Source organism: Hibiscus syriacus, unplaced genomic scaffold, assembly GCF_006381635.1.
Source record: "Hibiscus syriacus cultivar Baekdansim isolate YM2019G1 unplaced genomic scaffold, ASM638163v2 tig00110610_pilon, whole genome shotgun sequence".
In the NCBI taxonomy this organism is placed as follows: domain Eukaryota; kingdom Viridiplantae; phylum Streptophyta; class Magnoliopsida; order Malvales; family Malvaceae; genus Hibiscus; species Hibiscus syriacus.
In genome coordinates this window covers 2,187,697-2,259,785 of record NW_024062800.1, presented here as the reverse complement: position 1 = coordinate 2,259,785, position 72,089 = coordinate 2,187,697, and the positions used below count along the sequence as shown (strand labels likewise).

The following is a 72,089-nucleotide window of genomic DNA, read 5'->3' as shown; positions in this document are numbered from 1 at the left end:
ACCCCATTCCCATGACGTATAAAGAATTATACCAACAACTCTTCGACACTCATGCAGTGTCGCCTTATCCTATGAACCCAATAAATCCCCCAATAAATCCCCCTTACCCGAAATGGTATGACGAGAACGCTCACTGCGAATACCACGGCGGTGTGCAGGGGCATTCAAATGAAAGTTGTCTCGTATTCAAGAGACTTGTGCAACGAATGCGGAACAAGAATTGGATCACTTTCAACTCCGGAGCACCAAACGTTGCCCAGAATCCCTTGCCCAATCATCAGGAGACAGGAATCAATGCTGTTACTACCGAAGGGGGCAGGAGAATCAAATCGAGGGTTTCAGAGATCAAATCTCCTTTGGCTTGGGTATGGAGCCAAATGGTAAAGGCGGGATTTCTTGCACCATATCCAGATACGACAGAAAATAAAAATGGTAACCATTGTTGTTACCACAACGAAGAAGGGCATAAAGTGCAAGATTGCCCAAAATTCAGATTGTTAGTCCAGCTCATGATGGACTGGAAAGAGTTGGAGTTTTGCGAAGAAATTCAAGATTCGTTGGAAGAAGATGTTTGTGCCACCGGAGAATCATCAGACATAAGATTTGGTAGGGGTAGTCCTTTGATAATTACCCCTAAGGCAAATATGACAGTGACAACACCAGCCAAAGTGGTAATCACAGCACCTCGGCCATTTCAATATAAGGACAATCGGCAAGTGCCATGGAAATACGAATGTCAGGTGAGTACTTCCAAAGGATGCGATAGCAAAATGGGGCAAAGACCACTTGAGCCATTCAAAGAAGATGTGCTAGTGGTCAATGAACCTATAAAGGAGGAAGAAGCTAGAGAGTTCCTCAAGATTTTGAAGTACAGCGAGTACAACATTGTAGAACAGCTCCACAACTTACCTACGCGTACTTCAATGCTAGTATTTTTTTTAAATTCGGAGGCACACCGAAAAGTACTGTTGAATGTCCTTAATCAAACGTTCGTGCCACAAGACATACCAGTCAACAAGATGGATCGACTGGTGAACAATATTCAAGCTGATAATCTCATCTCGTTTTCAGATGATGAGATTCCATCGGGAGGAAGAGGCCGAACAAAGGCGTTACACATTACTACCTACTGTAAGGGGCACGCTTTACCAAGCGTCTTAATCGATAACGGCTCAGCCCTAAATGTGATGCCCTTGGTTACATTGAAAAGGCTACCAATAGATACATCTCATATGAGAGCTTGTCATAATGTGGTCCGAGCATTTGACGGGACCAAAAGAGAGGTAATCGGAAAGATTGAGGTACCGTTGACCATCGAACCAGCCACCTATGATGTTGAGTTCCTTGTGATGGATATCATGTCGTCCTATAGTTGTCTTTTGGGAAGGCCATGGATTCATAAGGCAAGTGCAGTACCCTCCACGTTGAACCAAAAAGTTAAATTTGTTATTAACAGGGCCTTAGTAATTATCAATGCTGAGGAAGATATCGTGGCAAGCGTGACCATGGAGGCCCCATACATCGAAGTAGATGAGGAATAGGTAGAATGTTCGTTCCGCTTCTTGGAATTTGTTAATGCCGCATTCTTGGCAGAAGGAAAGAGGATTCCAAGACCCCGACTCTCCAAATGCACAAGGATGGAGATCAAGCAAACCTTGGGCCGAGGCGCCGGGACCGGGAGAGGTTTTGGGAAATATTTGCAAGGAAGGATTAATCATGTCCTTCCTGTTTCAAAATTAGATCAACTTGGGCTCGGTTTCCAGCCCGGTTATCATGAAAAGGGAAAGGAAATCCAAAAGAATCGGGAGAGAAGATTAGCCAGATTAACTGGAAACGAATTCCAGTAGAAGCCTATGACATTCCCACCTCTTTTCAGAACATTCAAGTCAGGTGGTTATGCATTTGAAACCACCATATCCGAGTTAAAAGTGGCTCTGGAAGATCTAAACATCAATGTCGTGACCACAGAAGATGTTGACAACGGAGATAGATTCGGGATATGCCCTCTGCCACCTGAGTTCGTGCCTAGCATTTGGTCGGTGGAAGAACTACCTGTGGTTTACAAGAGTTTTTCAGAGTAATATTCGAACTATCCCTATTTTCCTATACCCGAGGCAATAGGTGATCTTTTGTAAGGGTGAATAAATATTTTGTTTAAGTTTAATAAAAGATGCATTTTTTTCCCCATGGCAAACAAATTTTCCTTTTTCTATCTCCTTCATTCCAGTACTTAATTTCCACTTGCTTTCGAAGTTAATTCTTGATTGTTCCGTGTGGGATATTATCCTCTCACGCACGCACATTTTTCTTCTTTCAGGTCCCCCGATAACGATAATGTAGGCACTGATGATCCTGATCCGGAGGTGGATTTTGAATCAACCATTTGTCTTGGGGAATTTGATGAATGCGATAATGAAGAGGAGTGCAACTTGCCTACCGAATTGTTGAGAATGATAGAAAGAGAAGAAAAGAAAATACTGTCACATGAGGAGGCGGTCGAAACCTTAAATTTGGGCACTAAGGAAGATCGAAAGGAGGTTAAAATCGGCACAACTCTTTCGCCTGAAGCAAGAGAAAACCTGATAGTCTTACTTCAGGAGTACAGAGATGTGTTCGCTTGGTCGTATCAAGACATGTCGGGGCTAGAAACAGATATGGTAGTTCACAAACTACTAATCAAACCAGAATTCAAACCTGTGCAGCAAAAACTGAGAAGAATGCGACTAGAAATGGTCCTTAAGATCAAGGAAGAAGTCAAGAAGCAATTTGATGCCGGTTTTCTTCAAGTGGCCAAATACCCGGAGTGGGTAGCCAACATAGTGCTTGTACCGAAGAAGGACGGGAAAGTACGCATGTGTGTTGATTACCGGGACCTTAACAAGGCAAGTCCCAAAGACAACTTTCCTCTACCGCACATAGACACTCTGGTGGACAATAAAGCCGGGAACGCCTACTTTTCATTCATGGATGGATTTTCGGGGTACAATCAGATCAAGATGCATCCTGAAGACATGGAGAAGACCACTTTCATCACAATGTGGGGAACTTTCTGTTACAAAGTGATGCCTTTCGGATTATAGAATGCTGGGGAAACCTATCAGAGAGCTATGGTGACCCTGTTCCATGACATGATGCACAAAGAGATCGAACTTTATGTCGACGACATGATTGTCAAGGCACAGACCGAGAATGAACATGTCGAGAATTTGAGAAAGCTCTTCCAGAGATTGAGGAAATTCCAGTTACGACTGAACCCTAGCAAGTGTACCTTCGGGGTGACATCCGAGAAGCTATTAGGCTTTGTAGTCAGTAGAAAAAGCATCGAGGTTGATCCTGATAAGGTTAAGGCTATCCAAAATCTACCTCCACTACGAACCCAAAAGGAGGTCCGAGGTTTTTTAGGAAGATTGAATTACATAGCTCGGTTTATATCTCAGTTAACTGACAAGTGTGATCCAATCTTTCGCCTTCTCCGAAAAAATAGCCCTGGAGCATGGGATGAAAACTGTCAGATTGCATTCGAGAAGATAAAAGAGTACTTGTCTCGCACTCCTATCCTGATGTCCCCCATCCCAGGCAAACCTCTGTTCTTGTATCTCTCCATATTCGAGAACTCCATGGGGTGTGTCCTGGGTCAACATGACGAGTCTGGGAAGAAGGAAAGAGCCATCTACTATTTAAGCAAGAAGTTCACCGATTGCGAGGTCCGATATCCTCCTATTGAGAAGGTTTGTTGTGCTCTGATCTGGGCTACAAAAAGACTCCGACAATATATGCTGTATCACACTACTTGGATGATTTCCAAGTTAGATCCATTAAAATACATGATGGGTGTGCATGCTCTATCCGGAAGGTTAGCCCGATGACAGATGCTTTTGTCTGAATTCGACATCGAATATGTGAGCCAAAAAGGGGTAAAAAACAGTGCCATATCCGATTTTTTGGCAAGCAGAACTGATGAGAGCTATGAGCCGCTGGACTTTGATTTCCCAGACGAAGACTTAATGTCCATATCTTTAAAAGAAGCAAGCATTTCGGCGGACAGTTCCTGGAGTATGCACTTCGATGGGGCATCAAATGCATTATGACATGGCATCGGGGCAATCATGATTTCTACAGAAGGGAGTCACTACCCATTTACCAGCAGACTAAACTTCGATTGCACCAATAACATGGCAGAATATGAAGCCTGTGTCATGGGAATTCGAGCTGCACTGGGGCAGAATATAAAGACTTTGCAGGTGTATGGAGACTCAGCCTTAGTAGTCTATCAGCTCCGAGGAGAATGGGAAACCAAGGATATAAAGCTGTTAGAGTACCGGAAACTAGTGCTGGATCTGCTCAAAGAGTTCGACGAAGTCACCTTTCACTACGTGCCTAGAGAAGAAAATCAAATGGCTGACGGTTTAGCTACCTTGGCAGCCGCATTCAAGGCTGGTGGGGAGTCTGAAATGATGCCAATTAACATGCAGTCGTATGAATACCCAGCTCATTGTTACCAAATTGAAGAAGTGAAAGACACTAAGCCTTGGTACTACGACGTTTTGCAGTAAATCAAGCATCGGAGTTATCCAGAAAAAACCACCGAAACTGAGAAGAGAACCCTTAGAAGGTTGGCAGCTGGATACGTCCTTGACGAAGAGGTTTTATACAAGAAGAGCCATAGTCAAGTCTTGTTAAGGTGCGTCGATGCTGAAGAGGAAAAAATGATAGTGGAAGAAGTATATGATGGGGTTTGTGGAGCACATGCAAATGGACATATGATGTCAAGACAAATAATGAGATGCGGATATTTTTGGTCCACACTGGAAAGCGATTGCATCAACTATGCTAGAAGATGTCATAAATGTCAGATTTACGGAGATAAAATCAATGTTCCACCTCATCCACTTCATGTAATGACGTCACTATGGCCTTTCTCTGTGTGAGGCATGGACGTTATCAGGCAAATCCATCCGAAGGCTTCAAATGGTCACCGTTTCATCCTCGTAGTGATCGATTACTTCACAAAATGGGTAGAAGCTGCATCATATGCCAGTGTCACTCAGTCCACTATTTGTAAGTTTCTGAAGAAAGAGATCATATGTCGGTATGGTCTACTTGAAAGGATCATCACCGATAATGTTACAAACTTAAACAACAAGATGATGAATGCTGCTTGTGAATAGTTCAACATAAAGCATCACAATTCTACTGTGTATAGACCAAAGATGAATGGAGCAGTAGAAGCAGCAAACAAAAACATTAAGAAGATAGTAGAGAAAACGACTGAAACTTACAAAGACTGGCATGAGAAGTTACCTTTTGCTGTGTTCGCTTATCGAACCACGGTACGAACCTCGACTGGGGCAACTCCATTTTCACTAGCCTATGGAATGGAAGCAGTGCTACCCATTGAAGTCAAAATTCCGTCTCTCCGAGTCTTGACAGAAGTCAAACTGGACGATATAGAGTGGGTACAATCCATATATGATCAGCTTAATCTGATAGATGAAAAAAGACTGAAAGCCATTCATCATGGTCAAATCTATCAGAAACGAATGATCCGAGCACATGACAAAAAGGTGCACCCGAGAATATTCCGAGAAGAAGATCTAGTGCTAAAAAGAATTTGGCTAGTCTAGAAAGATTTCCGAGGAAACTGGACGCCAAATTGGGAAGGACCTTATGTTGTGAAAAAAGCCTTCTCCGGGGGAGCCCTTGTCTTGGCTGAAATGGACGGACCTGAACTGCCACATCACATCAACTCGGATGTAGTCAAAAAATACTCCGCTTAGGATGAAAACCCGAAAGGACATCCTAAGTTGAAAAAAAGAAGAAAAAAAAGAAAAAAACGTTTAGGGTGAAAACCCGAAAGGGCGCCCTAAATTGAAAAAAGAAAAAGAAAAAGAGGAAAAAGAACGAAAGAAAAAGAAAGAAAACAAGGTGGGTTCAAGATGAAAACCCGCAAAGGGCGTCTTGCAACCAATGATGGGTCCAATTTGAAAACCCAGAAAGGGAAATTTGGATACTAACAGTGGAAACATCCCGGTACAAACTCAACAAATCGGAGAAATGTTGCGCTTTTCGGAATGTTGTCGCATTTTCAAAGATCCTTTGGCAAAGGCTGCATGTAAGGTCACCAAATGGCTTTTCAGCTCAGAAGTGCTCACATTATCGAGATCTAAGACATTCATTTACACATCATCGTGTATTTGTTTTGTAGAATGTTTGTCATATTTGTTCTTCTTCTCCCTTATGAATAAAGACAATCTTCCCTCTAATTCCTTTTTGAGCATCTTGAATTGGACTTAAACCTAATGATTTATTTATTTTTGTGAAAGATAATCGCATATTATTGTACAAAGATTCATTAAAAAGTACAGGTTCCCGAAAGCCGATCAAGGCTTATGCACATACTTGAGATGGTCGAGAAGCATCTCCCAAATCAAAATAGAATGTGCACACCAGATTTAAACATTTGAAGAACTCAAGATCAGGGATCAGAACTTCAGGATTTCAAAATCAAGAGTCAACAACGACTGGCCACTGGAGATCGAGATTTCTCTCCATAGCCCACAATAACATATGGTGCATATGCATTTTAGGCATACCTAAGAGCATGACATCCATAACATCGCATATATGCATATCTTTGCAAGTTTTACCTAGAGCCAATTTCAACTTCACATCGAAGGATATTGGACTCCAGACAACGCAAGTTCAACTTCACGACGAATGGACCGTTGGTTGTCAACAACAACTTCCCAAATTCAGAGCCAATTTCAACTTCACAGCGAAGGATATTGGACTCCAGACAACGCAAGTTCAACTTCACCACGAAGGGACCGCTGGTTGTCAACAACAACTTCCCAATTTCAGAGCCAATTTCAACTTTACAGCGAAGGATATTGGACTCCAGACAACACAAGTTCAACTTCATGATGAAGGGACACCTGGCTGTCAACAACAACTTCCCAAATTCAGAGCCAATTTCAACTTCACAGCGAAGGATATTGGACTCCAGACAACGCAAGTTTAACTTCACGACGAAGGGACCGCTGGTTGTCAACAACAACTTCCCAATTTCAGAGCCAATTTCAAATTCACAACGAAGGATATTGGACTCAAGACAACGCAAGTTCAACTTCACAATGAAGGGACCACTGGTTGTCAACAACAACTTCCCAATTTCAGAGCCAATTTCAACTTCACAGCGAAGGATATTGGACTCAAGACAACGCAAGTTCAACTTCATGACGAAGGGACCGCTGGTTGTCAATAAATAATTTCCCAATTTCAGAGCCAATTTCAACTTCACAGCGAAGAATATTGGACTCGAGACAACGCAAGTTCAACTTCACAACGAAGGGATGACTGGTTATCAACAAACAACTTTTCAGTTACACCCGCGATTTCAATTCCACAACGGAGGATATCGTGCCACTCGAGACAACACAAGTTCAACTTCACGACGAAGGGTAGGGTGGTTGTCAACAAACAATTTCCCAGTTCCAGAACCAATTTCAACTTCACAGTAGAGGATATTGGCCTCGAAACAACACAACTTACATTGGATTTCAACTTCACGACGAAGGATATCCAATACTCAGGCTCAACTTCAAGGAAAATGAGTCACCTGCAACACAGCAACACCGAAGTCTTTAGGACAAGTTCCACCTTCACGGTGAAGTATCTAGAAATAGAAGACGATCCATGAATTACTTTTTAATACTCTGAGTTCGATTTCAACTTCACTACGAAGGATTTCGTGTTCAGAATTTTGCCATTTTTTGACTCAACCTCACGACGAGGGAGTCGTTACATGTTTCAAATTGACAAACCAGTTTTAACATCAGATTGTAACTCTACGACAAAGGATATTTAATGTGAACGAAAAGTGTATTTTTTAATCTTTGCTCTATCCCCGTTACACGACTATGGGCAAAGAGGGACAGCTGTCGACACACTTTTTTATGACCAAAATAAACATATATTTATATATTATATATATATTGCATAAATATTATCATTATTTTACTAAACTAATACATTTTACATTTGTCTCATTTCTGTATCAGGCCCAAAATTTCATTTGGCCTAGCAGGAGCACCCAAACCGGTCCAACCTCAACCCAAATCAGTTAGGGTTTTTACAACCCTAACCCTATCACTCGTTCCAGCTAGCGCCGCAGTAGCCAAGGAGACTTTCCCTCGCCTTTCTCTCCGAGTTTCCCGACCGTACAGCTCATCTCCAACAGCCCCGAGATCTCCGGCTCAACAAATAATAGAGTTAGAGTTCTAATAGGAATTAAACTATAAAATCTTAGGCTATAAATCCCATGTAACTAGAACACTCACACACACGGTTTTTGGCACAGAGAATTTTCATACGAAAATACGCACAAAGATTACGAAGCAAAAACAAAGTTCCTGAAGCATATTTTGTAATATTTTCTCGAAGTGAAATAAAGGTAAGGTTCATACCTTTTTAAATTTTCAGCTTGCATGTTTCGTTGTGGCCTTCGTTTTTAAAAAAAAAAACCGAACGTCAATGACCAAAGGGGGAAGGCTTCGAAATTTCGAACCTAGATCTACTATCCTTGAGGTGTTTTTTCAAAAAAGTGTTTTGATATTTGAAGAGAGTGTACGAAGAGGTTTTTAAAAATGCAAAAAATATAGTTTTGCCGCCGATGACTGGTGGCCGTCACCGATCAACGGCGGCGGCGAGGCGGCGCTGAGGCGGCCGGATTCTGGAGACTCATCGTGTTCTTCATTTTGAAGAACAGACGAGAGAGTTTGAAAAAGAGGGAGGGGGCATTCGGTTGAGAGGAAGAGAAATGGAAGATTAAGGAAGTGAAGTGGCTTAAATGCTTGGCCCGTTAACCCATTGCATCGCCCATGACCCAACCCGGCCACCCCTAGATCCGCGCGTTTTGTAAAAGAAAGGGAGCAATCCCGTTTTTCGTCCCTCTATATTTTTACAAGCTGATTTTGGTCTCCAATCGAGTTTACATCTTGGTTTTAGTTCGAAATTTGGCCACTCAATTCGCTGTAATTTCAATTTAACCCTTTTGTGATTATTTTTTATTATTTTTATTCCTTTCGTATAACTATTATCATTTTTTATTATGTTTCTTATTTTATTTTATATATATATTCATTTTGGTTTCCATTTATTTATATTTTATTACTATTTTTATTATATTGTATATATGTATATATATATATATATATAGTTTTCTCTTTATTATTATTATCTTTGTATATATTATGTTGTTATTTCATTTCTTTTATTTATCTTGTTTTATTTATTTATTTTTCTTGTCTAGTTGTTATGTATTTATTTATTTACATACATTTTTTTACTTTATTTTTTTTATTTATTTTTTTTTCGTTTGTTTTATTTCATCTATTTCTTATCGTCTTTATTTTCGATTCACTTTCATTTTTTCCCTTAACATTCATTTTCCTTTAAGGGTACGTTTTCAATTAATCAGTGGTAAGTATTCAGGTCGACATTTTATCTTTCAATTTAAACTTATAATTTTCTTAATTAAAGACAACTGGAAATTATGTAGTACCGAAAGGGCAGTTCAATGGTGCTAACCCTTCCTTGACTGTAACCGACTCCCGAATCCGACACATATCTGGCACGATGCAGATCAAGTAAGAAATAAGGTATCCGGTCAACCTATTTATTTTTAAACAAATGATCGGTGGTAACTCCAATTCATTTAATCCAAGTCGAAGCCTAAATTCGGGGTCCAATCGAAAGGCGGTTCCGACAGCTACCATTCGAATATAAACTTGACGAAGTTGGAGGAGACGACATATTTGGAGAAGGGGGTTGTAACACTTCGATCTGTGGAGCTGTTTCTTTACTTGCAATTTCAAACTTGACATCACCTGCATTTTCTTCCCAAGACCAGCTTGCATCCTCATTGAAAATCACATTTCTACTGATTATTATTTTGCCATCAATAGGACTTTACAACCTGTAAGATTTGGACTCAGAACAATAACCAACAAAAATGCATTTTGTTGATTTTTCATCAAGTTTGCTGCGTTTATGTGAGTCAACTAAAGTATAAGAAACATAACCAAAAACCTTTAAGTGGCTTACCCAAGGTCTTTTTCCGTACCAAGCCTCATATGGAGTTTGATTGAGAACAACCCTTGTTGGTGACAAATTCAACAAGTAGACTGCAGTTGCAACATCTTCTGCCCATAATTGATTCGGAAGTCCTTTAGCTTTCAACATGCTTCTTGCCATTTCCACAACCGTTCGATTTTTCCGTTCAGCAACACCGTTCTCTGGAGTGTATGGAGCAGTTAGCTCTCTTCTCAGACCTTGTTCTTCACAGAAACTATTAAACTCATGTGATACAAATTCACCGCCTCTATCTGTACGCAGAGCCTTGATGCATCTTCCAGTTTGCTTCTCCACAAGTGCCTTGAATCTTTTGAATTTTTCAAATGTTTCTGACTTGAACTGTAAGAAGTAAACCCAACTCATCCGGCTACAATCATCTGTAAATAATAAAAAAATATCTACTCCCACCAAATGATTGAGTTTTCATGGGACCAACCACATCAGCATGTACAAGTTCAAGGCACCTCAATGCCCTTCTAGACTTCCCCACAGGAAATGATTTTTTACATTGTTTTCCATATATGCACCCTTCACACATATCTAAAGACTCAATTTTAGGCAATCCATCAACCATTTTCTTTTGACACAATAATTTCAAACCTTTGACATTTAAATGGCCATACCTCAAATGCCATAATCTCGACTCACTGGTTTCTTTGACAGCAAGTGCATGGTTTTGAACATCAGAAATAGCAAGTGGGAATAACTTGTTTGGTGTCATGCGAACGTCAACTATAGTTTGATCTGATTTTTTATCTTTGATCACACATGAGACATCATCGAACATGATAGAGTATCCAGTAGCCATGAGTTTCCCTACACTCAACAGATTTTGTGATAGACTTGGAATGTAATAAACATAATAGAGAAGTTTCACATTACTAGAACTGCTTTTGACTGCCACATTGCCCTTCCCTTCCACTTGAAATTGCTTGTTGTCTCCAAGTGTTATTTTTTTTAAGGTTTCGTCAATCTCGTTGAATAATGACTTCACACCAGTCATATGATTCGAGCACCCACTGTCTAGAAACCAAATGTTGCTATGACTTGATGCATTTTCTTGATACACCATGAATAATTTGATCTCATCATCTTCTTGCTCTGCATAACTTGCTTGTTCCTGCTTTGATCTTCGCCAGCAATCTGCCTTCACATGCCCAAATTTTTTACAGTAACAACATTGGATAAACCTTTTGTAATCTCGTTGTTGTGTTTGATTTTGGTATCCATCGCTTCAGCCTCGTCCTCTGCCACGACCTCCTCGTCCACGAGATCCAACCTGACCTCGCCATTTTTGTTCATTTTTCTGGGGAAATGCCTCCCCTTTCACATGAAAAGCCCTTTCCTCGGTCTTCTCTTCCGTTCTGTTCAACCTCGTCTCATGGGACTGCAATGATCCCATTAATTCATCAAATGTGAATGTTTCCAGGTCTTTGGATTCTTCTATGGCAGCCACTACATGATCAAACTTAGGAGTGAGACTCCTTAAAATTTTTGCAACAATTGTTTGATCATTAATATTCTCCCCATAAGACCGCATTTTGTTGACAATTTCAGCAACTCTGGATAAAAAATCCTGCACCGGCTCTCCACCTTTCATCTGCAAGGTTTCAAAATCCCGACGAAGTGATTGAAGTTTTATCTTCATTACCTTAGAGGAGCCTTGAAATGTTGTTTGCAAGATTCCCCAAGCTTCTTTCGCTATATTTGCTGCAGCAATTTTCAAGAAAACTATCTCATGAACGACTTGTTGGATAAAAAATAATGCCTTTGAGTCCTTCTTCTTATTGTCTCTCAATCTCGCCTCTTCATCTGGTTCGATATAGCCATTCTCAACTAAGTCCCAAATATCTTGAGACTTGAACAAGGTCTTCATCTTGATGCTCCAGAACTCATAGCTTTCTCCGTTGAAGATTGGAATCGATAGTTGAGATACATTCACGATATTGCCGTTAGTCGCCATTTGTTATAAATCCCCGCTACAAACGAACCTGGCTCTAGATGCCAAAAATGTAGAAAAAATAAAGAAACAATGGACTTTTAGATGACAGAACTTTCTGCTTTTATTCAATGCTTAGAATGAAACAAACATAGGCCTTATATAGGCTTGACAACACAACAAACTGACAGAAAAAAGGAACCACTATTGCACGTAAATAACAATAAAATCAGAAAAATAAGGAACCACAACAGTCGATACTAAAAATAGGATGACTTTGAATCATTCTCCAACAGTTCTTGCCAAAGCAGGGCTCCGCCTCGCGTTACCATTCTTGACAGGACGAAGCATTCAACGCTAATCCTAAAAGAGAACGCTGACCCAAATATTGATGAAGCGTTGCAGCAACAGCCAATTAAAGCCATTGTTCCTTCAAAAGACAACCTTCATCAACCCCTGGTATGCTCTCATCTATATTGGGTGACTTCACTCACTTGCTTTTAGTGACTGAACAGGATGGTGGTGGTAAGTGTGCATGTCGCATACAAACAAATTGCCCAGATGGCCAAGCGGTTCCCATGCTTGAATAACCAGGTCCTTTCTTCGCCTCCCTTTAATTATGGTTATTAAATAAATGAGCGGAACGTGCAGGGATGCAGCCACCCTTGTTTCCTTATGGCCTTCCGTAAGTATTTACGTAAATTTAAGCCTGACTTAGTTGCAATCTTTGAGTCGCGGATAAGAGCAGGGTTTCAAATCGTAGTCGCGGTCGTGTTTTCGATCATTTCGGGTTTACCGTGCTTGTTGCCATTGTGTGTGCTATTTTGGCCGTCGCGAGCGCTATTGCAGGTGTAACGAGTAACTCAAACGGCGGCGAAATCACTATATCACGGACGAAATCGCGTTTTCGGGACGTTTTTTGAAACCCTGGATAAGAGGCGACAAAGTTGATGCTTTTATTGCTTCTATGGGGTTCTCTTATTCTCATCGTATCAAAGCAATTGTGTTGCTTCAGAAGAATGGAAGGATTTCTCGCCTGATCGGCGTGGCTTCCCAATCTATCACCTCTTCTTTGCCGACGATTTAATGTTGTATGCAAAGGCCGATCTAACTCATACAAAGGTCATTGAGAGAGTCCTCTCCCAATTTGGACACTTCTCCAGACACCATGTTAGTAAGAGGAAAACTCACATCTTTTTCTCGCCTAATACTCCTACTGCAATAAGAAGTGTCGTCAAAGCGTATCTTGGATTTCAAGAGGTTGGTTCTCTAGGCAAGTATCTCGGAGTGTCTATTTTTTAGGGGCGAACTACAGCCGCTGATTTTTCTTTCATCTTTGATAAGTTCTGTGATACATTAAATGGATGTGCTACAAACCCTTTCAATGGCAGGACATCTTACTCTCGCTAAATCAGTCCATTCGGCAATTCCAACTAACTTCATGCAAGTCATGGTATTCCCTAAGCGCATTTGTGATGACGTTGTAGCTCTCATAAGACATTTTATCTGGGGATCTACTTCCATGGGTTCAAAAGTCTCTCTCGTTATTTGGTCTACTGTCTGCAACCCGATTGCGAGAGGAGGCTTGGGTATTATTCGGCCCTTGGTTTAAAACAAAGCTTTCATGTTGAAGCTTGGCTACTCTATCTTGACGAGCCAATATCATTGCTGGGTGTGCCTCCTGCGGCAAAAATACGAACTCATCGAGCCCTACCCCTCCTCTATAACAAGACAACGCTGCTTGCATATATGGCATGGAGTTTGGGACTACCTCCTCTCTTGCTTGGCTTTGTCGGTGGGAAATGGAAATTCTATAATCTTCTGGAATGATCTATGGGTGCCACGCCTAGGACCTTTGCTTGATTACTCTAGGAGTAATGTTCGTACCGATCCTAATTTAAAATTAAGTTTCGTTCTTGATGAAGATGGCCAGTGAAATATCCAAGCTTTATCCCATATGGTTACCCCGGATGATAGGGAAGCGGTGACGGATTGATGAACGTTGCTCTTGTTGAAGAATCAAACCTAGAAAGCTCTAGACTCGATGAAGAACAAAGATGATGAATATGGGAAGGTGGCGGCAGTCGCTAGGATTGTTTAGGGTTTCTTTTATGTGCTGTAATTAAGATAACATAATTAGAATAAAATAAACAAAAGATAAATAAATGAAAGATGAAATAAGATAATAAAGAAATCAAAAGATCTCCCTTATGAAGGTAAACGGTAAAGATGATTGATGGTGCGGATGGATTTGTGGAAAAATATATGGATAAGTGTCCTATTGAGCCCTCCTAGTCGCAATGAAAAGGCAAACACGATAAATGGCTCTAACCAACCCTCCTAGTCGCGATGAAAAGGCAAATTGGAGTGTGAAGATTAATCTCCCTCACAAGAACTTGAAAGAACTCCAGGAGAAGAAGCTTCGAAGGCACAAGGCAATCAGCACTTGCAAAAACAAACTCTTGTTGTATTATTGATCAAAGAAATCTTATTTACAAAGTAGAATGAAACCTCCTTTATATAGGGGCTGAGTTCTAAAGGTTCTAAATAACTAATGAATAAAATAATAATAAACTAAACATGTCTTAACTCTAATTCCTAATAAAATAATAATAACTAAAGATAATATTTTAACCCAACCTTAATTCCTAATAAAATAATAAATCTAATCCTAAAAGATAATGCATCATCATATATTAAGTTATATTACAAATAATCAATAAAAATATTGAAAATTCGTAATATTTACAAAATCCCGTATTAATCCCGTATAGGATTTTCTGCATGCACCGTCTTCAGTAAAATGGTCATATCTTGAGTTCCCGATATCGGATTGATACGATTCAAGAACTGTTGGAAAGATAAGAGACAGACGGTTGTATCTCCAGAAGATATGTTGACCAAATAAGATCAGGATCCAATTCAAAAAGTCGTCTCAAGTCTGCTACTGTTCTGATCTTCTTTTCCAAAGCTTGGACGAGTGGATCATTTGGAAGAGTTATTACTTCTTCCTTTGATGTGAGCCTTGTGATGGATGTATCATCAAATGATACATGCACCAGAGTCCATAATACCGCGAGCACAGACGACATCCCAGATGCACTTGTTTGGCGATGGAACCACGAACACTAGTTCAAAGTCAGCGATGCTTACTCTAAACTCATGGAAGATAACTAACTGGCAGGAAACAAACAATAATTGGAAGAAAATCTGGTTTCTCCTCATTCCTCATGACTAACTTTGAGCAAAGTAAGCGGCTGCTCACAACTGATCCCTTCTTCCCATCTTGTGGTGCTTCCTTTGAGACTACACTCCACGTTCTGCGAGATTGCCATCGAAGTAAGAATCTTTGGCTGCGAGTCGTTCTTCTGAGTGCTCATTCTAGCTTTTTCACTGCTGAACTCCACCAATGGAAAACTCTGATGGTCGAGACTCGATTGGTGGTGTAATCAGAAACTCAAATGGTGACTGGATAACAGGATTTTCAAAGAATATCGGAACTATTTCGGCTTTGTAAGCGTAACTATGGGGCATCTATGAAGGTTTGCTTATTGCATGGAGCCTGGGTATCTCGCGACTACGGATCCAAACTGATTGCAGCCAAGCCGTCAAACTTCTCAGCAATGATGGCGTATCTGTTAGCCATATTCCCTTAGTTCGTGCCATTATGCACCTGTGTAGCCGAGATTGGATAACCAAGTTTCAATGGATCCTGAGGAAAGCGAACATGATCGCTGACAAGATGGCCAAGCTAACATCGTGCCAACACTTCCGAGTAATCCACGTTGACATCCTTCCCGATGAACTTACAGACCTCATTGGTTTGGAAGCTACTGCTCAACAAGAAGACGATTTTGTGATCACCTAGCCTTCTCTTTTTAGGCTTCTTTTCAAATCAAAATAATAATAATAATAATAATAATAAATAACTAAATAAAATAAAAATAAATCAATTCATTAACTATTAAAAAATTTGAGTTATTTAAATTTACTATTTATGTTATTGGGTAAGTTACATGGGTGACCACTAAATTATGATTAAAAATCATTTTGACTACCGATGTTTTAATTTGATCAAATAGATCATCCAACTATTTAAATGTTTCAATCAAGCTAACTTTCATTAATAGTTAACGGAACAAGTGACATGACAGTTAAAAATATTTTGGCATAATTACACAATTGGTCCTTTTACTTATATATTCATTCAATTTGGTCATCATTTTAATAAATTAAAATAATGACATGTGTCATCATTCGATTGGAAGACTAATTTATTTTAATATATTTTGAACTTATTGATTAACTTTCCTCCAATATGAGGGTGACACCAAATCATTGGACCAAAGCATCCATTTCATTATCTTCATACAACAAGTAATATACATATTGTATCTTAGTAATTTTTTTAAACAACAAATAATATAATTAATAAATAAAAATTAAGAATATTTTTACATTAATAAAATATATAAATAAAATATATTAATTTTTTATTTAGTTATATAATTTAATATTATATATATTTATTAATATAATACATATATAATATTTTATATTAACAAAAAATATGAATATAATATTTTATACATCTTAATTCTTAAATTTTTAAAATATTTTTTTATTTTCTTCTTAACTTATTAAATATATTTTATTTTTTTCTTAACCTATTAAATATATTTTATTTTGAAATGTAAAAATATATATATTTTATCTTTATCTTCACTTAAAAATATAATTTTATTTTTATCTTATTTTTAAAAAAATATATTAAATTAATATATTGTATTATTATTTTAATATATTTTTTATATATTCGTATTTTTGTTAATGTAAAAAATATTTTTAATTTTTATTTATTAATTATATTATTTATTGTCTAAATAAGAATTTACTAAGATACAAGATATATAATATTTATTGTTTGAAAATAACCAAATTGGTGCCTTGGTACAATGGTTTGGTGGTTCCCCTTTACCCAAAGTGACTTGAATTTAAATTTTTTCAAATCAAATTGAATTTATAAAATTACAACTCGAAATTAATTTAACTATAATCAAAATTCAAATTTTTAAGTTGAATTTTATTAAGTCCTACTCGTACTGGCCTTAGCCATCACAACTGACAAATACAATGATAAACACATGGACGATTCTATTAAGTAGGTTGGGGGAGGGGGGGTTTGGGCGTGGCCCCAACCTGACAATTTTTTTACATTTAATTGATATTGTATATAATTTAAATATTTATGAGATATTTATCTCTCTCAAACTACAATCTTGGCTCTCCAGATATACAAACATGTAAAGAATTGATATTAGCGCGAATTACCCTAATTTGAAGACTCGGATAGCCTAATGTGTAAAAATATCTGCTACTGTCATTTTAACTTAATAATACAAAAGTTACCAAATTTACTACAGAAAATATGCTTGAAAACATGTCTAAAATGAAATGTAAATGAAATGTAAATGAAATGTAAACGAAAGTGATAGAGACAAGAAGCTCCCTCCGTACGGAGGATAAAGCTCGATCTATTGCTGTTTCTCCCGTCTTCCTTGAGCTTTCCTGCTGCAGCAATGGTTGGTCACTGAAATTGTCATCAGCTATATGTTTGTCCTATAGGAAACTGATGCATGAACTACTACAGCAAGCACAACAACAAATATGATTAATTGTTAAGCATAAAAACATGACAATTCACAAGCTTGTCAAGGTTAGATTAATTCTTTTTTCATTTTCAAGAATTAAAGTGTCTGAAATGTGCATTAAAGACAGTCAAGAACAGTGTCTTCCTACAACAGTAGCTGAATAATACTCACCTTCTCCCCAAACAGATCTTTACACCATTGTGCAACGATTTTTAACTTGCTTTACAGTTATGATAAAGTCCGACTTACCACGGAAGATTGCCCCCTGAAAAGTCAAGCATTGTAGGTGAAGGTGAGCTTTTTTGAATAGTTAAGGTGATTACGAAGTAATATATGTTCTAAATACAATCAACCATTTGACAATGAACACTTAATCACCCATGATGCAGTAGTTGGTGCTCAAACCTGAGAACTCTAGGAATAACAACAATTCTTTTAACTATTGATATAGTTTGATTCGTGTTGCACCGAAAGAGTCCTAAACACACACATACATTGTAACACCCCTAGTTTTATTCATTTGTTTTGAATATATTTAATTAATTATGGGACCAATTTGTAAGATTTTGATGTTAGGACAATATTCAAAATTCTTGAAAGTTTAGGAATTCAACCCTAAATTTGCCCATTTCATGTATGCAAAGGAAAAAATGAAAAAAAATATGACTATTATGGTTTGAACCCATGCATTAGCCACTAAGCTAAAGCATTATTTATGTCTTAAAATGTGAAAAATATCTTTTGAACCTTAGATCAGGTTTTATATCCTAAAGCCCTCCCAGTTTCAAACTGAGCTTCTACAATACCAAAACGATTCCCAAGCCTTTCCACCTTCGCCATCCATAACTGAACCATCGTCTTTCGATCAACTATGATCGACACTGCCGCCACTTGAGGGTCTGTTGTCATCTTCTAACCAAAACCCTATCGATATCTCATTGAGAATCGATGTTGTTAGCCGTAAAGCCGCTCGAAGCCTCGCCAGAGTTCTAAGTCACCGCCTTGATTTTTCATGATTTTCGACCGATCCCAACAACCTTAGGTCTCACCACCACCACTATTAGCTCCGTCACATCGTTTCGGTCAAAACCCAACCAAACACGTCGCCTCGTCATTGCTTCTTCGTCGTCCGCTGTTGAGGTAAACTTCCGACCACTTTTTACAAGTATTTCATTGTGATTTGGCTAGTTATCTGAGCTATTTTGGGTTAATTGTGTTGAATGGATGCCTGGGAAAAACAAGCTTACTCCCATTGCCCTTTTGGCCATCGCACGCATCGCCTTTGCGCATAGGGCTTCTTGGTTGGCAGGAAATTATTTAGAACCAGTCTGGTTAGCTCAGACCAAACCGATATGTCTTAGACTAAATCGATCTATTTTTGAACCGGGACAAGAGAGTTAAATCGACCTGAGTTAACTTACATCGAGCCTACTCGATCCGATCTGACTTATTGACTTTGACTCAGATCTTTGATTTTGAATAAAAGTTGACTTTGTTATGAAAAGTCATATCTAGTATTTTTTTAACTTATGAGTTCAATATTGTGGTCTGTTTTGCCAAACTCTAACCAAAAAACCTCCAAATCGAGTGTTAAACCCCAAACATGCATATGTATTAAATTATTTTATTCAATTTCAATTAAAGTAAGGTCAAGGAATAATTTATTGTCTTGATTTTTGAAGGTACTCAAGATTCTCCCGATCGTTCGTCAGCTCGACTCATCTTCTCCCAATCTATTCGATCGCGTAAGTCTGTGATTACCCGTATAGTTTTGTAAAACCTATACATACTTAGATTTAAAATTTACTTTAGTATTAACATGAATTTGTTATGGTTTAGGTTCAAGTGTTGTTGTAGAGCGCAGCGAGGATGGTACTCAGTAAACCTCTCAAACTGATCATTTTCGATGTGCGTTTCTTGTGTGTTATATGACTATTTTATCTGTTCTAAAATATGATTTGTTATTTGATTCAATTTATGAATTTTTTTTCTGATCAATATTATGATTTCTTGATTTACCGTTTATGAACTATGTTTGCCCGATATATGCTCTCTAGTTGCATGTTTTTACTGAAAAATATAAATATGCATGATTTATGGATCCTAGAACTTCTGTTTACTATCTGAACTATTTTATTGGGGGTACTGTTTGGGTAGGATTCTTATGGTTTTGACGTTTAGCTCTCATCAAGATAGAAATCTTTATGGACCCAAGGTGTCATTTGGGTAGGCCCATAGGCCCCAAGGTAGTCCTTGAGGTTGACTTCTATAGCTATCGGATATAGGGTAAGTCCTAATGGATGTAGTTCTAGGGGACTGCATTTTGGTATATTGGTGGAATGTAGTAATGTGTTTTAAAACAAACCTCACTACTATTTTTTTTTATAATACTTTACTAATTACTTTATGAAACTTTTTGGTATGCTTTACTATGCACTTCTTGGAATACACTGATTTCTCTAACTCACTCTTCCAATTTTCCCTTTTCAGATACTTTTGGTTAGGCACCCTCGGACTTGGCACTTGGAGGATCAAAACATTCAGTACCATTTTTTTTGTAATGTTTTCATTTTACAGGATATCATAATTCAACACATATGCCTATATATTTTGAGATACTTATTTTATGACATATATTGTTTTATTACTGATGTTATATTATTTTGATACTGGTTATTTGATGTTTTATATGGAAGTATGATATTGTATACTTTTATTACTATTCGAATATATTACGATTTTAAGTTATCTAAGAATGTTTTGAAAAATTTAATGTAATTCGTTAGATCTAGTCGTAATGCATAGGTTGCGTTTAGCGTGTTACATTTGGTTGGTATCAGAGTTTTTTTTATAACCTTGGATTATATATAAGTCTTATACAAAAATATTGTTTTAAAATGTTTTTCAAAATTTGCTACAAAGGCCATATCACCAAAACGTTTAATAATTTTAACTGTGTATGGTAATCATGTGCCAAAATTAATCTTAAGTCATTACCTTTGTGTAGTGAGCCATGAGATCCATTATTTTGAGCGCTAGATGAGGACGTCAACCTTCCCTTGGGAAAGGTCAAGCTGCTAGATTCACTGACCTGGCCGTATACCCATCACTTTTAGTAGATCCTCTTACCCCTATAGGTCTTTTAATTCCGAGGGATCCACCCATTCCCCTGGTATCGATATGATGACACTTGTGAGAGGAATGCCAGTTGCTAAGACTAAGTCTATAGGAGTGGTGTCTTATGAAATACATGGCATACAATTTTTTTAGTTGATTCAAGGTGCAGTTAGAGCAGTAGGCGCCACACTTGAAGTTCCCATCACTTAGACCATTATTGCTAATGTGGTTTGAATGTTTGGAGGCCCGACTGGTGGAGCTCCTACTGAGGCTAAAGACTGGCTCTGTGATATTGAGAGATGCATGGATCAGTTGGGTTAAGATCCACCAAGGAGATATTTGTGATTCGCTTAGGTGCTGGATGGGAATGCCCACACATGGTGGGAGTCTGTAGTGAGAAGTGTTCCTACTGATTGTATGACATGGGATTTCTTCAAGAAACGCTTCAAGAATTGGTTCGTTGGAGAGCATTATTTGGCTAAGAGACAAAAATAATTTCAGGATTTAGTTAAGGAAGATATGTTACTTTCTGAGTATGTGATGGAATTCTTAAGTTGTTGAAGTATGGTTTTAGCTTGGTTCTTACTGAGAGATATATGTGCCACAAGTTTGCTTAAAGACACAGATATGAGCTTCATAGTCAGGTGGTGACCCATCAAGATGAGATAATTGATTTTCAGGTGGGTATAGCAAAAGATAAGGTAGAGGTTATGGCTTCTGTAGATCGAGAGCAATCTAGGAGGTCTTCTGGCTTGATCAATTCTTTTACACGTCCAGAGAAGAAGACTTGTACTACTACTCTCTAGAGGATTAATACCGGTTCTAGGCTTGTAGCACCTTCATCCTCAGCTGTTCATCGAGGTGATTCATTAGGTTTCCCTCAGGTGCTTGTTTATGAGTTTTATGAAAATCGACACGGAGGAGAGTGTCGTAAGAAGTCGAGTGCTTGCTTTTGATGTTGATCTAGTAGTTATTTTTTGAGGAATTTCCAACAACTACTTTTGACAGATTGGACATCTACCTAGGCTCATGCATGTTCTCAGGCTTTTATTCAGACCACTCAGAGGTAGTAGGCAGGGGAGAGCTTACGGATCTTCTACCAAGACTGAAATTAGATCCCGTTCACTGTAGAGTAGAGGGTCAGTTGTATCTGAGGCTATACAACCATATCTAATGTATGCTACCAGACATTGAGATGACAAAGATGAGCTAGAGGTTATCACAAGTATTTTCACTATTTATTTTATTCCATATTTTGCATTGATATATAATGGCTCCACTCACTCATATGTTTCGATTTTTTTTATCTCGAGACCTTTAGATTTCTATTGAGCACACAGAGAGTGTCGTTATTGTTATGAGCACTGTGGGAGAGTCAGTTGTTGTGAATGAAATATTTCAAAATTGTCATTTAAAGGTTCAAAGGGAAATTTTTCTGGGTGATCTTATGGAGCTTCCTTTGGAGGAGTTCGATTTAATTCTGAGGATATATTGGTTGAATGATCATAAAGTTAATCTGGATTATTAGTATAAGAGGGTTAATCTAAAGACTTCTGATGATCGTATTGTAGTATTAATTGATGAGTATCGAGGTTATCTCTCCAATATTGTATCAGCTTTGACTGTCGACTGGATGAATCAAAATGGATATAAGACTTTCACTGCCTATATTTTGAATACAAGAGAATCTTTATCCAAGATCGAGGAAATTCGTACCGTTTGTGAATTTCCTAATATCTTCTGTATAAGGATGTAGAGTTTGAGATTGAGACTTATCTGGGTTCTGCCCCTATTTTCAGGGCGTCATACCGTATGGATCTGAAGGATCTGGAGGAACTTAAGGAGTTGAAGGTTAAGCTTAAGGAATTACTTGATCGTGGTTTTATCAGGCACAATACCTCACTATGAGGAGCTCCAATTTTATTTATGAAAAAGGAGGATGGATCGCTCAAATTGTATATTTACTATTAGAAGATGAACAAGATGACAACAAAAAAAATATCCATTGCCCAAGATCGATGTTTATTTGATTAGTTGCGGGGAGCCATGATATTCTCAAAGATTGATATTTGATATGAGTATTATCAATTGAAGGTGGAGAATGCTGATATTGCTAAGATTGTTATCGTACCCAATATAGGCATTACGAGTTTATGGTGATGCCATTTTGGTTGATCAATGTTCTAGCAACTTTCATAGATCTAATAACTGTGTTTCATCCATATTTAGACCGGTTTGTGATGATATTCACTGATGATATTTTGGTATATCCCCAGATAGAGGCAGAACAATGATAAGCCCTTAAGGACAGTTCTCCACACTTTGAAAAAGCATCGATTGTATGCGAAGTTGAGAAAATGTGAATATTGGCTTTATGAGGTGTCATTTCTTGGGCATGTTGTATCTGCTAGCGTTATTCAGGTGGATCCGACTAAGATTGAGGCCATTGTGAGTTGGAATTAGCCTAAGAATTTCTTAGAGATTCGTAATTTCTTGGGTTTAGTTGGTACTATAGGTGATTTATCGAGGGCTTCTCCATCATTGCTACCCCTTTGGCAAAGCTGCTAAGGAAGAATGTTCCTTTTGTTTGGGCTGATGGATAGTATGAGTGTTTTGAGAAATTGAAGACAACTTTGACTCAAGCTCCAGTTCCGATTCAACTTGAGCCCGAAAAAGATTTTACAATTTATAGTGATGCTTTACACTCTGGACTCATATGTGTTCTAATGTAGAAGGGAAGGGTAGTCATTTATATATCCTGGCAGCTGAGGTTTCATGGGTATAATTACTCGACCCATGATCTGGAGTTAGCAACTGTGGTCTTTTCCTTGAAGATCTGGAGACACTATCTCTATGGAGAGAAGTATTATATCTTTACTGATCACAAGAGTTTAAAGTATCTTTTTACCCATAATGAGCTTAATCTAAGGCAGCGATGTTGGCTCGAGTTTCTTAAAGATTATGACTGTGAGACCAATTACCACCTGGGTAAAGCTAATGTTTTCGCTGATGCTTTGAGCTTAAGGCAATATCCAATCCGAGGTCTATATTTTCCAGGATAAAGTTATGTGATGATGGCATTCTGTTAGCAGAGTTACAGATCAAGCCTATCTTAGCCAAGGAAATTAAGGACAAGTAGTTGTCAGATAGCTCATTGTTTTCTATTTTTGAGCAAGTTGAGCATTGATCTACCTCAAACTTTTATTTTGACCAAGATGAAGTTTTTTGCTTCAAATATTGTTATTGTGTGCCAATAATGCAAAGTTGAGACATGCAATCCTTCGTGTGGCTCACAGTAGTCCTTATGTTATGCACCCAAATAGAGATATGATGTATAATAATCTGAGAGAGATGTATCGTTGGGTTGGCATGAAGAAAGATATTTCTGATTATGTGGTCAGATGTCTGACTTATCAATAGGTTAAGTTAGATATGTCTTATCTATTACAGACTATCAAGATTCTTGAGTGGAAATGGAAGTGCATTACTATGGATTTTGTTATCAGACTACCTCTGATTCCTTTGAAAAAGGATTTTATCTGGGTAATTGTAGATAGACTCACCAAGTCAGTTCACTTTATCCCCGTTCAAGTTAATTATTCTCTAGACAAGTTGGCTAGGTTGTATATCTCAAAGATTTTCAGGTTGGATGTGGTTCATGTATCTATCATTTTCGATCGAGATCCAAGATTTACCTTGAGGTTTTGGAAGGCTCTACATGAGGCTTTGGGTACTCGTCTGAATTTTAGTATAACCTTTTATCCTCAGAGTGATGGTTATTCCGAGAGAGCGATTCAGGTTTTGGAGGACATGTTGCAATGTTAATTTATGTGGTAGTTGGAATGACTTTTAATCTTTGGTAGAGTTTGCTTATAATAACAGTTATCAGACCAATATTCATATGGAACCATATGAGACTCTATATAATCTTAGATGTCGCACCATTATCTGTTGGACTGAGTTGTATGATACGAAGACTTTGGGTCCAGAGTTAGTCCGTGAGACTGATGATACTATCAGATTGATCTGTGATCGTCTAAGAAAGGCTTTTGATAGAAAGAAATCTTATGCCAATTAGAGGAGGAAAGTCATTGAGTTTGAGATTGAGGATTATGTTTTTCTGAAGGTATCTCCGTTGAAAAATGTGTTAAGATTTAGACGCAAGGGTTAGCTGGGTCCAGGATTTGTTTAACTGTATTATATTCTAAAGAGAGTCGGACCTGTTACGTATAGACTTGAGCTACCTCCCCATCTTAGTCATATTCACGATATTTTCTGTGTGTCCATGTTAAGGCCATATAGTCTAAATCTGAGTCACATTATCCAGTTTGAGGATATCGATTTGAGACCTGATTTATATTATTATGAGGAGAATGTTTAGATTTTGGATCTAGACGAGAGAGTTCTTCGAAAAAAGCGTCTTATGATGGTAAAGATTCAATGGAGTAATCTTGATCTCGCAAAAGGCACCTAAGAGATAGAGGAATCAAAGAAGGATATATTTCCACATCTGTGTGATTCAGGTAAATTTTGAGGATGAAATTTTCTTTAGGGGAGAGTTGTAATACCCTAGTTTTATTCAATTTGTTTTTAAATATTTTAGTTATTTTTGGGGATAAATTTGTAAGATTTTAAAGATATTAAGATAATTTTTGAAATTCTTGAAAGTTTTGGGAGCCAACCCAAAATTTTTCCATTACATGTCTGAAAAGAAAAAAATTGGAAAAATATGGTTATAGTAGTGGTTTAAACCTATAACCTTAAGGGGATGGTCACCCATGCCTTAGCCACTAGGTTAGAGCACTGCTTTTTCCTTAAAATATGAAAAATATATTTTGAACCCTTAGATCAAGTTTTAAATCCCAAAGCCTTCCCCAGTTTCAAACCTAGCTTCCAGAATACCAAAATAATTTCCAAGCATTTCCATTGTCGTTGTCCACCATTGGACCACCACCATCCGACTAATTGTGATCGACACTGCCACCATCAGAGGTTCCACCGTCGTCTTTTAACCAAAATCATGTTGAGAGCTCACTGACAATCGATACCATTACACGTGGAAAGTCGCTCGAAGGCTAACTGGAGTTCTAAGTCATCACCCTACAATTTTACAATTTTTGGCCAATCCCGATTACCTTAGGTCTCACCACCACCATTGTTAGAGTACTCACATCATTTTATTTAAAATTTAGTCGAACACATTACCTCGTCATTGTTGTTTCGTCGTTTGCCACTGGGGTAAGCTTCTGACCACTTTTTTCAGTTATTTGGCTGGTTATCTAAACTATTTTGTGTTAATTGTTTTGAATGAATGTATGTGGTACAATCGGTTTGCTACCATCACCCGTTTAGCCACCGTATGTGTCTCCATGAGCCACCCCTTTGACTTTGACTAGGGTTGACTTTGAATAAAAGTTAACTTTTTCTAAAAAATCATATTTCATGTTTTCTGACGTCCTAAGTTTGATTTTATGGTTTGTTTTGTCAAATTCGAACTCAAAAGCCTCTAAATAGAGGGTTAAACCTTGAGCATGCATTTGTATTTAATTATTTTATTCAAGTGTATATAAATTAAGGTCAATAGTGTATTTATGGTGTTTAGTGTTTATTATTGAAGTTACTTGAGATTCTCTCATTCGGTTTGTAAACTAGACTCAGCTCTTCTCGATCCGTTTGACCTCGGGTGCTTGTGATTGCTTGTATAGTTTTGTAAATCCTATAAATACTTGGATTTAAAATTTATTTCAGTAGTAACCCAAATTCGTAATGGTTTAGGTTCAACTGCTACTGTAAAGCTTAACGAGGACGATGCTCAATAGACCTCCTAGATTGATCATTTTCGAGGTGTGTTCCTTGTGTGATATATGAGCATTTTATTTGTTCTGAAATATGATTTGTAATCTATTCGATTTATGAATTTTTTATCTTATTGATATTCTGACTTCTCGATTTACTATTTATGAACTATGTTTTTTCGATATATGCTCTATGGTTACCTATTTTTACTGAAAATTATAATTATATCTGTTTTTAGATCCTGGAACTTTTGTTTACTATTTGAACTATTTTATTGGGATATTTGTAACACCCCCAACCCGTACTCGAATATGAGTCCGAGATGTCACATTACCTTTTTAAAACACCTTTATTACAAAATAACGACATTTGGACTTATATTAAGAAAATACGATAATATACATATATTAATACACATTTACCAAAATACTCAGAGCATACACAACTTAACCCTTTAGATACATGCTAACATCCATTTACATAACAAAATGACCTACTGATTAAGTTGCTTCTGATCTGATAGTTGCAGGAGTAATGCTGTCAGCTGCTTATCTTGTCTCTTCTACTTCTCGGATCCTACGCGTGAAACACTCACACGCTAAGTCATCGACTTAGTGAGGCAATGTAATAATAATAATAATAATAATAATAATAATAATAATAATAATAATAATAATAATAATAATAATAATAATAATAATAATAATAATAATAATAATAATAATAATAATAATAATAATAATAATAATAATAATAATAATAATAATAATAATAATAATAGCAAGGAACCGTAATGAAAATGTCATAATGATATGAAATGAAATGAAATCGTGTACTTAATCAATGTAGTTATATCACTATGATCCTTATCTGTAAGCATATTACATTAGCATTCATGAATTTGTATTAATAAGTTATTGGCCCATGCTACAATACGGAGAACCTAAGGTATGTGAGTATTGTGAGGTTATGCACTATGCTGTCACCATAGCTCGTATAAATTGCACCGAAGTGCCGCGTAGAGTTTTGCACCGAAGTGTCGCGTAGAAATTGGTCCCGAAGGACCGCGTAGAATTTGTCCTGAAGGACCACATATAAACTCCTTAAGAATCATATACATTTACCAATGATCAATTATGTGTCTCAAAAGACCTAACAAATGTTCCAAAGAATATATATATATATCCCGAAGGACCACGTAGACCCTCTACCCTTGGCATGCCAACTATACCTACAGTTCTCATCTATAGAACATGGGCTTTTACAATTCACATAATTTATATCGCATAGATATATCATTTCCATACCTTTATCACATAAACATTTCATTTTCCATACCTTTATCACATAATTCAGATAATATGTATTTATGTCAAGTATCATAATATGAAATGTGATCATGTATCAAATATTGAATCTAGACTTATCACAAGTCTAGAACAGAATATAATACTATATTCATGCTATTCATATGCACTCACCTATATTTCCTTTCTTTTTCCTCGATCGACCTTACTTGTCGATTATTCCAGAACTCGTTTAGGCTCGATATCTACATAGTAATTCATTGATACTTATCAGTATACTAATTAGTATATTCTAAACTATCATTTCTTAGGCTAAAAGAAAAGCCATTTTTATCTCTAAATAAGGGTATGCATCGATGCACTATGCACTCCTTAATGTGTGCATCGATGCACTACCTGTGCATCGGTACACAAATGTCATTTGATGTTTGTATTTAAGGGGGTGCATCGATGCACTACCTGTGCATCGATACACGGATATCATTTGATGTTTTCTTTTAAATTAATGCATCGATGCACTTCATGTGCATCGATACACCTAGAACAAATTTTCGGGATTTATCATTGATGCATCGGTGCACAATGAATGTGCATCGATGCACATTGCTCAGAAATGCCATTTTAGCAGAAAATTCTCTTCTTAGTCTACTTAACACTTTATATTTCCCTTCTTTTTATATACCTAACTTGCATACTCTTACTTAAACTCATTGTTATCCATTCCATACTTCTAAAACTTAGAAATCCAATTCTCCATATAGAATTTAAGAATCTAACCCAAATTCCAACATGTTCTAATTTGAATTCTAACACCTCTTACTTCTTAGTTAGCTTTATGACAAGTCAAAACTCACTTCTAATTCTTATTATGAGCTCTAATCCAAGATTTCACTTTTCTACCTCCTTTCTTTGATTCTTCATATTATCCTCATCTTATGGTTTTAAGATAATCTAAGCTTTCCTTAAGCTTAGTTATCAACTAAGGATCAATAAGCAACCTTAAATTCATCAAGAATTTGATCACAAGAAAACTCACCTTTAGCTTGGCTTCACGACAGAGAAGAAGAAGGAAAACCTTGTTTCTCTCATTAGCTTTCCATGTGGATTTAAATATCCTCAACTATCATTTAATTATTTTTCCTTGTCAAAAGACTCATTTGCCCCTTTAGTTCCCATTGCTTTGCTAATTGATCCTATACCAAATATTTCAATCAATTCCTTCAACTTTTAATTTATCTATTTTGATCATTAACTTTTAAAATTTCACAATTTAATCACTAACCCAATATGGGGATGTTACAAATCTCTCTCCCTTAGCAAAATTCTTCCCCGAATTTTCATTGTACGAACAGATGGGGATATTGAAGTAGCATATTTTCTTCACGTTCCCACGTGGCTTCTTCTACCTTGTGATTTCTCCAAAGAACCTTGACCAACGGAACCGTCTTATTCCTTAACTGTTTGACTTCAAAAGCCAATATTCTCACTGGTTCTTCTTCATATGTCAGATTCGATTGGACTTCTACTTGTTCTGGTGAAACGACGTGAGAGGGGTCAGACCTATATCTTCGTAACATGGACACATGGAAGACGTTATCGATCTTCTCCATTTCTGGTGGCAAGGATAACTGATATGTCACGGGTCCTATCCTCTTAACAACTTCATATGGCCCAACGAATCTAGGACTTAACTTTCCTTTCCGACCAAAATGTAATACTTTCTTCTAGGGAGATACTTTAAGGAAAACTTTATCTCCAACCTCGAACTCAATCTCTTTTCTTTTAAGATCAAAATATGACTTTTGCCGATCAGAGGCCACTTTGAGTTTATACTGAATTTCTCGAACTTTCTTTTATACATCATGAATTAAATCCGGACCAAGAACATTTCGATCTTTGAGTTCATACCAATTTAATGGAGTAAAACATTTTCTTCCATATAATGCCTCATACAGGGCCATCTTTATACTGGACTGATAACTATTGTTATAAGCGAACTCTGCCAATGGTAAATACTTTTCCCATGATCCTTTGAATTCCATTACGCATGCTCTCAACATATCTTCCAATATCTAAATAGTTCTCTCTGATTACCCATCAGTCTGAGGATGAAAAGCTGAACTAAACTTTAAACGAGTTCCCAACACTCTATGCAAGGATTTCCAGAATCTCGAAGTGAATCGAGGGTCTCGATCAGAGACTATGGAAACATGCACTCTATGCAATCTAATAATTTCTCTAATATACAGTTCCACGTACTTTTCCATAGAGAAATCTGTTCTAACCGGAAGGAAATACGCTGACTTAGTTAATCGATCAATAATTACCCAGATTGATTCTCTTTTGTTCAGAGTCAAGGGTAGCCCCGAAACAAAATCCATCGTCACATTTTCCCATTTCCATTGAGGAATGTAAAGCGTTTGCAATAATCCTGACGGAACTTGATGCTCAGCTTTGACTTGTTGACATATCAAACACTTAGACACAAATTCAGTGATACTTCGTTTCATCTCTGACCACCAAAATCGATCCTTCAAATCCATATACATCTTGGTTCCACCTGGGTGCATCGTTAATGGACTGCAATAAGCCTATGCTAATATTTCTTTCTTCAAATCTTCATTGTCGAGTATTACAATTCTTCCTTTATAATACAAATTTCCATATGACCTAACCTCAAAGTCTTTAATTTGTTTGCTCTTTACTTGTTCAATTCTTTTCAAACACATTTCATTCTTAATTTGCAATTCTCCTATTTGTTCCAACCATGCTGGTTTAAGTTTTAACTCTGCACATAGACCACTATCTCCAGTTAAATATAATCTTGCATCCACAGCTCGTAGGGCTGCAAACCTCTTTCTACTCAAAGCATCTGCTACCACGTTAGCCTTTCTAGGATGATAGTCAATTATCACATCATAATCTTTTAAGAACTCTACCCATCTACGTTGCCTCAAATTCAGCTCTTTTTGAGTCATCAGATACTTCAAACTCTTATGATCTGTATATAAGTAACAACGCTCTCCATAAAGATAATGACGCCAAATCTTAAGAGCGAACACCACGACAGCCATTTCTAAATCATGGGTAGGGTAATTCTTTTCATGTGGTTTCAACTATCTCGATGCATACGCTACCACCTTCCCTTCTTGCATTAATACATAACCCAAACCATTATGAGATGCGTCACTGAATACTACAAAATTCTTGTCAGATTCTGGTTGAACCAATACAGGAGCTTCTGTCAAAATTTTCTTTAAAGCTTCAAAGCTATCTTGACATTCAGGAGTCCAAGAAAACGATACGTTCTTTCTCATCAACTTCGTTAAGGGCAGCACTATCATCGAAAAATTCTTAACGAATCTTTGATAATAACCGGCAAGTCCAAGGAAACTCCGAACTTCAGATACATTCTTTGGAACTTCCCAGTCCATTATAGATTTTATCTTTTGAGGGTCCACCCAAATCCCCTCAACAGAGATCACATGCCCCAAGAAAATTACTTCCTTTAGCCAGAATTCACATTTGGACAGTTTGGAATAAAGCTTCTTATCTTGAATAATTTGCAAAACTGTTTGCAAATGTGCACTATGCTCTTCAATGGACTTCGAGTAAACCAGTATGTCATCAATAAAGACAACAACAAACTGGTCCAAATAGGGCTGAAAAATCCTATTCATGAGATCCATGAAAGCAGCAGGTGCATTCGTTACTTCGAATAGCATTACGATAAATTCATAATGACCATATCTCGTTCTGAAAGCCATCTTCGGAATATCTTTCTCCTGAATCTTCAATTGGTGATAACCCGAACGTAGATCGATCTTTGAAAATACCGAAGCTCCTTTTAACTGATCAAACAAATCATCAATGCGCGGGAGGGGATACTTATTTTTAATTGTCACCTTATTAAGCTGTCGATAATCAATGCAGAGACGCATTGACCCATCTTTCTTCTTAACAAATATCACCGGAGCTCCCCAAGGCGACACACTTGGTCGAATAAATTCCTTCTCTAACAGCTCTTGCAATTGATTCTTTAACTCTTGTAATTCTTTCAGAGCAATCCGATAAGGTGCCATTGCAAATGGAGCGGTTCCTGGCATTACTTCAATTTGGAATTTTACCTCTCTATCTGGAGTTAATCCTGGCAACTCAGTAGGAAAAACATCAGGGAATTCTTGAACTATTAGAATCTCCTCTAGCCCTTTCTTTTTAGCTCTTGAATCTATCACATTTGCAAGAAATCCTTGACATCCTTGTAGCAATAGCTTCTTAGCTGACATAACTGATATTACATTTGCTAAAGGATTAAACCTTTCACTACTCACACTTATCTCTGTTCCTCCTAAACTCTTTAGGGTTACCTTTTTCGATATGTAATTAACATCTCCATTATAACGGAACAACCAATACATTCCCAGAATTACTTCGAATTCATCAAAAAGTAGTTCCATCAGATTAGCAGGGAATTCAATTCCCTGAATCCTTATGGGACATCCCTTACAGACTTTGTTCACACGAGCACTATGGCCTAAAGGATTAGTTACTATTATCTCATTACTCGTAACTTCTAAGGGAATCCTCAATTCTTTTACTAACTTACTTGTAATGTAAGAATAATTAGAACCCGAATCAATCAGTACCAATACTAATTTATCATACAGCTGAAAAGTACCTGCTATAATATCCGGATCATCACAGTCTTCACTTGTCTTTAAATTGTACACCCGTGCGGTTGACCGAACTTCAGGTTGAGCAGAGGATTCATACTGGTTCCTTCCTTTACCTCTTCCTTGTCCTCTCTGTGAGGCAGAGCCAACTCTCTCAGATGAAGCAGGCTCACCAACCAATAACGGGCAATCCCTAATAAAATGTCTAGCATCTCCACAACAAAAACAAGCTCCAGAAACATCCGAAATGACCCAAAATGATTCTTCACACAATGCTGACACTGTCTAGCTTAACTCTGAGTGGATCTCCTAGCACCAGATCCCACTGATTGCGTCTGTCTAGGCCTCACTTAACTTTCTCCTCTAGCTGAGGATGCAACTCATTCAGATCTAGCTTGCGATCGAAATCCTGAGTCTCATCCTATTTTTGGTGGTGCTGAACTGGAAGAAGTACCCGTCCTCTTTGATGTCTGAACTCTAAAATTCCCGAATCTCTCATTATGAGCCCTCTCAAGAGCTTTTTCACGATTGATCACCTCCTGAAATGAGGATAAATTCAATACTATCAGCATCTCTTTCAATCTAGGGCGTAAGCCCTCCACAAACCATTCACAAGCATCTTTTTCAGTAGGCACAAGCTCGGCTGCGAACCGACTCAGCTTGTTGAACTCGCATTCATACTCATATATAGAACGATTCATCTGCTTCAAGTTCATAAACTCTTGCTTCATCTGTCGAATAAATTGATCTCCAATATACTTGTTTTTAAATTCCTCCAAGAATAAGGACCAAGTCAATTGGTCACCGGATATCCTCATGGTGACGTTCGTCCACCATATCCTTGCCTGACCCCTCAATAACGAGACAACTCCATCTAACTTCTTCACTTTAGAGCAGTGGAGACCATCCAACATGATTTTCAAATCATTTAACCAAAGATCCACCGCAACCAGACCTTCCTCGACTTCTCCCTTAAATTTGGGAGCTCCTAAACCTCTCAACTCTTTTGCTACATTCATTCTTTGAGTTAGTGGAACAAGAGGTTGAAGACGCGTCAGAATAGTGTCTAACATTCTAAAGAACGTGTCTTGGTCTTGTACAGGCACTCCCTAAGATGCATGTCCTTAACCTTGCCTGGCCAGGGCAGATGAATTACTACATTCATAAGGCCTATCTTCTCCCGCTTCACTTCGGGAGCTACTATGTCCGGACATCTAATAAAATAACCACATTGTTCTATTAGCAAAACAACATACTCATACTATACCATATCAGAAGTTCTCACTATTTGTAGGCATGTATCCCATTTAAAGACTCTATAGACTCTGGTTTATGCCTAGAATCGGCTAAACCATAGCTCTGATACCATTAAATGTAACACCTCCAACCCGTACCCGAATACGAGTCTGAGATGTCACATTACCTTTTTAAAACACCTTTATTACAAAATAACGACATTTGGACTTATATTAAGAAAATACGATAATATATATATATTAATACACATTTACCAAAATACTCAGAGCATACACAACTTAACCCTTTAGATACATGCCAACATCCATTTACATAACAAAATAACCTACTGATTAAGTTGCTTCTGATCTGATAGTTGAAGGAGTAATGCTGTCAGCTGCTTATCCTGTCTCTTCTACTTCTCGGATCCTACGCGTGAAACACTCACACGCTAAGTCATCGACTTAGTGAGGTAATGTAATAATAATAATAATAATAATAATAATAATAATAATAATAATAATAATAATAATAATAATAATAATAATAGCAAGGAAATGTAATAAAAATGTCATAATGATATGAAATGAAATCGTGTACTTAATCAAGGTAGTTATATCACTATGAACCTTATCTGTAAGCATATTACATTAGCATTCATGAATTTTTATTAATAAGTTATTGGCCCATGCTACCATATGGAGAACCTAAGGTATGTGAGTATTGTGAGGTTGTGCACTATGCTGTCACCACAGCTCGTATAAATTGCACCGAAGTGCCGCATAAAGTTTTGCACCGAAGTACCGCGTAGAAATTTATCCCGAAGGACCGCATAGAATTTGTCCCGAAGGACCACATATAAACTCCTTAAGAATCATATACATATACCAAGGATCTATTATGTGTCTCAAAAGACCTCACAATTGTTCCAAAGAATATATATATATATATATCCCGAAGGACCACGTAGACCCTCTACCCTTGGCATGCCAACTATACCTACAGTTCTCATCTACAGAACATGGGCTTTTACAATTCACATAATTTATATCGCATAGAAATATCATTTCCATACCTTTATCACATAAACATTTCATTTTCCATACCTTTATCACATAATTCATATAATGTGTATTCATGTCAAGTATCATAATATGAAATGTGATCATGTATCAAATATTGAATCTAGACTTATCACAAGTCTAGAACAGAATATAATACTATATTCATGCTATGAATATGCACTCACCTATATTTCCTTGCTTTTTCCTCGATCGACCTTACTTGTCGATTGTTCCAGAACTCGTTTAGGCTCGATATCTACATAGTAATTCATTGATACTTATCAGTATACTAATTAGTATATTCTAAACTATCCTTTCTTAGGCTAAAAGAAAAGCCATTTTCATCTCTAAATAAAGGTATGCATCGATGCACTATGCACTCCTTAATGTGTGCATCGATGCACTTCCTGTGCATCGGTACACAAATGTCATTCGATGTTTATATTTAAGGGGGTGCATCGATGCACTACCTGTGCATCGATACACGGATAGCATTCGATGTTTTCTTTTAAATTAATGCATCGATGCACATGAAGTGCATCGATACGCCTAGCACAAATTTTTGAGATTTATCATTGATGCATCGGTGCACAATGAATGTGCATCGATGCACATTGCTCAGAAATGCCATTTTAGCACAAAATTCTTTTCTTAGTCTACTTAACACTTTATATTTCCCTTCTTTTTATATACCTAACTTGCATACTCTTACTTAAACTCATTGTTATCCATTCCATACTTCTAAAACTTAGAAATCCAATTCTCCATATAGAATTTAAGAATCTAACCCAAATTCCAACAAGTTCTAATTTGAATTCTAACACCTCCTACTTCTTAGTTAGCTTTATGACAAGTCAAAACTCACTTCTAATTCTTATTATGAGCTCTAATCCAAGATTTCACTTTTCTACCTCATTTCTTTGAATCTTCATATTCTCCTCATCTTATGGTTTTAAGATAATCTAAGCTTTCCTTAAGCTTAGTTATCAACTAAGGATCAATACGCAACCTTAAATTCATCAAGAATTTGATCACAAGAAAACTCACCTTTAGCTTGGCTTCACGGCAGAGAAGAAGAAGGAAGAAGAAAGAAATATCCAGAACCTTGTTTCTCTCATTAGCTTTCCACGTGGATTTAAATATCCTCAACTATCATTTAATTATTTTTCCTTGTCAAAAGACTCATATGCCCCTTTAGTTCCCCTTGCTTTGCTAATTGATCCTACACCAAATATTTCAATCAATTCCTTCAACTTTCAATTTATCTACTTTGATCATTAACTTTTAAAATTTCACAATTTAATCACTAACTCGGTATGGGGTTGTTACAGAATTGTCGTGGTAGGATTTTGGAGTTCTAAGGTTCAGCTCTAAATAAGCTAGTAATTGCTTATAGACCTATGTTGACCCTTGGGTAGGCCCATTGGTGCAAGGTACTTACTCCCTTAGGTTTTTTTCTATATCCATCGGGTATAAGGTAAGTTCTTATGGATGCAGTTTTGGGTGACTGCATTGTGGTGTATGGGTAGAGGGTAATAATGTGTTTTTAAGTAAATCTTGCTATTATTTTTTTGTGATACTTTACTAAATTACTTTAAAAACTTTCTAGCATCTTTTACTATGAACTTCTTGGAACACATTGAGCTCCCAAGCTCACTCTCCTAACTTCCCTTTTCAGATATTTCTGGTTAGTCACCCTCAAACTTGCACTTGGAGGATTGCCATATTCAATATCATTTATTTAGTTGTAATGTTTTAATCTTCCAGACTGTCTTTATTTTGGGTGACATATGCCTATATATTTTGAGATAATTATTTTATGATGTATAATGTTTTATTACTGATGTTATATTATTTTATACTGGTTATTTGATGTTTTATATGGAAGTATGTTGTTTTTTGTTTCTATCAATGCTTTGAATATATTACAATTTTAAATTATCGAAGAACATTTTGAGAAATTTAATGTAAGCCATTAGATATAGTCGTAACACAAAGGTTGGGTCTGTGGGTTTACATACATTGAAAAATAAACTGAAAAATAACCTAACAAAATGTTACAAGGAAACATATATTATGAATCTTGCACCGATAGTTTTACATGCATACGTACGTACGTACGTACATACATACATACATACATACATACATACATAAATACATACATACATACATACATACATACATACATACATACATACATACATACATACATACATACATACATACATACATACATACATACATACATACATAAATACATACATATATACATACATACATACATACATACATACATACGTACATACGTACATACGTACGTACATACGTACGTACGTACATACGTACATACGTACATACATATATACGTACATACGTACATACATACATACATACATACATACATACATACATACATACATACATATATACATACATATATACATACATACATATATACATACGTACGTACGTACATACGTACGTACATACATACATACATACATACATACATACATACATACATACATACATACATACATACATACATACATACATACATACATACATACATACATACATACATACATACATACATACATACATACATACATACATACATACATACATACATACATACATACATACATACATACATACGGTTAGGGGTGTTTAATAAGTTGAACAGCTCATACGTTACAAGAATTCGACTCGGTTAAAACTTGATTAATGTTTGAATCGAGTTTATTCGACTCAAGACCTTAACAAGTTGAGTCGATTAAGGTCCAATTCAACTAGATAAGTTTGCAAGCATTTCATAATTTTTTTAATTTTTTAGTAGTTACCTTAAAAAGCATTCTGTTAAAAAAAGAAATTCTAATTAATAATTACTAATTTACTAATAGATAATAAAAGATACTAAATTATTTCTTAATAATTACTACTAATATATTAGTTTTCTAATAAATAACCAAAAACATACTAAATTATTAATTTACTAGATTTTACATATAGTTAAAAAACAAGGTAAAAATTCTAATGAGCTTAACGAGCAACGAGAAAGAAATTTTTAACAAACACGAGTCAAGCAAAATTTTATCGACCTTAATGAACAACGAGTCGAGTAATAAATTTTTTAACAAGCACGAGTCAAGCATTACTCAACTCACGATCGACTCACTTGATAAGCATCCTTACTTACTTAACTCACGATCGACTCACTTGATAAGCATCCTTACATATAGTACCTAGATAAAGATGATAAGTATTTAAGGAAATCGAAAATGAAACTATTAGGGAAACCGTTTTATTTCCCACATGAATGTAGCTTCAAATCTGAATTGAAATGTGAAGATTGAAACTACCAAAATTTGCACAATGGAAAAAATCGTCAAACTATTGATTATTGTAATCCAATGAAAAAACCAACATTAAACAATTAAAATAAATAATGGAGATAACACACAAAAATTAATGAGGTTTGACAAAATATCGTCTACTCCTAGGGCACCACCAGCGGATAATAACTTCACTACTACCAAAAATGGTACAAGCAAATAGAATTCCTTAAGACTTCTCAAATACAACAAGTCAAAGAAGAAAACCAAATGGGAGAGATAGTTTAAGATTAGGATGATATCAAATGAAATAGTTAGGCCTATTTATACCTGAGCTTTAAGGATTGATCTTGTAAATTGTCTAATAATTTAGGGACCAAACACTAATTATCTAATACCACATTTAATTTGAAATTAAATAGCTTTATTGAGTGACTTTGAAACTTCTACGTTTCTAGCCATTTTTAACAAATATCTATCTTCGCTTGAAATTTAACATGCTTCTCAAAATCTTCTTCAACTTCTCAAATAAGTTATCTTCTGTTGTGCTTCCAAATGCGCTTATGTGTGCCATACACATGAAGGTACTCAAAATTTTAGGATATTAATCAAGTTCAAAAAATTATTTATCTTGATTGATGTTACTATCTTGGTTAATATATTTACATGACTTTCTGTTGTCACAATCTTATGACTTTCCTTCTTCAAAGATCTCTCGCACAAAGTGATACCTCACGTCGATGTGCTTGGTTCTTAAATCGTAAACTCAATTTTTTGCTAATTGAATAACGCTCTGACTGTCACAATAAAGACCACTGTGACTTTGAATAACTCACAAGTCTTCCAACAATTAGTTAAGCCAAATAGCCTCCTTAACAACTTCTGAAACTGCCATGTACTCTACCTCTATAGTAGACAAAGCCACCGTAGAGAGTAAAGTATACCTCCAACTCAGTAAGTCTTTTGCTAGAGTAAATATGTACCCAGTATTTTATCAACGCTTATCTAAATCACCGGCATAATGGAATCAACATACCCAACCACAAAATGAGCAAATTCTTTAACTTGCTCAAAAACTAAACCAACATCTACTGTTTGTTTGAGATATCATATAATCCATTTCACAGCTTACAAATCCCTTTCTAGGATCATGCATGTACATGCTCACAACTCCAACTACTTGTGAAATGAAAAGTCGTGTACACACCATCGCGTATATCAAGCTCCCTATTACATTAGCATATGAAACTTTTTCCACATATTCTCACTCTACATTAGTTTTAGGAGATAACTGAGAGCTAAGATTCAAATGAGAAGAAAGTGGGGTGCTTACATATTTTGTGTTTTCAATCATATCGTAATACCTTTTTTCAGATATTGATTCTGAGTTAAACAATGCTTGCCTCAATGTCTATCACTACTTATCTCTATACCGAGAATCTTCTTGGCCTCACCAATATCCTTCATCTCAAACTCTTGATGCAATTGATCCTTTAATTTTTATATCTCTTTTTAACTCTTTGAAGAAATCAACATATCATCAACATGCAAGAGGAGATAATGAAAGATTCATATTGTAGCTTTTGTAAATGTATGCAATGGTCGTATTTGCTTCTTGTGTACTTCTTCTTCCTCATAAAGCTATCAAATCACTTATACCACTTCCTTGGAGAATGCTTCAATCCATAAACGACTTGTTTAACTTACAAACCCATTTGTCACCACCAACGTCCTTGAATCCTTTTACCATTTGGTAAATGAACCATATCACATGTGTTGTTATTCTGGAGAGATTGTATTTCTTCATCCATGGTACTTTTCCAATTTTCACTTTCTAAGCTTCGCATTGCTTCTTGATAAGTAACAGTAATATCATCAACAACAACCTGAAGGGCATATGCCACCATATCTGTAAATCGAGCAGGTCTATAAATTTCTCTCCATGACCTTCTAATTGCAAGTGGTTCAGGTCTCTCCAATGCCTCATGGATTTAAACCTCTTATTCTTCTTCTAATTCCTCTATTATAGTTAGAGAATCAGTAACATCTTTGGATATGTTAATTATTGTTCATTGAAGCTCCACCTATTTTGGAGATCACTCCACCTACTGTGGAGTACTGATTGTCTAAACTTCTTCATTTGTTACATTCTTTAACATGATAGATTCATCAAAGGTAACATCTCTACTACAAATTATTATCTTTGTGTCTAAGCATCAAATTCGAAATACCTTCACTCCATGAATGATCCCCATAAAGAAAGCTTTTATGCTCTAGGAACAAGCTTTGAATATTTCACATGATAATAAGCAGTGGATCCGAATACATGTAAGGAATCATAATCTATAGTGGATTTTCCAAACCATAACTCCAATGGTGTTTTTCCTTCAATCGTTGATGATGGTAGGCGATTGATGAGATGACCAACGTATGTCATAGCCTCAACCTAAAATGGTTTTCCTAACCCAACATTGGACAATATACATAGAACTTTCTCAAGTAATGCTTGATTCATACGCTCCACCACCCTATTCTATTGTGGTGTATATCTAATAGTGAAGTGTTGAATAATACCATGCTACTGGAAAACGTCAAAGAACATATCACTTTTATATTCTCCTCCATTATTTGTCCTAAGCCATTTGATCTTTCTACTAGTCTGTTCTTGATCATATTTTCCACTTAAAGAAAATTTTGAACATTTCATCTTTAGACTTCATTGTATACACCTAAACTCTTCTAAAAACTCATCAAAAAAAGTTACAAAATAGTTTTTATCTCTCAACGACGTTGTTTTGGAACGACCCCACATATCTGAGTGAACATAATAAAAAAATACCTTTTGTATTTTGGATAATGGTGATGAATTTCTCTCTCTTCTATACTCCCATAACACAATGATCACAAAAGTTTAGCTTGCAAGCCTTAGCACCTTTCATTAATCCTTTCTTTGCCAGAAATTGCTAGGATTTTTCACCAGCATGTCCCAACTACATATGCCACAACAAGGTTAAATCCAATTTTTCCCCTTTAGAAGTTGTTGCTATTACTCCAATAACTGTACTACCTTTGTAGTAATACAAGTTATTTTTTTTTGATTCCTTTCATTATCACCAATACGCGAAATGTCCCTTTTAGAACTCCATCTTTCATAGTGACAACTAAGCCTTTAAATTCCTAGGCTCCAAATAAGATGAGATTCTTCTTCAAACTAGACACATATCAAACATCAGTCAAAAATCTAGTTGATTCATCTTGATTCTTCAATCGAATTAAACATATCCCAATAGTTTTACAAGTGTTGTCATTGGCCATATAAACAACTCCTCTATTTAGTTATACTAAATTAGAGAACCACCCCCGATTAGGGGACATATGATAGGTGCAACCTGAATCCAACATCCACTTATCTGAGTATAATGCTGATGGTGAAGCAACCAGTGATATTTTAGAGTCACTAGTATCGTGCTTTGTAACACATGCATCTAGAGAAGCTTTTTCTTTATTCTTCATCTTTGGGCAATATTTCTTACAATGGCATTTCTCATGACAAAAGACACATTCATCTTTACAAAGTCTGAACTTTGACTTTGATCTCCATCTCCACTTTGGCTTTTGGCTTTTCGAGCGAACTCTTGCCATTATGGCCTCTGCTGCATTATATTGGCTCTTTATCTTAATTTTCTTCTAAGCTCGTAACTATACATAGAAACAGTTACATCTTTAAAGCATACTTCATCATTTCCATGAAGTAACATTGTTTCAAGGTGCTCATATTCATCTAAAAGTGATGAAAACAATATTAAAGCCAAATCTTCATCTTTGAAAGTTTCATCCATTCCCAATAAGTCTGACACTAACTAATTAACGGTAGTGATATGTTCATTCATACTGTTGCCTGGTTGATAATCAAAATTTGAACATTTTTTTCTTCATGGGAAGATTATTATGAGAGTTTTTCTTTAGGAATTTTTCCTCTAATGCTTTCCATAGCTTACTTGCAGAAGTCTCATTCTTGTAGCTATATTTTTTCCTTGGAAAGATAATACCAAATCGTACTGCACGCTATACGTTTGATTATTTTCCAATCTTTGTCGTCCATATCTATTGGTTTTTCTTCCTCAATGGCATTGTCTAGACTTTTTTAGAATAAAATGTCTAAACATCTGCTTGCCACATGCCAAAATGATCAGTTCCATTGAAAGGCTCCACAAAGAAGCTTGCATCTGATATTATCCTCCTTATCGGTACAAAAGAAGAGCTTGATGCCCCATCTGAGCTTCTTCCATGGAAATGGACAAAAATCAACAATACAAAATACAAATTAGATGTTGAGAACAATGTACTAGGTAAGTTCCCAGGAAAGAAAGGTGGATGACATGGATCACTTAAATACAAGGTCTTTAAGTAATTTTTATTTTTTATTTTTTGTAGTTGTAAAATGGAAGATTGGATGTTGCGATTGGATGCAAATCATATCTAGAATTATTTTGCCAATATTGTAACAATATTAAGTTGTGTTACTTTAATCATTGTGAATATTATATTAATTAAAATTTTTTTATTATTAGTTTAAATTTTAATTCGTGTACTATTTATTAATTAAAGAAATGATTGTATATTAAAATTGGTTATTTGTAATGTTAAGATGGACATATTGCGTCCTGTCTGAAGGTATTTAGCTGAGGTTGGGTTTAGTTACATAGCCAAATATGAAGAGATTTTAAACTTGAACTCACTCTTATTTCTGCACTAATTGAGAGGTGGAGACTAGAGACACACATTTCATCTTCCGTGTGGGGAATGCACTATTACACTAGAAGATGTTTCAATGTATTTGGGGCTTTCGGTAGACAAACATGTTCTTTGTAGCATGGTAGATGATGATTAGCATTCCTTTTTCCAGAAGTATCTTGGTGGTATCTTGCTTGAGTTTAACAGTGGTTGAATATCGTCAGCATGGTTGCGATCAAAATTTAAACGTTTGATAAAAACTATTATGAGGATGAGGCTAAATCATTTACTCAGGCATACATATAATAAGTCATATAAGGGATCTTGATGCCAGGCAAATCTCGCAACCAAGTTCATTGTATGTGGTTGCATCACCTCACTAATTTTCGAGTAGACAACACTTTTAGTTGGGGCTCCGCAGTTTTGACATATATGTTTAGATAAATGTGTCAGGAAACACATAATCGAAAAGCTTCTATTGGTGGTTGTCTTCTTCTTCTCCAGTCATGGATGTGGTATCTTATTCCCTTTTTATGTCCGATCGTTAATAAGTCGTTTGTCTTCCCGTTATTGTCGAGGTAATTTCAATAATGAATTCTTATATAAATAATTTTGTTTAGTATACAATGAAATATTTCTTATTTTTTTTATATTGAATAGGTGGTCATCAACAAGGAAAAATCATCGTGTCATACCTAATGAATTGGAAGAAATACGCTTACTCATTGATAAAAAGGCTGGTACAGAGGTACGTTTTTAAATTTTAATATTTATATTTAATTATCATTATATAATTAGAATATTATTTTGATAAGAAATATATATATTTGTTCTAGTTCCAATGGGCTCCTTATTCGACGGATGAAATAAGGGTTTGTCTTCCACCTGATTTGAGTGGCCTATTAGATGTATGGATGGCAATTATGCCTCTTATATACTATGTTCTTGTTGAGTGGCATCTAACTGATCCTGTGCTTTGTCAAATTGGTTGCGTACAATATATTATTGAAGTGCATATGAATATCAAAAATATGCATAACATCGATGGACGAGGCAAAAAAGAGGCCAACTGGGTGATGAAGCACAAAGATTATAATGATGTAGGAGGATCGAGATCAACGCATTCCACCTTGGCAGTATATGCATGTAATTGGTTTTTCAGTTACGATCGATTATATTCCCTAGTTCAACATGAACGAGAAGTTGTTCCTGCTTTTCAAGGAATCATAAAGCATGAGAATTCATCAACGCCGAGATAAGCATCCACAGTCACAGCATCATCCTCCCCTGACTCTTGGACGAAGAGAATACACTTCCAGCTCGTCTTTAGCTGTAGCGTTAGAGCCATTACAACATCCACCATCACCACTGGGTTACATTCCCAGTCTGCCAGTTCAAATGCCACTATATCACCCTTAGATGCCATCGTATCACCCTCATATGCCATTCGGTTCAGAAGCCATAGTTGCTGATTTAAATGCCATTTCTGTATGGTTATATGGTCCCACATCATTTTATGACACCTCATGGAGAATATTATACTGCCATGCTTGTAGATCCTGTGTAGGCTTCATATATTGCATATCTGGCAGGTGGTGCTCCACCATAGACACCTTCACCTCAGTATTGATCACAGACATCGATTTTAGTGTTGTCACATTTTTCGTACCACTATATGAGCGACGGGATTATTAGTCACACACCTCTAAGGTCCTTATTATATATAGGTCCTACATCATCATATATCCCTTATCAAAAAAATGTAGCTGGTGTCCATGATGATGATGATGATGATGATGATAATGATTATGATGAGAGTGAAGAGGAAGAGAAAACCCTCATTAGAATAGACAACCACCGCCCTATGGACACATTCAAGAAGGAGATATCGATAGACTAGATTAAATTATAATGTTTTTATTTTATGTTGTTTAGTTTTCATCAAATGAAATGAATTATTTAATTTTTCTGTAATTATTATATTTTTATTTTATTATTTTTATAATCAAAATCTATTATAATATCATTTTGAATTTAATTAGTCCTACTAAAAAATCTATTACAATATTGGTTTTACGATTCCATAAACAGTAAAATCAACCTTTAAACATGTAATCACATGAGCAATATGTTTGTGGAACCTTTTCGACGTACGAAGCTGATAAAATTTTGGCGATAGTAGAGATAATGATGCTTCTACAATTGGTAAGCTCTTTTTGCTTCATCTTTAGATGCATTAAGGGAATAGTGTATAACACTTGATATTCTTCTTTCAATCTCTCTTATATGTGAAGCAATCGTATACCTAATGCATAAGTTGCTTCGATGACACCCATGGTAGATGCTTGCTTCAAGATATGACAACCAACTTCAACATTGGCACAGTACTTGAAAAAACACTCAATTATACGTTCCCTAAACAATGCATTTAGATTTTTAGAAATATAAGCCTTCGTAGGAGCAACCATTCAGAACGATCCAGAGGTTTCAAGGAATACTGATGAAGTCGAACATTTGTAAATATAAATTTGTAATTTGAAGCCAAGAAAAAGTCCCAAAAAGTTAAACAAATGCTAAGGAAGTATTCAATAGATTAGAAGAAGAGCAACAAAAAATCTCAGCTAATATATCATTGGGGAGATATGATGATAAATTTTGTGCTGCCATTGAAAATGATAGATAAAATCTTAGATGAAAAATGAAGAAGTGAGAAACACTTTTTATCATTAATATATATAGTTCCCTGACTGCCAACATCATAACTTCAACATAATTTTGTGAGGCATGCATATAAAATCTAACAGAAAAGGAAAGGCTCGTTCCAGGGGAAGCGTTTTTCCTTTTCTCAGAGAATCTTTGACATGTCATAGTGTCTCATCTCATCAAACATAAATTGGGTTAAAGGGAATAGTTCCCTAACTTCCAAGATCATAAATTAAACATAATTTAGTGAGGCATGTAGATAAAATCTGACAAAAAGAAAAGGCTCGTTCTAGGGGAAGTATTTTTCCTTTTCTGAGAAATTCTCTACCATGTCATAGTGTCTCATCCGATCAAAATTAATTTAATTAAAGGGAATAGTTCCACGACTGCCAACATCATAACTTCAACATAATTTAGTGAGGCATGCAGATAAAATCTGACAAAAAGGAAAGGCTCGTTCTAGTAGAAGCGTTTTTCTTTGCTTAGAGAATCTCTGCCATGTCATAGTGTCGAGTCCCATCAAACATAAATTCGATTGACGTGAATAATTCCCCAACTGCTACCATAATTTATTCTTTTAAATACTTAACACTAAAAGTATAAAACTCTACATCTCTCAAACCTGCTAACTCTGAATCTTTGAAACTCTCAAACTTTAAAAATGGGGCGTATTTCAGCTATTGTTTATTATGATAGAGAAATTCGGGAAGATAAAGTAGGAGTTACTTTTAAATCAGATCATTATATCCCCATAACCTTCAAGAGAAACATCACTCTTGAAGAGCTAATCACAAAAATTTCATTGAAGGCTCGTGTCGTAAGTACTAGAAAAATGTCTTCACTTCAGTACAATTTTTTTACTAAACTATTTCAATTAACATATACAACATTCAATATCTCCAACGATAAATCTCTCCAACGATAACAATGTTACTATGATGGTTAATTCTCACAATCAAAATTTAAACTCTGTTATAGAAATGTATGCCACATTTGTTAAAGTATCTACAGTTCTTGGTATGTCATTATGCTCCCACTATGGGTTGGCTCCTCAAGTTGATCAGGTTGATAGCCCAACTCAAGTCATGTGTAATGATTTCACCTCATTAATGGAAAATCCACATCCTGGAATCATTTTGTCAAGTTCAATGGGGGAGACGTTCATCAAAAACTAGTTATGATCTCTACCGAGGTGGCTCCACGAACAATTCATATGACAACATCCCTTATAGTTCAAGGGGAAGGAATTTATCTTCCAATTTCTTTGACATGAATACGAAGATGCCTTCGACACAACAATCTATTCAATACCCATATGACATTATGCCTTCATGTTCCTAGGGGAGACATTAATATGACAACTTCTTCACCTTAATATGGAGATGCTTCGACACAGTAAGCAATTCAAAACACATATCATATGATGCCTTCAAGTTCAAGGGGAAGGCATTCATCTACGAACTTGTTCTACCTAAACATCGGAATCACAGAGGAAACCTCGTCTCTATTATAAGAACCTCTTCGTGAGTAAGGTATTGATGGTGATGAGACTTGATTATTCATTGAACTCGAATCACCACAATTCAACATGGAGTTCGATAATGATGTAGATGAGGTTCCCATAAATACGACACAAATCAAACTTCCAGCTCACATGTATGAAGCCGACTATGATGCAATGTACGGGACATAATTTATAGATATGCCTAACGATTACAGATTAAATCATTAGTCAATGATGGTGAGTTATATATCGACATGGAGTTCCTATCCAATGATGAAACAGTGATTACAATATTTGTAATATAGTTCACTCTAGAGTCGATCAATCCACCAAAAAAAAGTATGTCTACCACTGTGTCAAACATCATAACAGATGCAACTGGATGGTTCGTATCAAAGAGGAAGAATAACATATGGGAACTAACAAGATACAATGATCCATATAAATGTTGTGTTAGAGGGATCAACCAGGACCATCCCAATGTGGACTCCAACATTATTTGCCAAGTCATCATGCCCATGGTCAAAGCAAGCTCTCACATACCTATTTCAATGTTGATTTCTACTGTACAATCTCAATATGTGTACATTGTCTCCTACAAAAAAGCATGGAAGGTAAAACATAATGCCATTAAAAATATACATAGCAAGTGGGATTCGTCTTACAAGAAACTACCCAATTTGTTTAACGTAGTGCGAATATTGAATCTTCGGACAATAGCTGAGTTTGAACTCGCCATGCATACCAGAATGATCGAGTGCTTCGAGAATGATGCCAATTCTACCATCTGTTTTGCACTTACCCACAGTGCATTAATGTTGTGAAATACTGCAAACCTGTGATTCAAATTGATAGGACAATATTGTATGGAAAATACAAGCAGGTTTTATTATTGGCAGTTTTCCAATATGGCAATCGCAACATTCTTCCCGTTACTTTTTCCCTTGTAAAAGGAGAAGCTACATATTCTTGGGATTTTGTCCTCAAAAACCTACGCTTACATGTATGAATCGCATTATCACATTCATTCAGACTATTTCACCTCTCATGAGGACACTCCCCAAGTAGTAAAGATATGCATGAATCACATTGTTGCATTCATGGGAACATTATTCAGACCTTTTTCACCTCTCATGAGGACACTCTTCAAGGAGTCGGGATATGAATGAATCACATTACCGCATTCATGAAAGCATTATTCACATATATACCATTACACATCCAAGATAATCATTTTTACAGGTTTTTCGAGAAGACTGGAGATTCATGACAACAAAAACTTCAAGAAGAGAATTCAAAGCTAAAGATGAAGGATACTGAACAAAAGTAACCAGTTCAAAACCCCGAAATAGAGGAGTTGAAAAGTCACGACATTCAAGGTAGACCTTGAAATCTATCGAATCTGAGATAGACTTCTACAAGAGAAATTGATTTTCAAAGATTTCTTAGGAATTGATAAAACTATATGAATATGAGTGGTGCTTATCCCCAACTCTTTTCTTCTCATACTCTTTCCCAAATTCATGGTATTGTGGAGTCAGTTTTGCTTCAATTCTTTGAGGGATGAATTCTTTTAACCTTCATATTAGTTCATGCTGAGTAGTTGAAGAGAAAATACACTGTTGATGGAACTTCTGGACAGACCACCACGTTAGATTGTAAGTCTTAGGTCGATGGAAGCTCTTTGAAATCTTGGGATTTTTAAATCATTTGTTAGGGTTGTTCTCCCTGCAAAGGATGGTATAAAAAGGAATGAGCTCTTTAAAGCTTGGTGACTGTCAGTTAGCTCAGAGGAGGCGTGATGTTCTTTTTTCCTTTTGATTCATTGTTTTCGTTTTTTTAGAGTTTTGATCATTGCTACAGGTGTTTGTTCTTTGTTGTGTTATATTTTCTGCCAGGTTGTGTTGTACTATTTTCTTCCATTTAGGATTAGGGAAGCTTTACTTAACTCACCTCTTGTAGCTCCCTGGTTCAATGCATTTCCTATTAAACAAATAGTCTACATGATTCTCTTCAATTTATCAGAACTTAGAATTTGATAAAATAAGTTTCGGCGTTAGTGTGATGTTGATCATTTGATATCTAAAACAGTTGGCAAGTAAAAATCATATAACTTGCCTCCTCCGCTGTGGAGTTTACAACATTAAGGCTATGTCCGAGGTAAAGGACAATTTAAGTCCCTGAGATTGGATGCAGATTTTAATGCGAAACAGTTTGTTAAAAGAGTACACCCTGAGCTTGGATTATACTCTAGGAATTTTAATTAGCTGCAACAACTATTTTTGGAGGTCAATGAAAATATTACTGATTCTAAACTGATAATGTACAAGTCCATAAGTAGTTGATAAGCAAAAATTAATAAGAAAATTTTCGTCTCACAAATTATGGATATCCAACACAAAGTTCCAAATATAACAAAACAGAAAAGTCTACTAAATGAGCAAAAATTGAAAAACAAGCTCTATAGAATGAAAACATATTCTATTATTTTAAAAATTAATTCAATATTTTATTAATAAATTATAGAGAATAATTAAAATTTATTAAATGCAACATTTTTATTATTTTAAAAAAACACCTTAAACACAATTAAAACAATAAAAGGCAGTCAATAATTTACAATATTATTATTTTATTGTTTTATAAATATAAAAGATGGACCTCAACGATAGGTCATGGTGCTCTCCACCTGATTCGGCTTTGTAAAGCAGCAATAAAATCTCACGCCAATTTATTTTATTATTAAAATTTTATATCATAAATTATAGCATCGTCTCACATTAATTACGTAAATTTAGTTTTTCTTATGAAATGGTATAAGAATATCATACATTGGAAAATATTGCCATATGCCTCGATAAATACTTTCCTAAATCTAATAGGAGGAAAAGAATACATATGATACTACGCATAACAAACAAACAATCATCAAATTAGCAACACATCAAGCAACGCACAAACCAGCAAGCAGAAAAGAGAACCAATAAAGGTGGATCCGCAAAGACAATAGGTGCAAACCTATCATTATTAGAACTCTTAACAAGCGCGCCGGCCACTTTATTCCCATCACGGAGAACGTGTTGAACTTTAACAATCCAATTCCGCTGTCTAAGCTCATCTAAATGCCACCTCAAACGATGAGCAGAAGTGGTATCGTTGTGAAGAATACAGTGAACATCCAAGCTATCCTTGAAGCACAATATGACAGAACCCCTCCTCCCAAGCTAGAACAAGACCCATATAACCACCCCAAAGCTCGGTTTCAACAATCGGACAAACTTCTATAAAGTTAGTAAAACCGAACATCCAGGATCGGCTAAACTCACGATATAATGCACTCAAAATAAATAATTCACGAAATAACGTTCTCCCAATATTATTTGCTGAAATAGGGCGAAATCAACAGTAGCCGTAGGTCGCCATGCACTCCCAGCGACCTCCTAGGTCGCCATGCACGCCCGGCGACCAAGGAGGTCGCCATGCACTCGCGGCGACATCCCCTGCTGCATGCTCGCCTGCTCGCGACCTTGCCGGGACTCTATGGCGACCTACACATGCACGATCTCCCCATTCTTCCCATGCATGAACCGATCCTTGGTCGCCCCGAGTGCCCCATGCATGAACCGATCCTTGGTCATCCTTGGTCGCCTCGAGTGCCCCATGCATGAACCGAGCCCCGAGTGCATGGCACGATCTCCCCATGCATGAATCCTTGGTCGCCTCGAGTGCATGGCGACCTAGGAGGTCGCTGGGAGTGCATGGCGACCTATGGTTGGGTTGTGCATGTCCCATGCACAGAAGCAAGCCACGTCGTAGGTCGCCCGGAAGGCATGGCGACCTACGGCCACACTGTTGATTTCGCCCTATTTCAACAAATAATCTTGGGAGAACGTTATTTCGTGAATTATTTATTTTGAGTGCATTATATCGAGAGTTTATCCTCCAGGATCCAGTGCAATTGCGAGCCACAACACCACACGAGGCGCAACCATTCACATCTCTACGAGCGTCATCAGTGTTGATTCTAATCCAATTCTCAGTCGGAGGATACCACCAGGAAGGATCCTTATCAACAAAGTGAGCAATCGGAGCGTTATCTGAAATTCCTCCATAGCCCGCAACTATAAGTCAACAAGATGAAAGCTACGATCGAGAACGCTTCCACCACCTTCAATAGGGTTCTCAAAGACTTTGGCATTCCTGGACAACCATAAATTCCAGATAATCAAACCAAAAAGTAAATCCCAATTCTCACAAGAATTAGCAAGTTTAACCTTCCTATTAAGATTAGTAATAATCCACTCAACAAGATCTGCGTAAAGAAACTCATTTAAACTGTCGGGATGAACCATAACACTCCAAACATGAAAGGCGGGAGGGCATTTACGAAGCACGTGGTCTATATCTTCCACAGTCACCCCAAAAATATCACAGCTACTATTAGTCAAAACTCTTTTCCTACAAACAAGCCACAAAAAGAATTTAATCCGAGCCAAGCCCGTGAATTAATAAATACTCTTCCACACAGGACTGGTATAAATAATCGACTGCCCATCATGATAGGAATAGTCCGACTTTATAGTGAAGGTCAAATTATTCGAACAACGCCACCAACTTGTGTCTTGGGAAAGAGCAGACGTAGGACCCTTGATAGTAGCAATTCGAAGAAGTACCTCGCGAGGAAAAAGATGTTCGAAACAGTTCCAGTACCAATCTCCCGCAGGATCGGCCATTTCAACAACCGATACATGCCCAATGAGAGGAGTAGTAGCAGGGTTAATACACTAACTTAGAGGATCAAGTTCACCAATCCAAGAATCATGCCAGAAATCAATGTTTTGACCAGAGCCAATATTCCATACAATATTGCTTCGTACATCATTCCAAATTACACTCAAACCTTTCTAAAGGTGAGAGCAATTTGAGTTCTTTAAGATTAAGGGGATCCACTCTGTGCACTTGGATAGAATAAATATAATCCAGAGGTCATTCTTGCGAGTTAACAAGTTGAAAGCAAGCTTCATAAGGAATACTTCATTTGTGTAACCATTTTACGAAAACACAGCCCCCCTCAAGAATCGGTCTACAAACCTCATCCCAATTCACCAGGTGAGTGCCACCTTTAGCTATAGTAGAATCCCAGATAATGATATGAATTATACGTTCCACCTCTAAACAAGTGTTCTTAGGAAGAACCGTAGTATGTATCGTATAAGTAGGAATATCACTAAGAATGGCTTTCGCGAGAGTAATACGACACCAATGAAAGACATTGTGCCTTTCATCCACTTAGCCTCTGCTTAATAATAATTTGCACCAAGTAGTTATATGAGGCCAAGGTAACACGGTGGTGTAACAAGGGGACCCCGAGGTACTTTCCAAGATCATCAACCTCAATGAAGCCAAAACCTCTGCTAATATTGTTACGCAATGTGGAAGCGACATTCTTAGAAAACAAAATTGTTGATGTTAATTTTATGCCCAAAGATCCAACAAAATTAATTCAATACCGACCAATCCAATTGATCAATAGAAGCCTCAGCAAAAAGAAACATGTCATCAACAAAAAAATGAGTGAGAGATCGTAGGGCCTCTAGAGGAAGTTCTAAAAGGTTTCTAAATACTCCGATTAATAGAATTTTGATTGAATTGAGCAAGGCGCTCCATGCGCAGAACAAAAATATAAAGAGATAAAGGTTCCCCTTGGTGGATTCCTCGAGAAGGACTAAAAGATTCCGACCTGCACCTATTCCATAAAATCTGTGTGGAGACAGTAGAAACACATTGTGTTATCAATCGACGAAAAGAAACAAGAATATCAATGTCCGCCAAAGTTTCTTCTATAAAATCTCATTATCATCTACCATACTCATTTTCCAAATCAACCTTTACAGCCATCCACCCTTATTTCCAAACATTTTCCGCATTAGGTGAATAACTTCCTAAGCAATCACAATGTTATGTGTAATAGATCGACCCGGATTAAAACTAGTTTGGTTGTCCGAGACTAGAGAATGTAACAGAAGTTTCAAACGATTCACCAAGATTTTAGAAATAGCCTTATAAATTACCGTACCAAGATTAATAGGGCTCATAGACTCAGGCAAAGTAACTTTTGGCAGAAGAACTAATAATATACGATTGACATGATCGGGAATAATTCCAATAGCAAACACATCCTTGATAAAAGTATAAATCGAATCCCAACAATGCTCCAATTATTTTGAACGAAGTCGGCATTCAACCCATCCACACCAGGGGATTTCGAGGCACCCATGTCAAAGATAGCCTGACGAATTTCAAGATCATTCACAGGAAGAAGAAGACCCTAATTAGCAACTGAAGATATAATCATAAATTATCCCCTTAAAGGAAGAAACGACTGAGAGGAACTAGAATTAGTGGAAAGATTGCGATAGTAATTTAAAGTCGTGTGCTCAAGTTCTTCATTATATGTACACCAGGAACCATCATCCCTCTGAAGAGAAGTAATGTTTTTAGCTCTTTGTCTAGCCTTAACGGAGGCGTGGAAGCAGAGCCGGCTATAGCCGGGAGCAGCCTGAGCAACAACTTAGGGCCCCACTTTCTTTAAGGGCCCATATTTTTTCAATTTTATAAATTTATCTAGTTTTTCTAACTTAATTATTAAAAGCTCCTACTGTTTTTAACTTTTATAAAATTGTCCTCATTTTCTTCCTTAATTATTAAAGGTCACTGTGTTTTTTTCAATTTTATAAAATAATCCTCATTTCCTACCTTTATAATTAAGGCCCTCTATTTTTTAATTTTATAAAATGGCCCTCCTTTCAATCTTTATAACGGAGCTCCTAATTTTTTTAAATTCTATGAAATTCTCAATTTTCCATCCCGTCCTCTATCACTCTCATTAATTTATTAAACTTTGAATTAAATCTAATTATTTTTTATCTTTTCCAAATCTCATTCTTTAATTTATCAAATATCCTTGAACTCTTAGTTTTCTTCAATCTTAATCTAACCGTAAAATAATATACTAATCTTCATTTTTTATTTATTGTTCAAATTTAAACTTCAAATCATAGTTACATTCATTTTTTTGTTCTCTTAATTGTATTTAAGATGTTTTCTTAACAAAACGATAAAAATAATATATTTGACAAAGTTTAATCATTTTCCTATGATTTATTATATAATATTAAATTAATTATTTAAAATAATAAAAACATTAGTATTCCAAGTAGCAACTTCTTTTTGAAATTTGTCAATCTTGCAATCCATTGAGCTATTACCCAACCAAATCAAGAAAACCCTGAAAAAGATGGTGAGTCTGCCAAGCATTAATAAAACGGAACAGTCTCATACCATGAGTGTGATAATCATCGGCTACGGAGACCAAGAAAGGTCGATGATCGAAACCAAATCTATCAAGGTGTGTAACATGGGCTCCCGTAACAGATAAATCACATTGCGCATTAACAATTCACCGGTCATGTCTTTGGTGAAGATTACCACGAGACCAAGGGAAAATAGGGTCAATAAAATCAAGATAAGTAAAAACAATATATTACTGATAAACTCAGCGAAAAGAACGTTGAAATTACCCCCTAAAATCCACAGAACATCATCACCATGATTGAGATTTTCCAAATGATGCCATAGAAACCTGTGTTTCGATTTATGCAGGCTCGCATAAACATAAGTAAATTGGAATTTGAAATTATTATGAGCATCATACATTCTACTATTAATAAACTGATTAAAAATCTGCAAAATATCCAGCATAATTTGACCATTCTAAAGTAATCATAAACCACCATTGAAATCATGGGACTCAACACGAAAAAATGAGAGAAACCAAGTTTAGCGATAATCTTATCAGCATTCCAATCGCTAATACGTGTTTCAAATTGTTGAGAAACAAGATTTTCTGAAAATAAAAGAGAATATTATTGCTTGATTTCCAAAGCATGCATACACTGTTATATAGCTCACAACTAAAGCCTTACTGCTAACAAATTCAAGCCTAACTGCTACTAACAACTATGGTAACAATTACAACAAACTAACAGCCGACCATAACGACATGCACACATCAGTTTACTTAACATTCTCGTCACTTTTTCCTTCTCCCCCGAGAAATGACTGGACATTGAGCTTTGCACGAAAACCTTCAAACTGAGTTGTAGACAATGGCTTGGTCAACCCATCAACTACTTGATGACTAGCAGGAACATAGTTAACTAACACCTGCTGAGCTGCAACTTTTTCCCAAATAAAATGAACATCAAGCTCTACATGCTTTGTCTTACCATGATAGACTGGATTTGCAGTTATGGCCACTGCATTGTTATTCTCTCACCACACCACAGGAGTCTTTGACTAGTTAATCCCCATATCCAAGAGAAGAGCACTCACTCAAGTTGTTTATGCAATAACATCATCAACACTTTTGTATTATGCCTTCATGGTAGATCTTGAGACAAACTTCTTCTTTTTAGATCTCCAGATAACAAAAATTATCACCAACAAAGACACAATTACCCGAGATAGATCTTCGATCATCTGTATTTCCACCCTAATTAGAGTCATCAAAGGCAACAACATGGAAACCTGGCACAGCTAGGACTATAACCAGACCATGATTAAGCGTTCCAACCAAGTATCGTAAAATCCTTTTAACTGCTTGTCTGGGTGCATGCATGTATTGTGCTACCTTGTTAACGCTGAACATAATATTTGGACGCGTATGATAGACATAGAGAAGCACCCCAACAATACATCGATATTCATAAGCATCAGGAAGCAGATTCCCTGCATCTTGTGTAAGCTTTGGCATTGCCAGCATGGGTGTAGATGCAAACCCAAAATTTTCCATCTTGGTCTTCATTAACTCCAAGATAAACTTTCGTTGACTAATAATTAATACCTCACCACATCTCTTATCCTCGATGCCGAGGAAGAAACTAAGCTCTCCAAAATCTTTTAAAGAAAATTCGTCGCCCAACAGTTTTACGACCTCTTCAATTTGCGCATTTGAGTCTCTTGTTACCACAATATCATCAACATACACCAACATGTACACATACATCCCTCTAACACAGCGAACAAATAAAGAAGTATCTGCCTTGGACTCCTTAAACCCTATTTAAACCAAGCACTATTTTAGCTTGACATGCCAACTCCTAGGCGTCTGTCTCAATCCATACAAAGCATTTTTAAGTTTACAAACCAACTGAGTACCGTCAGGAGCTCTTTGTTCAAACCCAGGTGGCTGTTGCATGATCACATCTTCATATAAATCTCCATGTAAAAGCGCATTGTTTACATCGATCTGACGTAACTCCCAGCCATTTGTTACAACTAAGGACAAAACCACCTTAAGCGTAGCAAACTTCACCATAGGACTAAACGTTTCACTAAAGTCATGACCTGGGACTTGTGAGTATCCTTTTGCCACCAGCTGGGCCTTGTATATACTGATAGAATCATCAGGATTCTTCTTCACACTACAACAAATTTGTTTATTTGTGACATCTAAAATATTGTCATTAAATCTTACATTTATGTCATTATTTGTTTTTTTGTGACTTAAAATTCGATGTCACGACGAACGTCACGCTAGGTGTGTCACTAAATGTCAAATGTGACGATTTATATATTTTTGTCACATTTAGTTAAACATATAGTGACATTAATGTATAACGTCACTTTATAATTTATATTTAGTGACAATTATTTGTGTCAATAAATAATATAAAATTTTGTCATTAATTATTGGTATCGTCATCAATAATATAATAATTTTATTATATTAATAAAAAAAATTATTGTCATAATTTGTATTATAAAATTTAAAAAATCTTTATTAAAATTTTAAAAATGTGAAATTACTATAAAAACCTTTTTTAAATTAAAATTAGGACAATTTTTATAAATTAGGAAAAAGGACAATTTGTTTCTAAATTACAAAAAGGATAAGTTGTTTATAAATAACAATAAAGGGAAAATTTTTTATAAATTATAACGATTCGATTAAAATGAAAGACAAAACTTTTTCTCAATTATAATAAAGGCCAAAACTTCTCACAAGTTATAATAATAACATTCACTTTTTACAAATTATAACAAATGCCCAAAATTACACAATCATTACATTTCGATCCATTCCCCATAAAATTTCAAAAACTAACCCCAAATCTCGACCATGTCACAACTGCCTCTTAACCACTACCATTAACCACCGACCACCATTATGAAACCATCTGGAATGGAAAACATATAACCACTGCATATTGTATATAAGTAATATATACAACATCCAATAGAAAATGGGAAATAAGTAATGAAAATTTAAAAAAATATAAAAGATGGTTGCATTTATAATTGCTTGATGCATAACTAATTTTCAACATTGGTAGAAAATCATAATTTATTTTTTAAGTATTTTCTATGTTTAAACCTTTATCCAAACTCTACAATAAAAATATTCCTTTAGGAAGCTTTCAAACAATCACATGCATTATAATAAAAGTAATTTACATTATATTCATAAGGAAAGGGATCATACCTTTTTGAATTCCATTAAGATAGTGATGAAGCACGCTGATTCTGTTATTCATCATCTTGATCGGACTATGTATACTAGTTATATGAGAAACCACTGCATCATAAGTACAAAGAGTATACGTGTATTCATTAATTACATAAAATACAAGTGTTCCAACAAATAAGATTTCACATTTCACAGAAAATCCTAAGGAAAAGAATAGTGGAGGCTTACATTTTGACAGTGAACACCGCTTTGATTTGGGGGGAGGAATCGTCTGAACTACGGAGGGTTAGGGTGCTGCAATAGGGGTGTATGAAAGGGCTTGAGAGGTTCGCAAACTGCTTCTGAACGTCGATGATTGGATGATCAGAAGATGAACGTTGGCTGGTCCATAAGACATACAATGACGGCTACTAAGGAAGGGAGGTGTGTAGTGCAAGGAGAGGAAGTCGGAGCTGACGGCTTTAGGGTTTTCTCTTTGAAAACCTAACAAGATGTTATAAGTTATACATATTATATATATTGTAATGCGGTGCACTCATGTCATTAATATTTATTTGGTTTGACAACGGGTTAAGGTTTTAATTCCTGTAAAGTTTATTTTTTTTCAATTACAAGTTAAAAGGGAAACATTAGAGGTTCAACCCTTAAGCAGTTTAGAGTTCACATTTATGGCGGAACTTCTAAAAGTATGACTTTTTTGCAAAAACTTTACAAAATTTCTAATTTGATCCAGATTTCAGAATTAATTTATTGCTAAGAACAATTTTTGATATATTAGTGAAAAGGGGAAATTATATGTTTAGTCTTTAGGTAGTTTAGAGTTCACACTAATGGCTTAAAATTTCTAAAACTTATGAATTAAATGTAGAGACTTTTAAAAGTTTTCCATTTTAATATGAGTTTCATAATTAGTATATTATAAATCAAATTACAACCAAATAAAATCTTTTAACCACGATGCTAAGAACAAAATCCTTTTATTTATTTTTAGTCAAAAAGGTTGAAATTAGAGGTTCAATTCTTGAGAAGTCTAGAGTTCATATTAATTTCCCTAAACTTCTTTAAAATTGTGAATTGATTGCAAAACTTTACAAATTTTCAAATTTAATCCAAATTTCAGAATTAATTTATTGCTAAAAACAATTTCCTTATTTGTTTTATATATAAGTCAAAAGGGGAAAATTAGAGGTTAAATTTCTAAGCAGCTTAGAGTTCACTTAATGGACCAAAACTTGTAAAAATTATGAATTAACCATAAAAAATTTCTAAATTTCCAAATTAATCTAAATTTCAAAACTAATATATTAAAAATCAAATTTAAAAAAACAAATCATATTAACCTCGATGCTAAGCATAAATACCTTTTCTTGATATAAGTTAAAAGGGTATAATTAATGGTTCAGTCCTTGAGTAGTCTAGAATTCATCTTAATTGTCCTAAACTTCTAAAAATTATGAATTAACCGTAGAAACTTTATTTTACTAATTTAATCTAAATTTTATAATTAATTTATAAAAAAAATTAAATCAAACTAATTCTTTTAAGCTGGATTTTGTGGAGTGAGACATACGATTATCTTATTAGTACTCGACTTTGACATGGTCAGCTAAAGATTATTTTTAACGAAAAAAGGAGTCATAAATATACATATACATATAAAAATAAATATATAGAACACACTAGTGTGTGAAAACTAATCGGCCTAATTGAAATTATGAGGAAAAAAACATTTGAAAAATCGTAACCAATAAGATTTTCAATTAACGGCACATCCAAAATTTTATTAAAAATTGGCGCCAAACATTATGTGACACAATCTGATGATGTCTTTTAAAATCATCATATAAAAGATGAGCTATAACAATGAGTAGCAAATAATTTATTTCTTCACGTTAAACCTATTTTATGACAAATAAATGTCACATTTTATGTATTATAAAACATGACATATCAAATTGTCACAAATAAAAATTATTACTCACAAATTTGCAATGTCACTAATTCAAATTAGATCTTCATAATAATAAACTATCACTAATACTTTAATTTTATTGGAGACGATTTTACAATGTCACCAATTTATCGAAACGACACTGAAAAGTTTCCCACCAAATTTGTTTTGGAGGTAAATTTTGGCTCCAAATATATAGTGAAGAAAATCAATGACATTTTTAAAATTGTCATAAAAGATATATCATCAATTATCAAATGTGACGAAAATTAAAAAAAAGGTCACATTTTTAGTATATTTTGTGACGTTATACACACCGTCAAATAGAATTTTTTTCAAAAAATAATAAATTTGTTGTAGTGTCAACTTTAACAACCACTTAATCCCAACCACAGTTCGTCCTTCAGGCAGTGGAACAAGTGACCATGTATCATTTTTCTGTAAGGCTTAAAGATCAACATATACAACATTCTTTCCATGAGAAGATTAAAGAGCTTCATGCACTTTGACTGGTTCCATAGTATCATAAGAAACCGAATATAATTTAGCGTTGAAGACACCACACTTACTTTTTGTAAGAATCAGATGTCGATTCGTTCTAGTCTTCTCATCAACTCCTACATCGAAACCTCCATCACCATACGTATTCAACACCTCAGTACAAGGCTCCACATCATTACTAATATCAGCAACATCATTAGAAGTAGCCTCCAAAGTCGAGCTTGAAGACTCACACTCAAGTACTTCAGACACACTTCCATGTGCCAACTCATCACTGATATTATTATTAATCGGCTCAACAGACACAACAGCATTACCCGAACGACTACTGCCAGCTTGCAACTTTTTAACATCAGGAACAATCTAAATGGAGCCCAATTTCGGAAAACAACCCTTAGAGGTTGTACGAGAAGCAGTACCAACTGTAAACAGGATGGTTGTCTCATCAAATACCATATGCCTAGATATATAAACTTTCCTATCAGTATCTAAACACATATAACCTTTCTGTTGTGAACTATATCCTAAGAAAGAACATGGCTGAGACCAAAATTCCATCTTGTGTTTTTGAAACACCCACAAATGTGGAAAGCACTTGCACCCAAAACCTCTTATCAACTCATACTTAGGTTTCTTTCCCCAAAGCATCTCTAGAGGAGACATCCCATCCAAGACCTTTGTTGGCAGGCAATTGATAAGATACATAGCAGTAATTGTAGCATAATACCAAAACCATAGCGCATTGCAGCCTGAGAAAACAACACCAAAGCAAGCTCAATAATGTGTGTGCTTTCTCTCAGCCACACCGTTTTGCTCAGATATATGTGGACAAGCTACCCAGTGAGATATACCTTCTTTATCTAAAACATAAGACAGACTTCGATATTCGCCACCTCAGTCACTCTGCACAGCTTTGATGGCTACACCAAATTGAGTCAACGCCATCTGTTGAAATAATTTAAACACAGTCACTGCCTGAGACCTATCTATCAAGAAACACACCCATGAATGCCAAGAATTCGCATCAACAAAAGATAAATAATAACGATAGTCGTTTGACATAAAATGAGTTGGTCCCCAAATATCAATAAAAAAAAGCTAAAAAGATGCAGTATAAACAGTATGTGAATTAGAAAAGGGCAATTTATGACTTTTTCCAATACAACAAGATTCACACATATTATTCATATCCTTAGAAATCTTTACATCAATCATTTTACAAACAACAGCCACAGTGTTATACATGGCATGGCCTAATCAGTAATGCCAAAGATCGAACACATCTGCAACAACAACTAAATTAGCAGAAGTATTTCTATAAACATCTGACAGACGTTCTCCTGAGAAAACATACAAGCCTCTTTCAACACGACCACGCAACAACACTTCCTTTGTAGTAACATCACGAACACAACACCCTTGAGCATGAAATTCAAAAATAGACACCATTGTCCCTTGCAATCTTGGACACCGAGAGAAGATTTTGTGTTATTCTAGGCACATGAAGTAGATTATTTAATAACAAAGACCTAGTTGGTGTCACTAAAGTAGCATCACCAATCATATCGACATGCAAATAAATACCATCACCAACCATGAACTTACCTGGACCACCATGCTCCACCCTATGGGTAATATTACCAGAATTTGGACTCACATGATGTGTAGCTCTAGAATCCACCACCCATTGATCCTGAGTAGAACCAGAGGACACGCGCACATAAGAAGAGCTATCTGCTACAGACTGACTTCGAGAAATACTCAAGCAATACTCATAACAAGACTTTTCATACGAAACATTATTAGCATTGGATGAGTCCCCTTCATACTGAGAACGACTAGAATTAGTATAAATAGTGTGAAAATCCTCATCATAACAGTGCCAGCACCTGTCAACAAGGTGACCAGGTTTCCCACACAGTTGAACACACACGGTCGATCACGTTCACGAGCACCTCTTCCACCAGCCCTACCTTCAGAATATGAGGACTAATGATATCGCTGATTGTGTGAGTAAGAATTAGATCCAGACTTAGTAGAATCTGCACCACGGGCAATATGAACACTCATCAATACTATCACTTCTTGAGCAACAAACTTGGCCAACTGAGTTGCAGCATCAATAAGGATTATACATACCTTATCTAAAGAAATATATTCTCTACTGGTAGTTATAACAACCATGAAAGGCTGATACTCGTGAGGCAACCCTTTCAATATGCTCGCAACCTGACCAACTGGGGGAATAACACTAACACAAGATGCCACGACATCACAAATTTATTTAACGCGAGACAAATACACTCAAATGTTATCTTCTCCTTTCTTGAGAGACTGCAGTTTACAATAAAGGCTTATAACAGCAGTTGATGATATGGCGATAAAAAATTGTCTAACAACATTCCAGACCACAGAAGTAGTCTCCGCTCCAACAAACTGAGAGAGCAAGTGTGCGCTAATAGTTAACAGCAACCAAGACGCCAATGCACTATACTAAGAAACAAAATCCTCATAATCTTCATTTGGAACCATTGTACCATCTGCAACAACAACTAACTCATTAGGAGGCTTCATCGCACCAGTAAGTAACCGCTCAAGACGATGACTGTGAACTGTGAGAAGCACTTGTTGTTTCCACAGCAAACAATTCATCTCATCAAGTACAACATTAATCTTTTTGTTTGTAAACATTATGACTTTACGTGAAAGAGACTTCGCTTCACCAGCAGTCGGAGGAGATGGAATGATCAAAACACCGAGAATACATCAGCGGAAGAAAGATCATCAGGACTTTTGGCAATTAATACCATGTTGAGAAACAAGAATTTCTGAAAATAGAAGAGAATATTATTGCTTGATTTCCAAAGCATGCATACATTGTTATATAGCTCACAACTAAAGCCTTATTGCTAACAAACTTGAGCCTAACTGTCGCAACCGTCTTTCAGTTGGGCCCTGGAATTGGGCTTCGACTTAGAAAAATGTGGATTGGAGTCGCCATCGATCATTTATTTAAAAATAAATGGGTTGATCGGATACCCTATTTCTTACCTGATCTACGTCTTACCAGAAATATGTCGGGCTCGGGAGTCGGTTACGGTCAAGGAAGGATTAGCACCCTTGAACCGCCCTTTCGGTACTACGTAATTTTCAGTTGTCTTAATTAAGAAAAATAACAAGTTAAATTAAAAGGTAAAGTTTCGATCCTAATTACTTACCCTTGATTGATTTGAAAATATCCTTTAAAAAAATCGAGAAATGTTAGATAAACAAGGTAAAGAAAACAATAAGATACAAGGGAAAAATAAAATAAATAAAATAAATAAGTAAGATAAGAAAAAATATAGTAAAGTAATAATTATATATAGTAATATTTGAAAAAATATAAATATATATATATATCAAAGTATTAATAAAATAAATAGCTATATATACACCAAATACTTAAAAATAGAAAACTACCCTCCCAATTCACCGAAAGGGGGGCTTTAGTAAGAAATAAGACAAAAAATGGGCCCTCTAGGTTAGTAAATAATATAATGTTAATAATAATAATGATAAAGGCACAAGGTTTTTAAAAAAAAATAATATAAATAATGAATAAAAAAAGAAAATAATAAAAAATAACATAAATATAAAGTTATAAGATATATTACATAAATAAAGAAATAATCAAATAAAAATAATTAAGAATATATATATTTTAAATATATAAATAAACTATTAAAGTATAAAAAATATATACGACTAGATAAGATAATTACAATATATATATAGTAATATTAGACTTATAAGTAAAATATTAAAGAAATATATATATATAATAATAAATATAGTAAAAAAAATAAATGAAAATAATTTAATATATATATATACATATAATAATAATAACATGAATAATAAAAATAAAATAATAAAATATCCATATAATAAATAAAGGGACTAATATAGATTTTTAAAAAGCTCTTCCCTCCTTTAACCGAAAATCAAACCGAATTTTAAAAATAAGTCTCGGGGTAGATCTAGGTTCGAAACTTCGAAACCCCACCCATTTTGGTCATTGGCGCAACCCACGTTTTGGGTTATTCGAACCAAATCTCAAGAAAAATAACGTGCACATGCAAAAGAAAGAAAAAAGAAAATGCTACCTTTTATTTCCTTTTCGAATCTTTTACAATAGTTTTGCCTTTGTATCTTCCCGTGCTTTCCTCTATGTTTTATGTGTAAACCGTGTGTTACAATGGTGAGTTACAATGGCTATTTATAGTGCTTGTGGATCCTATCTTTAGGAATTTAAATCTTAGTAGAACTCTATCCTATTTTTAGGAGTTTGAATCCTAGCAAAATTGTATCCTATTTTTAGGAGTTTGAATCCTAGTAGGACAAAAATGTGTGTTGACAGCTGCCCATCTTTGCCCATAGTCGTGTAACGGGGATATGGCAAAGATTAAAAGGCACACTTTTCGTTCAGTGGAGTTGAAAATTAACTCTGATGTTTCAATAACTCCCTGTCGAATTGAGTTACGGATGACTCCTCCATCGTGAAGTCTAGTTCATCTTGAAATGATATGAAATTGAAGCCATAGTTCAGAATTTGAATCAGCAGGTGGCTTCCCGTTACCCTTCGGTCTTCTTCTCAGTTTAAAGACCTTGGATCGGAATCGAACTCAGAAATCTTCATTGACAGATAGATTTTTCTTGACTTAAGTTATATTGTTTGAAAATGGTTGCTTGTCACTAAGGCACGGCTAACCCAGGTCATCTTCTCGACTTGAAAACCTCGACTGCAACCGGAAAGTAGTGCGATTGATGTGTCATCGAGCTGAACGGAGTCGATCTCGACAATTTTGATGGCAGATAATCCTTCTTTGAGTTGGATATCCTTCGTCGTGAAGTTGAAATCCAAGTAAGTAGCATTGTTCCGAGTCCAATATCCTCCATCGTGAAGTTGAAATTGGCTATGGAACTGGGAAATTGTTTGTTGACAACCAGCCGTCCCTTCGTTGTGAAGTTGAACTTGTGTTGTCTCGAGTCCAATATCCTTTGCTGTGAAGTTGAAATTGACTCTGAATAAAATTTTGTTGACAAGCAGCGGTCCCTTCGTCGTGGAGTTGAACTTGCGTTGTCTGGAGTCCAATATCATTCGTTGTGAAGTTGAAATTGGCTCTGAGATTGGGAAGTTGTTGTTGACAAGAAGCGATCCCTTCGTCGTGAAGTTGAACACGCGTTGTCTGAAGTCCAATATCCTTCGTTGTGAAGTTGAAATTTGCTCTGAAATTGAGAAGTTGTTGTTGACAAGAAGCGGTCCCTTCGTCATGAAGTTGAACTTGCGTTGTCTGGAGTCTAATATCCTTCGTTGTGAAGTTGAAATTGGCTCTGAAATTGAGAAGTTGTTTGTTGACAACCAGCCGTCCCTTCGTTGTGAAGTTGAACTTGTGTTGTCTCGAGTGTCACGATATTCTCCATCATGGAGTTGAAATCGCGGATGTTTGGCTTCGAGCTAGACATCCTTCGTCATGAAGTTGAAATCTATTCTCGAGCAAATTGTGTCGTTTCAAAAGAAACTTTCTCAAGGGAGACAAAATTTGTTTGAAGGAAAACATATTCAAAGATTTCGTTAAATTGTTTTCAAAGTTTATGTTTGGAGAGAAACTGTCTCAAGGGAGACAAAATTCGTTTCAAGGGAAACTATCTCAAGTGAGATAAAATTCATTTCAAGGGAAATGTTTTCAATGTTTATGTTTCAAGAGAAACTGTCACAAGGGAGACAAAATTTTCTGTTTCGAAGGAAACTATCTCAAGAGAGAAAAAAAATCATTTCAAGGGAAATGTTTTCATTGTTTATGTTTCAAGAGAAACTGTCTCAAGGGAGACAAAATTTTTTGTTTCGAGGGAAACTATCTCAGGAGAGAAAAAATTAATTTCAAGGGAAATGTTTTCAAGAGAAACTGTCTCAAGGGAGACAAAATTTTCTGTTCCGAGGGAAACTATCTCAAGCAAGATAAAATCTTCTTAAAAAAAATAGCCTTGAGTGAAATGAAATGCCTTCTTTCGAGTGAAAACGGTCTCAAGCGAGACAAATCTTGTTTTAAGAAAAACAATCTTGAGTGAAATAAATCTTCTTTCAAGAAAAACAGTCTCAAGTGAGACAAAGTATGTTTTAAGAAAAACAAATTTGAGTGAGATAATCATCTGCATTAAATGAGACTGTCTTAAGTGAGACAAAGTTTATATTGGAAATGTTGAATCTGGAGATGAATGTCGATCTTTCAATCTGTCGAGTTGGCTTTTAATCTCATCTTCTCCTGAAAGATCTGTAAAATGTATATGGATGTAACTATCCTGATGATGTATGCTTGATCTATGCCCAAATGAAATTTATTTGCTGTTGAATTTGCCCTCAAGGGAGGAAAAATCAAGGTTTTTATTGCTCATGATGATGAATTCAAAGATGCAAATTTCATGCATCATGTATGTACGTGTTGATGTATATGTTGAGATGTGAGGGGAATGGTTGTGTGTGCAGTCTCCATTCTGACTTAATTTGTCTTCATTTCCACCAGGGTGTACTCTTGCAGACCTCAAGACAATTTTTCCTTCCCTTATCAAATTTTGCCCCAAAGATGGTTTCCTTTGCCTCTGTTTCGATCTTGAGCTTTGGAGCGATATTTGTTGAATTCCAAGATATGCTTCCAGAGAACTTATCTTGTTTGAAAATGCTTTTCTTCTTTCGAATTTTCAAAATTTTGAAAAATATCAAAAAGAACTTTTGAAAAAGTTACCTCTTTCTAGGTTTCACAATTGAAGCAAATCATAAAACATGAGTTCATTGGATATCAAAAGAATCAAACACTCTTTTAATCTTTGATAGCTGCAAATCTTTGACAAATATCAAGATCGAAAAGTTGGTCTAGAGGTGGGTTTGTTTCATCGATTTGGTTATATGAAGATCATGGCATGCCCCTCTTTCTTGATTTGGTATTTTGATCAGAGGCGAACAAAATGACACAACTAGCATAATCAATGACTAGACCTTTCAGAACACTTCTATTTCAGTTCTCTGAAATCTTCCATTTGTTCAAGTTTCATAAGCTCTTCTAACAAAGGTAGTGCAAAAATATCGGTCTAAAAAATGAAATTCTTGAGTGGTCGTGTGAATTTGACTATAACAGGTATTTCTCAACTCCCTTAGTCTATTATTACCGAAAATTTCTTTTTAGATGAATTTGATTTATTTTGCCATTGTCTGGCTAGTCGAATCCATAAAGTCGAGGCGTTCAACCAATTGCTTTAGAGGGATAGCTTATAATCATTTTTATCAGGTTTAACTGAAGGGTTCATCTCATCATAAAGTCTTTGACCTGACAAAAGCAGTGGAGCAAACACCGAATTGCCAAGTATCCGAGCAATGTCATGATTTGAATGTAATCTATTCATAAAGCCAGGGCTTTCTAGTTTCCTCTATAACCAATTGCCTTAGTGGAATAGCTCAGCTTTAGAGGGACAAATCACTGAAGGGTTCGTCTCATCACAAAGTCTTTGGCCTGACAAAAGCAGTGGAGCAAACACCAAATTGCCAAGTGTCCGAGCAGTGTCATAGTTTGAACATAATCTATTCATAAATCTAGGGCTTTCGAGTTTCCTCTATAACCAATTGCCTTAGTGGAATAGCTCAGCTTTAGAGGGACAAATCACTGAAGGGTTCATCTCATCACAAAGTCTTTGACCATACAAAAGCAGTGGAGCAAACACCGAATTGCCAAGTGTCCGAGCAGTGTCATAGTTTGAACATAATCTATTCATAAAGCCAGGGCTTTCGAGTTTCCTCTATAACCAATTGCCTTAGTGGAATAGCTCAGCTTTACAGATTTAATTTCTTAAGATTATCAAGAAGAACCTGTTATAGTCTAGGTGTTTTTGAAAGTCAAGGGATCTCATCTTTAGAGTTCAATTTTCAAGCAACTGACCTAAACTAGATTTGCTTACTCGACTATTCCATCTGTAAAGATCATTATCATCCCTGAACATCATAAACAAGGGTATAAACCAATTAGTTTTGCAATCTCATGTGCTAGTTGCCCTATTCTGTTCGCTCTTAATACGTGTCTGAATACCAAACCTTGGATGGACTCTTCATGATAAGAGAAAACTTAGCTCGGTAAGAGAAAAATATGTAGTCTGATGTATCTTTTAAATTAGGACCAAGGGGTCTTTGTTTTGCAGGGTTCAATCTTGTTATTTGTCAAAGATTTACAACCTCAATTATTAAACAGTTTTTAATTGAGGTGATATTCAAGGAATTCAAGATTAAAATTTGATCATCTCCTAAGAAGGAAGAATTTTATTTAAAATGTTTAAACGTCAAGTGACTTAAAAATGTTCACGCATAAGAAGTACGAAAGAAAAACAAGCTCAAACAAGATGATATACTTGATAATGCAACAAAATTCCTAATGAATGCCCCATATAACTCTCGATCAGAATGCCCCATTACATATTGAAAGTGAATGCCCCTGAATCGATCAAATCTTGGACCTTACGTTTCAATGCCCCATAATTCTCAATGGTGTGCCCTGAGCTCCCAATATGATAACTGCATACGGCGTTAATATCATGACCTTCAGGATATAGGGCCTCTCTAGGTTTGGATTGAACTAGAGTCACAAGATTTTTCTCAACTAGCGTTGGGAGTAACTCCTCATATGTCATTGGGATTGGACTGATGCAAATCTTTTTCTTTCCTTGGTTCTCTCTGAGTTTGTTTAGAAGTACTAGACGGTACAACTACAACAGTTTTTGGACTTGAGACCGTAACACCTTTGTTGGCGTTGTAGGTACTGACATTGTTGATATCTCCCTCAATTTTACCTTGTTTTATAGCTAGCTCGATCATCTCACCAGCCATAACTAGATCTGAGAAACCTCCATATGTAATTGCCACCAGGTGTCCAAAGTAGGGTGCCTTCAGGGTTTGCACGAACAACTTTCTAGTTTCTTTTTCATCCAGGGGTGGATGAACCTGCACAGACAAATCCCTCTATCGTTGCGCATATTGTCGAAAACTCTCATTATGCTTCTTTTCCAGGCTTTGCAGCATAACCCGGTCTGGTATCATATCGTTGATATGCTTATATTGTTCTAGGAAAGACTTGGCTAAGTCTTTCCATGTCTTGATGTGAGTTTGGCTGAGCTGATTATACCAGCGGATAGCTGAACCGGATAGGCTCTCCTGAAAGCAGTGGATCAGGAGTTGATCATTCCCTCCATATCCTGTCATCTTCCGACAGAACATAGTGATATGGGCTGATGGGCAGCTGTTCCCATTGAACTTCTCAAACTCAGGAGTTTTAAACTTTGGTTGAAGCACCAAATCTGGAACCAGGCTTAGCTCTCTTGCGTCCACTCCATAATAATCATGGTCTCCTTGGACCATCTTCATTTGATCTTCTAACATCTTGATCTTCTTTTCCATCTTCTTTTCCTTATCCTCCTCGTCAAAATCCGGGACATGATAGTCTTCCGGATGAGTGTTGGTCACGGAAGCTTGTATATTTGCACCAGATATAGCTTTCCCCTTGATAGCATATGAGTCCTCTTGTAATCCGGGTAAGATTTCAGGTGAGACAACCCCTTGTGGGGTAGGTGGTATAGTTACCCCTTTCGGTAAACCTGCCCCAAGCGCACTGGTCTGTTGTAGGCCAACTAACTTGGCAACGATCTGATCAACCAAAGATTCTTGGTTCTTCATGATTGTATTCAGAGTACTCAGACTAATCTGGTTTATCTTATCTTCAAGTTCTTTCTGCAATTTTGCCATGTTCTCCTCGATTTGAGCCATTCTGGCCTCCATTTATTTTTTTCTTTTTCAAGCGGGTGTTATGCAGATGAGGTGTATTTAATGTCTGTAGTGGTAAACTTGGTGTTTTCTCTTTCGCTTTCTGAGACATGTTCTGTTTGTTAATACGAATGTAAAAACATGGAAAATATAGAAATAAACATGAGATATAGAATGCAACATATGCAATGCGTGATGTATGCAGCTTAGAGGCACTGATCCAGAAAAAGTGTTCATTATTATAAATAATTTTTATTCAGACAAAAATATCTTATCTTGTAAGAGACATAAAAACAATCAAAGGTACACTCGGATTAAATCCTCTAAACCCCGAATAGCTTCTAGTAGATTAACAAGTCTTCTGCCTTCATCCGTTACTGGTTGAATACCTTGTCGAACCACTCCAGCTTCCCTTGCCAGGCCATGAAGATGACGGGCTGCCTTCTGTACTTGATCTAGGAAGTCTTGGATGGCTGCGTCTCTGGCCTTCACCCTTTGTTGTGCTTGCTCCCAACGAAAATACCACTGTAGACCTCCATCAAAGGGCACTATCTGAAGCTCGGCTACTTGCTTTTTGAATCCATCTATGATAGCTTCTAACTCACCTATTGTTTTACCATCTCTCTCATGTTGTTTCTCCAAATCAGTCATCTGGATTCTCAAGCGTTGGTTTTGATGTTGACTGTCTGCTAAGCGCCTCTAAGCAATCTTCATCTTTTCTTTCCAGGCTCTCTCATCAGGCCCCTCAAACTTTCTTTTCAGGTTGTGAGCTTCGCCTTTCGAGTACTCGGAGGACATTTTTAACTTGGAGTTATCTTTGACAGCATCTTGATACCCCTTTCTTAAGTCTTTGAGCTCGAAACAGACTCTTTTCTGTTCATTTTCTAGTTTGTCTGCTTTATCTTTCTGAGAATTAGCATCCAGCTTCCACTGATAGCGCTCAGCCTCAAGTTCTTTTATCCTCTGCCTCAGTTCATTATTCACAGCTTCAAACTCTGTCTTGGCTATCTCGAGTTCAGAAGGGACAGGCCTGAGATGTTCTTCCATAGTTCGGATGTCCTCACAGTCTGGCACCGGAATATTGTCATTTTTCCTCAATCTTTGCCATTCCACATAATCTGGGGTAAGCATGTTCTTGGCAGCTACAATGTCCATTCGGAATATTTTCTTCCAAGAATCGGCTGCTTCCTTGATCATCTTCTTATAGCTGTTACCGTGATACCCAAACTCTAATCCAGATAGCCCGCATGTTGCTGGGACAAACTGACGTGCCCCATACTGTCTCAGTGCTAACAATGGAGCATACCCAACTGAACCCCAAAGTCCTAGCAAGGTCATCGTGTCAGAGCCCTCACACCGGAAAAGAACATCACTGAGGAACAACCAGGAGGCTCTCCAGGCAATATCTCGATCCTGAAGATGAGTGAATACTTTCATCCACTTCTATTTTGAAGCACCCTCATGCCATTTCATGGTGATGAACTCTCCCAAAGGTGAATAGGTAGTGCTAAATCGACGGTAGGCAACCCCGTTGGTCTTCCAGAAGTGGTTATGAATCCATACTTGAAGGAGCTGAACACACCCAATGAATCTTCCTCCACCAACTCTTCTGCAATGATTAAGAGAACGAAAGGTTTCTGCTAAGATGGCTGGTGTTGGGTTGACTTGTTTCAGTAGTTGTTCAAATAATTCCACCACGGCTGCGTCAATGCACCCCAAAGCCTTCAGAAAAATAATCAAACCGTACAGACCTAGTGCGAAAAGGTCTATAGTTTTCCACTCATCAGGGTGGTTCTTCATTAATTGCCTTATGTGGATCCATTCAATTCCTTCCCTGCTGCCTCTGTGCTGAGTCCGATCAATTACCCATTTCTCGTCTACTCTCGCGACTCTGGCCAGTGTACTCTTGAAAGGCTGACTTTTGGTGTGCTTAACGTAGACTCGCCCTAGTTTGATGTTTTCACAGTGTAGCAGTGTGGTGTATTCTTCGATAGTAGGCACCATGTCCTCTCATTTAAAAGTGAAACAACTGTATCCCGGGTTCCATAATTGGACCATGGCTCTAATCAAGGGCT

At 36.2% G+C, this 72,089-nt stretch overlaps 2 protein-coding genes and 1 long non-coding RNA gene across 3 annotated transcripts; 1 reads left to right on the top strand and 2 right to left on the bottom strand.

Annotated features, from left to right (window-relative positions):
- Positions 1–11,346: 11,346 nt before the first annotated feature.
- On the bottom strand, positions 11,347–12,097 carry LOC120135620. The gene has a single exon (XM_039151869.1). The coding sequence runs from the start codon at positions 12,095–12,097 to the stop codon at positions 11,369–11,371; it is 729 nt and encodes a 242-aa protein (XP_039007800.1). The 3' UTR covers positions 11,347–11,368.
- Positions 12,098–21,140: 9,043 nt separating this feature from the next.
- On the top strand, positions 21,141–23,903 carry LOC120135619. The gene is made up of 7 exons (XM_039151868.1): positions 21,141–21,221; positions 21,522–21,583; positions 21,668–21,725; positions 22,591–22,692; positions 22,982–23,074; positions 23,122–23,289; positions 23,574–23,903. The coding sequence occupies exons 1-7, from the start codon at positions 21,141–21,143 to the stop codon at positions 23,901–23,903; spliced, it is 894 nt and encodes a 297-aa protein (XP_039007799.1).
- Positions 23,904–31,521: 7,618 nt separating this feature from the next.
- Positions 31,522–40,196, bottom strand: LOC120135618. Its single transcript, XR_005517274.1, has 4 exons — positions 40,072–40,196; positions 35,779–35,784; positions 35,133–35,136; positions 31,522–31,532 (listed from the first exon to the last, which is right to left on the bottom strand). It is a non-coding gene; the product is annotated as an uncharacterized LOC120135618 (long non-coding RNA).
- Between the last annotated feature and the right edge of the window lie 31,893 nt (positions 40,197–72,089).

Excerpts from the sequence above, each read along its gene's own strand:
- LOC120135620 (XM_039151869.1), bottom strand. The coding sequence starts at position 12,097 with ATGGCGACTAACGGCAATATCGTGAATGTATCTCAACTATCGATTCCA.
- LOC120135619 (XM_039151868.1), top strand. The coding sequence starts at position 21,141 with ATGCATGGATCAGTTGGGTTAAGATCCACCAAGGAGATATTTGTGATT. Across the intron at positions 21,222-21,521 it reads GATGGGAATGCCCACACATG|GTGGGTATAGCAAAAGATAA; the intron begins GTGGGAGTCTGT and ends ATTGATTTTCAG. Across the intron at positions 21,726-22,590 it reads ATTCATTAGGTTTCCCTCAG|GATGTAGAGTTTGAGATTGA; the intron begins GTGCTTGTTTAT and ends CTTCTGTATAAG.